Source organism: Oncorhynchus gorbuscha, linkage group LG16 (genome assembly GCF_021184085.1).
Source record: "Oncorhynchus gorbuscha isolate QuinsamMale2020 ecotype Even-year linkage group LG16, OgorEven_v1.0, whole genome shotgun sequence".
Classification (NCBI taxonomy): Eukaryota; Metazoa; Chordata; class Actinopteri; order Salmoniformes; family Salmonidae; genus Oncorhynchus; species Oncorhynchus gorbuscha.
Window position 1 is genome coordinate 22,267,001 of NC_060188.1, and position 72,089 is coordinate 22,339,089.

Below are 72,089 nucleotides of genomic sequence, written 5' to 3' on the forward strand. Positions count from 1 at the left end.
CAAGGTGAACGGTCCATAACGGATTATTCTATTGAGTTTCGCACTCTTGCTGCCTCTAGTGAGTGGAACGAGCCGGCGCTGCTCGCTCGTTTTCTGGAGGGACTCCACGCAGTGGTTAAGGATGAGATTCTCTCCCGGGAGGTTCCATCAGATGTGGATTCTTTGATTGCTCTCGCCATCCGCATAGAACGACGGGTAGATCTTCGTCACCGGGCTCGTGGAAGAGAGCTCGCATCAACGGTGTTTCCCTGCTCCGCATCGCAACCATCTCCCTCCTCTGGCTTTGAGACTGAGCCCATGCAGCTGGGAGGGATTCGCATCTCGAATAAGGAGAGGGAACGGAGGATCACCAACCGCCTGTGCCTCTATTGCGGAGTTGCTGGACATTTTGTTAATTCATGTCCAGTAAGAGGCCAGAGCCCATCAGTAAGCGGAGGGCTACTGGTGAGCGCTACTACTCAGGTCCCTTCATCTAGATCTTGTACTACTATGTCGGTCCATCTACGCTGGACCGGTTCGGGTGCTACATGCAGTGCTTTGATTGACTCTGGGGCTGAGGGTTGTTTCATGGACGAAGCTTGGGTTCGGAAACATAACATTCCTTTCAGACCGTTAGACAGGCCTACGCCCATGTTTGCCTTAGATGGTAGTCATCTTCCCAGTATCAAATTTGAGACACTACCTTTAACTCTCACAGTATCTGGTAACCACAGTGAGACTATTTCTTTTTTGATTTTCCGTTCACCGTTTACACCTGTTGTTTTGGGTCATCCCTGGCTAGTATGTCATAATCCTTCTATTAATTGGTCTAGTAATTCTATCCTATCCTGGAACGTTTCTTGTCATGTGAAGTGTTTAATGTCTGCCATCCCTCCCGTTTCTTCTGTCCCTACTTCTCAGGAGGAGCCTGGCGATTTGACAGGAGTGCCGGAGGAATATCATGATCTGCGCACGGTCTTCAGTCGGTCCCGAGCCAACTCCCTTCCTCCTCACCGGTCGTATGATTGTAGTATTGATCTTCTTCCGGGGACCACTCCTCCTCGAGGTAGACTATACTCTCTGTCGGCTCCCGAACGTAAGGCTCTCGAGGATTATTTGTCTGTGTCTCTTGACGCCGGTACCATAGTGCCTTCTTCTTCTCCGGCCGGGGCGGGGTTCTTTTTGTTAAAAAGAAGGACGGTACTCTGCGCCCCTGCGTGGATTATCGAGGGCTGAATGACATAACGGTTAAGAATCGTTATCCGCTTCCCCTTATGTCATCAGCCTTCGAGATTCTGCAGGGAGCCAGGTGCTTTACTAAGTTGGACCTTCGTAACGCTTACCATCTCGTGCGCATCAGAGAGGGGGACGAGTGGAAAACGGCGTTTAACACTCCGTTAGGGCATTTTGAGTACCGGGTTCTGCCGTTCGGTCTCGCCAATGCGCCAGCTGTTTTTCAGGCATTAGTTAATGATGTTCTGAGAGACATGCTGAACATTTTTGTTTTTGTCTATCTTGACGATATCCTGATTTTTTCTCCGTCACTCGAGATTCATGTTCAGCACGTTCGACGTGTTCTACAGCGCCTTTTAGAGAATTGTCTCTACGTAAAGGCTGAGAAGTGCTCTTTTCATGTCTCCTCCGTTACTTTTCTCGGTTCCGTTATTTCCGCTGAAGGCATTCAGATGGATTCCGCTAAGGTCCAAGCTGTCAGTGATTGGCCCGTTCCAAGGTCACGTGTCGAGTTGCAGCGCTTTTTAGGTTTCGCTAATTTCTATCGGCGTTTCATTCGTAATTTCGGTCAAGTTGCTGCCCCTCTCACAGCTCTTACTTCTGTCAAGACGTGTTTTAAGTGGTCCGGTTCCGCCCAGGGAGCTTTTGATCTTCTAAAAGAACGTTTTACGTCCGCTCCTATCCTCGTTACTCCTGACGTCACTAGACAATTCATTGTCGAGGTTGACGCTTCAGAGGTAGGCGTGGGAGCCATCCTATCCCAGCGCTTCCAGTCTGACGATAAGGTTCATCCTTGCGCTTATTTTTCTCATCGCCTGTCGCCATCTGAGCGCAACTATGATGTGGGTAACCGTGAACTGCTCGCCATCCGCTTAGCCCTAGGCGAATGGCGACAGTGGTTGGAGGGGGCGACCGTTCCTTTTGTCGTTTGGACAGACCATAAGAACCTTGAGTACATCCGTTCTGCCAAACGACTTAATGCCCGTCAAGCTCGTTGGGCGTTGTTTTTCGCTCGTTTCGAGTTTGTGATTTCTTACCGTCCGGGTAGCAAGAACACCAAGCCTGATGCCTTATCCCGTCTGTTTAGTTCTTCTGTGGCTTCTACTGATCTCGAGGGATTCTTCCTTATGGGCGTGTTGTCGGGTTGACAGTCTGGGGAATTGAAGGACAGGTTAAGCAAGCACTCACGCACACTGCGTCGCCGCGCGCTTGTCCTAGTAACCTCCTTTTCGTTCCTGTTTCCACTCGTCTGGCTGTTCTTCAGTGGGCTCACTCTGCCAAGTTAGCTGGTCATCCCGGTGTTCGAGGCACTCTTGCGTCTATTCGCCAGCGCTTTTGGTGGCCGACTCAGGAGCGTGACACGCGCCGTTTCGTGGCTGCGTGTTCAGACTGCGCGCAGAAGAAGTCTGGTAATTTTTTTCTGCTTCTGCTCCTGGTCTTGCTGGGTCTCAGTCTGTTCCCTGCCATCGCATCTCTCCTGTTCTTGTCCCTGCCCTTGCTGTGTCTCAGTCTGTCCCTAGTTCTCATTTTTTTTTTAGAGTAGTACCCTAGTTTCCCTTTTTATCGTTTTTCGTTACGGTCCTGAGGAGAGGAGTTGGGTTCTTTCTCGGGACGTGCTGGACCGTTTGATCTATGATTTCCTCCGTTGCCGCCAGTGTTCCTCCTCGAGAGCGCCAGGAGGCGCTCGGTGAGTGGGGGGGTACTGTCATGTTTGTCATTTATTATCATGTCTTGTCCCTGTGCTCCCCATGCTATTCGTTTCCCTCTGCTGGTCTTATTTGGTTCTTTCCCTCCTTCTATCCCTCTCTCTCCCCCTCCCTCTCTCACTCTCTCGCTCTCTCTTCTCTCTATCGTTCCGTTCCTGCTCCCAGCTGTTCCTATTCCCCTAATCATCATTTAATCTTCCCACACCTGTTCCCGATCCTTTCCCCTGATTAGAGTCCCTATTTATTCCTTTGTGATCCGTTCCTGTCCCGTCGGTTCCTTGTATTGTATTCACCATGCTGTGATTGCGTTTCGCCCTGTCCTGTCGTGTTTTTGCCGTGATTGTGTATCGCCCTGTCCTGTCGTGTTTTTTTGCCTTCATCAGATGCTGCGTGTGAGCAGGTGTCTCTGTCGACTACGGCCTGCGCCTACCCGAAAAGCGACCTGCAGTCTGTGGCCGCTTCTCCAGTTGTTTCCCCTCTACAAGTCTAGAGGATTTCTGTTATTCCGTTTTGGACTGAAATAAACTCTGTTTCTGTTAAGTCGCTTTTGGGTCCTCTTTCACCTGCATGACACATACACATGGTTAGCAGATGTTAATGCGAGTGTAGCGAAATGCTTGTGCTTCTAGTTCCGACAATGCAATAATAACCAACGAGTAATCTAGCTAACAATTCCAAAACTACTACCTTATACACACAAGTGTAAAGGGATAAAGAATATGTACATAAAGATATATGAATGAGTGATGGTACAGAGCAGCATAGGCAAGATGCAGTAGATGTTATCGAGTACAGTATATGCATATGAGATAAGTATGTAAACAAAGTGGCATAGTTTAAAGTGGCTAGTGATACATGTATTACATAAAGATGCAGTAGATGATATAGAGTACAGTATATACGTATACATATGAGATAAATAATGTAGGGTATGTAAACATTATATTAAGTAGCATTGTTTAAAGTGGCTAGTGATATATTTTTCATCAATTCCCATCAATTCCCATTATTAAAGTGCCTGGAGTTGAGTCAGTGTGTTGGCAGCAGCCACTCAATGTTAGTGGTGGCTGTTTAACAGTCTGATGGCCTTGAGATAGAAGCTGTTTTTCAGTCTCTCGGTCCCTGCTTTGATGCACCTGTACTGACCTCGCCTTCTGGATGATAGCGGGGTGAACAGGCAGTGGCTCGGGTGGTTGTTGTCCTTGATGATCTTTATTGGCTTCCTGTGACATCGGGACATCTCAGCTACAGAGCTGTCCTCAGAAGACTCCTTCCAGAGCAAAGGGTGGGGAAACAGACTCCTCAGCCCAAAAGGACAATCAGGACGATCAGGGAGGTGCGCCGGAGTAGTGCGTCATCGAACAGCTGAAGGCCTACGCTGAGAATCCTCGGAGATCATCCCCACGTAATTACATCATTATATTCTGACCCATAAGAGTGGCAGTATGGGGCAGTCTAAAAGTATTTGGTTTGAAATATACTTAAGTATCAAAAGTAAATGTAATTGCTCAAATATACTTAAGTATCAAAAGTCAAATTAAAAGTATAAATAATTAAATATTCCTTATACTAACCTTTGTGTAGTCTTAACATTCTGTATACTCCCCTTGTCCTAAGGGTAAAAAATGACCCACCTTCACTAAACCCCTAAAATAAAGAAGCTTAATTGAATTTTAAACCCCAAATCTATTTTGCATGAAGAAACAACCTGTCATTCATCCCAAACTTTGTGAATATCTTGGTTTTCCCTCTTCACAATGCAGAAAGACTGTATTTAATCAGTGGACACCACAAATTTGTATTACAACACACCTGTGATAATTGCTTTCTTTACTCAAGTAAAGGTTTATTATTATTAGTATTATTGCTAAAGGTACTGCATAGGTGTAAACATACATTTTTTTAGCATTGATAGCACTTCTATAGCCTAAGAAAGTAGCAGAAATGTTTAAAAAGTAGTTTTGAATGCATTTTATTGAAGGGAAACAATAACAGTCTTGAACTTTTTGAGCAACATGTCCTTATATACTGTACAATCAGGAATTCAACTACACAATACTAGTCTTCTCCCATTTTATTAACCATTTCCCCCACTGACAAGGTGTATAAACAACAACAATAAATAAGAATAAAATAAGATAATAGATGCAAAACTAAAACGTGAAGAACATAAATCAATCAACTCTAATTAGCACATGTAGGACAGTATGCAGTGTGTGTGCATGGACTTTAAGATGTACAGTGGGGCAAAAAAGTATGTAGTCAGCCACCAATTGTGCAAGTTAAGTCCCACTTAAAAAGAGGAGAGAGGCCTGTAATTTTCATCATATGTACACTTCAACTATGACATACAAAATGAGGAAATACAATCCAGAAAATCACATTGTAGGATTTTTTTATGAATTTATTAGCAAATTATGGTGGAAAATAAGTATTTGGTCACCTACAAACAAGCAAGATTTCTGGCTCTCACAGACCTGTAACTTCTTCTTTAAGAGGCTCCTCTGTCCTCCACTCGTTACCTGTATTAATGGCACCTGTTTGAACTTGTTATCAGTATAAAAGACACCTGTCCACAACCTCAAACAGTCACACTCCAAACTCCACTATGGCCAAGACCAAAGAGCTGTCAAAGGACACCAGAAACAAAATTGGAGACCTGCACCAGGCTGGGAAGACTGAATCTGCAATAGGTAAGCAGCTTGGTTTGAAGAAATCAACTGTGGGAGCAATTATTAGAAAATGGACATACAAGACATACAAGATATACAAGACCCTGATAATGTCCCTCGACCTGGGGCTCCACACAAGATCTCACCTGTGGGGTCAAAATGATCACAAGAACGGTGAGCAAAAATCCCAGAACCACATGGGGGGACCTAGTGAATGACCTGTAGAGAGTTGGGACCAAAGTAGTAACAAGGCCTACCATCAGCAAGGGCATTGAAGATGAAACGTGGCTGGGTCTTTCAGCATGACAATGATCCCAAACACATCACCCGGGCAACGAAGGAGTGGCTTCGTAAGGAGCATTTCAAGGTCCTGGAGTGGCCTAGTCAGTCTCCAGATCTCAACTCCATAGAAAATCTTTGGAGGGAGTTGAAAGTCCGTGTTGCCCAGCAACAGCCCCAAAACATCACTGCTCTAGAGGAGATCTGCATGGAGGAATGGGCCAAAATACCAGCAACAGTGTATGAAAACCTTGTGAAGACTTACAGAAAACATTTGACCTCTGTCATTGCCAACAAAGTGTAATGAAGTTCGTCTGCTGTTTGAAGAGAGTCAGACCGAAATGCAGCGTGTAGGTTACTCATGACTTTTAATGAAGAAAATAGCGGTACATGAAATAACTGAAAATACGAAAACAACAAACGAGTAAAACTAATTACAGCCTATCTGGTGACTAACACAGAGACAGGTACAATCGCCCACGAAATACAACGCGCACTCAAGCTACCTAAATACGGTTCCCAATCAGAGACAACTAGAATCAGCTGACTCCAATTAGGAATCGCCTCAGGCAGCCAAGCCTAACTAGACACACCCCTACTAATACACACTCCCAATTAATACAAACCCCAATACGAAACACAACATATAAACCCATGTCACACCCTGGCCTACCCAAACATAACAAAAACACAAGATACAATGACCAAGGCGTGACAGAACCCCCCCCTAAGGTGCGGACTCCGGGACGCACCTCAAGAGCATAGGGAGGGTCCGGGTGGGCGTCTGTCCATGGTGGCGGTTCTGGCTCGGGACGTGGACCCCACTCCATAAATGTCCGAGGTTCCTCCCCTTCGCGTCCTAGGATAATCCACCTTCTCCGCCGACCATGGCCTAATAGTCCTCACCCTGATCCCCACATAACTGAGGGGCAGCTCGGGACAGAGGGGCAGCTCGGGACAGAGGGGCAGCTCGGGACAGAGGGGCAGCTCGGGACAGAGGGGCAGCTCGGGACAGAGGGGCAGCTCGGGACAGAGGGACAGCTCGGGACAGAGGGGCAGCTCAGGACAGAGGGGCAGCTCAGGACAGAGGGGCATCTCGGGACAGAGGGGCATCTCGGGACAGCAGGGCAGCTCGGGACAGAGGGGCAGCCCGGGACAGAGGGGCAGCCCGGGACTGAAGCAGCCCAGTACTGAGGGGAAGCCCGGTACTGAGGGGAATCCCGGTACTGAGAGGGAGCCCAGTACAGAGAGGAAGCCTAGTACTGAAAGGAAGCTCAGTACTGAGAGGAAGCTCAGGCAGGTAGTAGGCTCCGGTAAATCCTGGATGGCTGGTGGACCTGGATGATTCAGGTTGTCTGGCCGATCTAGAAGATCTTGGCAGACTGGCACTTCTGGCGGATCCTGGCAGACTGGTGACGCTGGGCCGACTGGCGGCGTTGGGCAGACAGGAGACTCCGGCAGCGCAGGAGAGGAGAAAGGCTCTGGCTGAGCTGAACAGGCGGGAGACTCCAACAGTGCAGGAGAGGAGAAAAGCTCTGGCTGCGCTGAACAGGCGAGGCGCACTGGACGCGCTGGGCCGACTGGTAGCACTGGTGGAGCTGGACAGACAGGAGACTCCGGCAGTGCAGGAGAGGAGAAAAGCTCTGGCTGCGCTGAACAGGCGAGGCGCACTGGACGCGCTGGGCCGACTGGGAGCACTGGCGGCACTGGGCAGACAGGAGACTCCGGCAGCGCAGGAGAGGAGAAAGGCTCTGGCTGCGCTGAACAGGCGGGAGACTCAAACAGTGCAGGAGGGGAGAAAAGCTCTGGCTGCGCTGAACAGGCGAGGCGCACTGGACGTGCTGGGCCGACTGGGAGCACTGGTGGCGCTGGACAGACAGGAGACTCCGGCAGCGCAGGAGAGGAGAAAGGCTCTGGCTGCGCTGAACAGGCTGGAGACTCCGATAGCACAGGAGGAGAGAAAAGCACTGGCTGTGCTGAACAGGCGATGCGCACTGGACGCGCTGGGCCGACTGCGAGCACTGGTGGCGCTGGACAGACAGGAGACTCCGGCAGCGCAAGAGAGGAGAAAGGCTCTGGCTGCGCTAAATAGGCGGGAGACTCCGATAGCGCAGGAGAAGAGAACAGCTCTGGTTGCACTAAACAAGCGGGAGACTCCGGCAGCGCAGGAGGGGAGAAAAGCACTGGCTGCGCTGAACAGGCGAGGCGCACTGGAGACCTGGTGCGTGGTGCTGGAACTGGTGGTACTGGCGCGAGGACACGCACAGGAAGCCTGGTGCGGGGAGCTGCTACCGGAGGACTGGTGTGTAGAGGTGGCTCTGGATAGACCGGACCGTGCAGGCGCACTGGAGCTCTTGATGCCCACTCTAGCCCGGCCAATAGGAAGAGCTGGTATGTGCCTCACCGGGCTATGCTCCTGCACTGAAAACACCGTGCGCTCCATAGCATAACACGGTGCCTGCCCGGTCTCTCTAGCCCAACGGTGAGCACAGGGAGTATGCGCAGGTCTCCTACCTGGCATAACTATTCTCCCTTCTAGCTCCCCCCCAATAATTTTTTTGGGCTGTTTTTCCGGTTTCCTTGCCAACCGTGTTCCCTCGTATCGTCGGCTCCTATCTCCCGCTGCCTCTGCTCTCCTTAGTGCCTCCACCTGTTCCCATGGGAGGCGATCTCTTCCGGCCAATATCTCCTCCCAAGTGTAACAACCTTTACCATCCAACACATCTTCCCATGTCCATTCTCCAAATAATTCATCCTCCCTTTGCTGCTCCAGCTGTCGCTGCCTGTTTAAACCAGCGCCACTCCGTTTTCCTGGCGTGTCTTTTTCGTGGATTCGATTCGCCTGTAGCCCTCTTCGCATTGCTGTAGGGAATCCCAGGCGGGCTCCTGCACTCGCTCTGGGTCGGCCGCCCACCTGTCGATTTCTTCCCACGTAGTATACTCCTTGCTTCTGTTGTCCATAACGTCCACCTTCAGATCCTGCCAGTTCCCACGCTGCTCGGTCTGTGAATGGTGGTGGGTGATTCTGTAATGAAGTTCGTCTGCTGTTTGAAGAGAGTCAGACCGAAATGCAGCGTGTAGGTTACTCATGACTTTTAATGAAGAAAATAGCGGTACATGAAATAACTGAAAATACGAAAACAACAAACGAGTGAAACTAATTACAGCCTATCTGGTGACTAACACAGAGACAGGTACAATCGCCCACGAAATACAACGCGCACTCAAGCTACCTAAATACGGTTCCCAATCAGAGACAACTAGAATCAGCTGACTCCAATTAGGAATCGCCTCAGGCAGCCAAGCCTAACTAGACACACCCCTACTAATACACACTCCCAATTAATACAAACCCCAATACGAAACACAACATATAAACCGATGTCACACCCTGGCCTACCCAAACATAACAAAAACACAAGATACAATGACCAAGGCGTGACACAAAGGATATATAACAAAGTATTGAGATAAACTTTTGTTATGACCAAATACTTATTTTCCACCATAATTTGCAAATAAATTCATTAAAAATCCTACAATGTGATTTTCTGGATTTTCTTTTCTCCTCCTCCTCTTCTAAATCATTGTTCTCTTGTTCCTCCTGGACATCTGAAAAAATCAGATATATGACCTGTTGGCCACTGAAACGTGCACTCATGGCTTCAGCAGAGAGAACTGTGGGGACTGTCATCTGCAACACCTTTATCGACCCCCCATTAGTAAACAATGATTTCAAGAAATGCTTATTTTTTCTGAAATTTTGTTTATTTTGTCTGAAAATATTTGTACTTTGTCCGTAAACTTCAGCCATGTGTGGGGTCGTGGAGGGGAGGTGCTGCGCATGTGTGTGTGTGTGTGTGTGTGTGTGTGTGTGTGTGTGTGTGTGTGTGTGTGTGTGTGTGTGTGTGTGTGTGTGTGTGTGTGTGTGTGTGTGTGTGTGTGTGTGTGTGTGTGTGTGTGTGTGTGTGTGTGTGTGTGTGTGTGTGTGTGTGTGGATTTTGTGGTGTGTAAATGGTTTTAGAACTGCCAGGTCAAAAATGACCCTAAGACAATCTTTGTACCCAGGGTGTACAGCTTTCATGGAAATATGGACAAAGGCGATGTTTCACTTTTTCTAATGTTGGGGTCACTCTAGGAAGATTCATCCAATTTCCAGTTGGAAAAAAAATAGGGGGTTTTCTCTGCTGTTATACATAGTGGCGGGCTATTGTTTACCCTTAAGAAGGGTTAATCAAACCAGACCGTACCATTTTCTTTATTTTTTCATTTAAGGATAGCCAGGGGCACACTCCAACACTCAGACATCATTTACAAATGAAGCTTGTGTTTAGTGAGTCTGCCAGATTAGAGGCAGTTCTCTTAATAAGTCTGTGAATTTGATCATTTTCCTGTCCTGCTGAGCGTGCAAAATGTAACAAATACTTTTGGGTGTCAGGGAAAATGTATGTGTCACGCCTTGGTCATTGTATTTTGTGTTTTCGTTATATATTTGGTCAGGCCAGGGTGTGACATGGGGTTTTATTATGTTGTTTTCGTATTGGGGTTTGTATTATTTGGGATCGCGGCTGATTAGGGGTGTTGTATAGGCTTGGCTGCCTGAGGCGATTCTCAATCAGAGTCAGGTGATTCTCGTTGTCTCTGATTGGGAACCGTATTTAGGGAGCCATAGTTTCGCTTTGTATTTCGTGGGTGATTGTTCCTGTTTTTGTGTAGTGTTCACCAGATAGGCTGTAATAAGTTTCACGTTCTGTTTGTTGTTTTGTATTTATGAGTTATTTCATGTATCGTCACTTTTCATTCATTAAAGATTATGAGTAACAAACACGCTGCATTTCGGTCCGACTCTCTTGCTTCAACAGACGAACGTCGTTACAGAATGAAGTAAAAAGGGTATTATTTTCTTTAGGAATGAAATGAAGTAAAACTAAAAGTTGTCAAAAAATATAAATAGTAAAGTAAAGTACAGATACCAGCAAAATCTACTTAAGTATTTCAAGTATTTTTACTTAAGTACTTTACACCACTGGATTTTGAAATTCTGAATGTATTGTATCTCCCCTGATTGTACCACACACAAAATAGCATGATCATGCAATTATTTATTTTGGAATTTTACTGTGAGTGTTGAAACCTCTGAAGCACTTTAACGTGGAGAACATCTCTAAAACTGCTATTGGATTCCAATCAAATAAAAACTATTGGAACCAGTCCAAATGGACCCCTATAGGATTCTATAGGAATAAAATCCTATAGGATAGGTTCTAAAATATGATAGGATTTACTTTTGGATTGTAATAGGATTTTTCTATTGGAAACCTTTAGGATTTTTTGACTAGTCTTACAGTCAGAAATAATGATATGTGTGTGTGGTACAATCAAGGGATATACATTCAAATTGCAAAATGTACAGGTATACAAATCAAATGCATTAGTCAGACGAATTGTATTGATTATGCATATTTTATCACCTCAAATGACAATACAGTTACAGCACTACAATGACAAAGGTCACAACAATACTAATCACACCTTGTTTGCTTGGGCTATATCCTTTTTTCATAGTTGTGGCCTATCGAACAATACATAATGATACAAACAAGGTGCAATATATCGGCCACAAATAGCAGTCAAATACAACATGCATGAAATCACATTTGACTTGACAGACAACAGCAGCATTGCAACTCTATCATTTAAATGCACCCTGCGTCTTTATAGGCATATAAATAAATACATATTCGGACAGTATTTTATTGTCTGAATACAGTATATCTTTTTCTGTAGCCTGCTGTAGGCTACTATGAAAAAAAATGAAATCTGAGCATGAGCATGTTGTTCTGTATATAAGCAACAGATTGCCTACATCAGATCTCTCTCTTTCTGCCTGTCTCTCTCCCACCTACCACAAGTGTCTCCACCTCCTTTTTCTTCCCCACTCTCCCACTCTCTCGGTAATTGGTTCGGTAATATTCCCACTGCCTGGAGTGAACTACCAATAAGGACTCCGACTGTCAACGGAGGATGTCTGTGGCGCAGCGCAGAGAAATTGTCTAAACCTATTCAAGATACCTGTAGCAACTGTAAAAGTGTTGTTGTCGCATCGGTGTAAAGATCTCATCTTTTTTTTTGTTATAAGCAATTGGAACAGATATAACATTTACACACATTCCCATACAACATCACCGTGCGCTGATGGACAATTACGCGCAGAAGTTGCGGTGCGTAATCATGATAATCATCGCGGATGGCTGTGTTTCATGTTCTTGGATTATGCGTACAAGCTTGTTATGATACCTGGTCATCGCCTTTCCTTCGTCTACAGTGGAGAAGAAAAGTAACAAAGGGACGCACATGATGAGAAGCGCGGGGTTGTTGCTTGGCTACTTTTTGGTGAAAGTTCTTGTATGCGACGCGGAGGGGGAGCCAGGGCAGAAGCTAGACGGCTTTATTATGGTACAAACGGGTACCAACGAGTCAAAATTGAACGGAAAGAATAGCGTTTCGGAGAGTCCGCATACAGAGGACAGGTGCCGGGGTTATTACGATGTGATGGGCCAGTGGGATCCGCCGTTTGTGTGCCAGACGGGCAGTTACCTGTACTGCTGCGGGACCTGTGGCTTCAGATTCTGCTGTGAGTTTACAAGCTCGCGGCTGGACCAGACCACCTGCAAAAACTATGACACCCCGCCTTGGATGATGACAGGCAGACCCCCGCCTAAGAAAAAAGACCCCACTCACGACCCCACAAAGGATAAAACAAACTTAATTGTGTATATAATATGTGGAGTTGTTGCCATAATGGCCCTCGTTGGGATTTTCACAAAACTTGGACTTGAAAAGGCGCACCGTCCACACAGAGAAAACATGTCAAGGTGTGTGTACAGTAAACAACATCAGCAGTCCCTGTGCGCAATGCAGTAACAACTTTGGATAGCCTAAATGAATGCAGGAATGTAACTTTTATTTGGGTGTCAGAAGTTTCTTTAAAATATTTAGATGCATTAAAGATGCTGTTTTGTTAAAATAGGTGATAACCCACTGGACACAGACGTCAGTTCAACTTCTAGTTTCGATTTACATTTGGTTGAAATCAACAACAAAAATCAACAAAACATTTCGGTGAAAAGTTGGGTGAAATAAATACGAAATTTCCTTACCTTGATGACTTTTTTCAAATCCAGTAATTTTTCCCCACGTCACATAGATTTGTTGGTTGAAATCAAATCAAATCAAATTGTATTGGTCACATACAGATGGAAACAACATTGATTCATGATCCATTCAGTTTTTGCCTAGTGGGGAGTGTTAAAATATAGAATAAATATACATGATCAGTCAGTTCTTCTGACCACAATTTGATTGGAAATCATAGGCAATACCTATGCAGCCTACTATATTTTATTTGTGAATGACTGTGAATACCTGTCCAATTGCGCTGATGTCTTGAGATTCCATCAAAATGCCATATTTTCATTCTGAATGATTGAGAACTCTATACTGAATAATAATGAGCTCACTACCTCCTGGTAAAACCAGATGTGTTGTAGGTAGTAGTGTGTGATGAGCCATGCTCACTATGTCCTGGTAAAACCAGATGTGTTGTAGGTAGTAGTGTGTGATGAGCCATGCTCACTATGTCCTGGTAAAATCAGATGTGTTGTAGGTAGTAGTGTGTGATGAGCCATGCTCACTATGTCCTGGTAAAACCAGATGTGTTGTAGGTAGTAGTGTGTGATGAGCCATGCTCACTGCCTCCTGGTAAAACCAGATGTGTTGTAGGTAGTAGTGTGTGATGAGCCATGCTCACTATGTCCTGGTAAAACCAGATGTGTTGTAGGTAGTAGTGTGTGATGAGCCATGCTCACTATGTCCTGGTAAAACCAGATGTGTTGTAGGTAGTAGTGTGTGATGAGCCATGCTCACTAGGTCCTGGTAAAACCAGATGTGTTGTAGGTAATAGTGTGTGATGAGCCATGCTCTCATCTCCCTTGATGTCATCTACCAACAAGGTGCCATTAAAAGCCACTTTTTTACTCCATTACACCTGCAATTGTTTTTAATTATCTCACAGCCCTAGATTTCAGCATTTTAATTAGCTTCATTGTTCTTTTGGAGGGAAGCAAACTTAAGGTTCACTTCCCCCAAAAACTGGTTGATTCGATGTTGTTTCCATGCCATTTCAACAAAAAGATTCAATGTGATGACCTTTAATTTCATGTTGAACTTACGTTAATTGACAACTCAACCAAAAGTAAATCAAAACTAGACGTTGAACTGACGTCTGTGCTCAGTGGGCTGCCTTTGTCTCAACATGCCTTGTGATCCCTATTGTGATTTGTCATATTTCTCAACTATAGTATCAATGCATAAAGGAAGGTGATCCCACTAACTCAATATAGCATAAATGGTACTGTGCATATCAATGAAAACCCTTTGAGCATATGATAATTGGTCATTGGTAGTTCATCTACAAGCATGAGAGTAATTGATTTGATTTAATCTACATTATTCAAACATTAAGACCTGTAAGGATTTCCGATAAATATCAGATACATATTGAGGTTTACAGCATATGAGCTGCTGTAATTTTGCTAGTTTTCGTAGCTATTTTGATTTCCATGTCATGCTTTATTATTGAGTGAACCAGCTGATTGAGGTGTTTGTATTTTGTCAGGGCTCTAGCCCAGGTGATGCGCCAGCCTGGTCCAGGAGAACACTCAGAAGACATTGGAGTGCATGGACAGCACTATGACAACATGCAAGCCAACAGGGTACCTGCGAACAGTCTCCGTAAGTCTTCCTCTTCCATCCAATGTCTCATTTCATAGGGAATAGCCACTATAACAATAGTTTGATACACATTGGAAAGTACAACTAATGGTAAGATGCATAGTGTATTATGTGTAGCTCTGCAATGCATTGGGTATGGTCATGATTGAGATACAGAGATGGTATAAACAGGATGCCATCTACAGAAGCCTGAGGGTCTGACTGCTGTGATCAGACAAATCATGCACAGTCTTTACCTCAGTACACACACACACACACACACACACACACACACACACACACACACACACACACACACACACACACACACACACACACACACACACACACACACACACACACACACACACACACACACACACACACACACACACACACACACACACACACACACACACACACACACACACACACACACACACACAATGTTTCAAACAGCCACCACCAGTAAACCTTATCACGCAAGAGAACGTTGACATTTTTATTTTCATCAATTCTATGCTGGAGTCCTATTGGAGTGCCCAACAGTCTCTGATTGGTCTTTGTGGTTGTAGTGAGGCAGCTGTGAAATTCAAAAGGCTTTCTTCACCACCACCCTTTGCCTTCCTGGCTCGCCTGATTTAGCTGCTCCAGATAAGAGAGTTGTGAAAGAAGTCCATTTTGGAGAGTCCTGTGAGCTGCTGAAGCAATTACTCACAGCCTCAGTAATCATTTAACACACTGGGATAATTATCATCATCATCCGCCGCTGACTAACAGTAGTATAAGTCTTGTGCTGCTCTCCATCTCTTACAACTGGCTCTTTCTTTCTCATCCCTCTCTTTTTAGTCTCTCCCAAACAGGCAGGCACACATCTATACACAGACCCGCAAGAATTCACTCACTCACTCACTCACTCACTCACTCACTCACTCACTCACTCACTCACTCACTCACTCGCGCGCGCACACGCACGCACGCACGCACGCACGCACGCACGCACGCACGCACGCACGCACGCACGCACACACACACACACACACACACACACACACACACACACACACACACACACACACACGGATGATGCAGGATGTATTATTTTATTATGGATTGCATGTCTCAGGCTGCCAGTTGCAATCACACAGGCTAGGCTTCAGTCACTAATGGCAATGGACAGACTTTTCCCCATTTGCTTGTTTGGAAGTGATTGTAATGCATGCCGTCTGTTGTTGGAGAGAAGTAAAATGACATGTTTACTTGTGGTAGTGCATTTTTCATGCTGAAAAGGAGTGTCAATGTATGACATGAAAAACAAGCTGTTTGTTTGTGTGAGACGGACAAATTGGACTTGCAGAGAATGATAATGGGAATACTAGTTTTATGTTGACGGCATAAGCATATGGCAGCAGTGTGTTTTTTTTGTTTGTTGTCAAAAACTGAAGTGGATGAGGCAGCTCTGGGTCAAGAGCCTCCACTTAGATTCTTGAGTGTAGCTGAATGTAGCTTCCACTGATAATTGAAGCTTGTAGCTTTTATTCACGTGAAGAGCTGGCATATTTCTCTCCCATCCCTTGGGTAAGAATTACCCAAGGGATTGGAGACCCAGTTCTGCAATCAGGTGGGCTGCATCGACACACATTGGCATTGTCTCTCCTTACAGTATTGGGAAGGATCCATACGTTTTCACACAATAGCACTGTGGATTGGAGAGGGTAGATGAGTGGAGAGGTGGGTTCTGGGTAATCTCTTCCTTTGTCAGTGGCCCTCCCACCTCCTCCTAGCACAACACTATATCTCTTAGTCATTAGTCTCATTAGTCTTAGTCTCTTAGTTATTGGTTTGGTATAATGTGGGCATTATAGAATCAGAAGGAGCAGTTTGTCACTATTAAGGTGTGCGCTGTATTGGAACAGAGGTAGTGTTGTTTAGTTATGCTAACTGGAATCCTTATTCAATAAAGTGGGATGACAGCATAGGTTTCTTTGAGCAGCTATTCACACTTGTTCCCACACTGACTGTTCTATTGTAAAAAGTCTCACAGGCAGAGCAGTGTCTTGCTGTTTCATGAGAAGATGTAATGGGTTATTGTATCAGTGTGAATAGCCTCACCCAGTGAGCTCCCTGCTGAAGCTGTGGAGAGGCGCAGGGAGGTGTGTGAGGGGAGACACCCAGGTGTTCTGCTGTTAAAGAGCTGACACCATCTCCATGCAGGCTGAGCGGTAATAACTCAGAGAGTGGGGTGTGTGACTGTGCTGGGAGCAGGGCCATTTCATAGAGCACTGGGACTAAAAAAGAACTTTACATTACTGAGGTTCTCCAGTCTGAAATACCATTAAAGTGCTTAAAGTCGCGAGTGCTGAGTCTGACTGGTGGCAGGCACATACTCTCAGGCAGCTACACAGTGTGTGATTGTTTTGAATGAGGTAACCCACTGTGTGCAGCTTAGTAGACAGACATCAAGTCAGGAAATTGACAGAGCCTTTTATGGTAGCATGGTATCTCAGCAAGACTAGTAAGAAACCTCATCCACTAGACTAGAGAGCATAATCAGGGTTGCCATAGTGGGGTAAAAAAAAAATAAAAGATACAATCAGAACAAGGGAAATAATTGAATTCAAATAGATTTTCAAATTTGCCTCATACAGCATCAATACAATCGGAATGGAATACAACCCTTTGGGCGGAAGCGCCTGAAGAGTGTTATTCTGGTGAATGAATCTCATTATCACACATGTAAAGCAAGCACACTGCGCTAGCCGAAGCTCTCACTTAGACAGGCTATTCCACTGGATGTGAATTATGCAGGGTATCTAATCTAGTCTGAGGCTTATGTCCATACAGTGGGGCAAAAAAAGTATTTAGTCAGCCACCAATTGTGCAAGTTCTCCCACTTAAAGATGAGAGAGGCCTGTAATTTCCATCATAGGTACACTTCAACTATGACAGATAAAATGAGAAAAAAAATCCAGAAAATCACATTGTAGGATTTTTAATGAATTTATTTGCAAATTATGGTGGAAAATAAGTATTTGGTCAATAACAAAGGTTTATCTCAATACTTTCTTATATACCCTTTGTTGGCAATGACAGAGGTCAAACGTTTTCTGTAAGTCTTCACAAGGTTTTCACACACTGTTGCTGGTATTTTGGCCCATTCCTCCATGCAGATCTCCTCTCGAGCAGTGATGTTTTGGGGCTGTTGCTGGGCAACACAGACTTTCAACTCCCTCCAAAGATTTTCTATGGAGTTGAGATCTGGAGACTGGCTAGGCCACTCCAGGACCTTGAAATGCTCCTTACGAAGCCACTCCTTCGTTGCCCGGGCGGTGTGTTTGGGATCATTGTCATGCTGAAAGACCCAGCCACGTTTCATCTTCAATGCCCTTGCTGATAGAAGGAGGTTTTCACTCAAAATCTCACAATACATGGCCCCATTCATTCTTTCCTTTACATGGATCAGTCGTCCTGGTCCCTTTGCAGAAAAACAGCCCCAAAGCATGATGTTTCCACCCCCATGCTTCACAGTAGGTATGGTGTTCTTTGGATGCAACTCAGCATTCTTTGTCCTCCAAACACGACGAGTTGAGTTTTTACCAAAAAGTTATATTTTGGTTTCATCTGATCATATGACATTCTCCCAATCCTCTTCTAGATCATCCAAATGCTCTCTAGCAAACTTCAGATGGGCCTGGACATGTACTGGCTTAAGCAGGGGGGACACGTCTGGCACTGCAGGATTTGAGTCCCTGGTGGCGTAGTGTGTTACTGAGGGTAGGCTTTGTTACTTTGGTCCCAGCTCTCTGCAGGTCATTCACTAGGTCCCCCCGTGTGTATTTTATACTGATAACAAGTTCAAACAGGTGCCATTAATACAGATAACGGGTGGAGGACAGAGGAGCCTCTTAAAGAAGAAGTTACAGGTCTGTGAGAGCCAGAAATCTTGCTTGTTTGTAGGTGGCCAAATACTTATTTTCCACCAAAATTAGCAAATAAATTCATAAAAAATCGTACAATGTGATTTTCTGGATTTTTTTCACTCATTTTGTTTGTCATAGTTGAAGTGTACCTATGATGAAAATGACAGGCCTTTCTCATCTTTTTAAGTGGGAGAACTTGCACAATTGGTGGCTGACTAAATACTTCTTTGCCCCACGGTATATGTGACACCCCATGGCATGCATTGACTACCAAAGAGGACTGTCTGTGTGTGAACTGTGTCTTGTGAGATAGTAGCGCTCTGAAGAGGTGGCAGCACAAGTAATTAGGTTAATGTGAGGCTGCATGTGTTTGAGTAACATCTCCTCCTGGGTTTTCAATCTGATGTTATATTACACAGAACACTTGCTGCATTGAGGATTCAATTGAAAGAGACTCATTAGCATGGTGAAAGGCTTAATTGTGTCAATATCAAGGTATCATTAAAAATAATAGTTATTTTCTTGGCCTTTTTATCGGGGACGGGGTCACCAATACCTAGTGGATTGGGAGGGTTACGGTCTGAGGAGAGGAGTTGGGTTCCGTCTCGGGGCCGTGCTGGACCGTTCGCTCATCGATGATTGGGCCAGGGTCCTCAGTCCTGAGGGATTGTCAGGATTCGTTTCCCTCTGCTGGTCTTGGGTTCTATCCCTCTCTCTCCCCCTCCCCTTTCACCTCTCGTATTGTGCTTTTTTGTAATTGTACAATATGATTTTAAGCAACCCACTGGGCAAAAACGGGTTGTTTCAACGTTGTTTCCAAGTCATTTCAACCCCAAAATTAAAATGTAATGACATTGAATCAACGTGGAAAACTGATTGGATTTGCAAAAAGTCATCAATGTAAGGGAATTTAGTATTTTTTTCACTTAACTTTGAACCTAAATCCAATGTCAGGAGGACATTTTTGGTTGATTTCATGTTGAATTCAAGTTAGTCGATAACTAAACCAAATGTAAATCAAAATTAGACGTTGCACTAATGTCTGTGCCCAGTGGGAAAGCTTTCTCCCATTGTTATGGCCGTAGACTTCAAGTTCATTCAAGTAATGAGGCCTTTGTTTCAAAGACCAATTTTGAAATCTTCATTAACCCTCGTCAGACCTTTAATTGATTATGAAAGAGCTGTGTTATAATTAGATCATGGCTATTCATTTTTTTCGAAGGGCTTTGACATTCACAATACAAAGTCCACTCTTTTATACAAGAAGAGACAGTGGTTTCCGGTGCTTCAGATCATTCATGCTATACAGTGCTTTCAGAAAGTATTCATGCCCTTTGACATATTCCACATTTTGTTGTGTTCCGGCCTAAAATAAAAATGGATTAAATATATTTTTTCTCACTCATACAATACCCCATAATGACAAACTGAAAACATGTTTTTAGACATTGTTGCAAATGTATTTCAAGTAAAATACAGAAATATCTCATTTACATACAGCTGAAGTCGGAAGTTTACATACACTTAGGTTGGAGTCATTAAAACTAGTTTTTCAACCACTCCACAAATTTCTTGTTAACAAATTATAGTTTTGGTCGGTTAGGACATCTACATTTAATTTTTCCAACAATTGTTTACAGACAGATTATTTCACTTATAACTAACTGTATCACAATTCAAGTTGGTCAGAAGTTTATATACACTAAGTTGACTGTGCCTTTAAACAGCTTGGAAAATTCCAGAAAATGAATTCATAGCTTTAGAAGTTTCTGATAGGCTAATTTACATCATTTGAGTCAATTGGAGGTTTGCATGTGGATGTATTTCAAGGCCTACCTTCAAACTCAGTGCCTCTTTTCTTGACATTATGAGAAAGTCAAAAGAAATCAGCCAAGACCTCAGAAACAAAATTGTAGACCTCCACAAGTCTGGTTCATCCTTGGGAGCAATTTCCAAATGGCTGAAGATACCACATTCATCTGTACAAAACAATAGTATGCAAGTATAAACACCATGGGACCATCCAGCCGTCATACCGCTCAGGAAGGAGACGTGTTCTGTCTCCTAGAGATGAACATACTTTGGTTTGAAAAGTGTACAGTATATCAATCCCAGAACAACAGCAAAGGACCTTATGAAGATGCTGGAGGAAACAGGTGCAAAAGTATCTATATCCACAGTAAAACGATTCCTATATCGACATAACCTGAAAGGCCGCTCAGCAAGGAAAAAGCCACTGCTCCAAAACCGCCATAAAAAAGCCAGACTACGGTTTGCAACTGCACATGGGTACAAAGATCGTGCTTTTTGGAGAAATGTTCTCTGGCCTGATGATACAAAAATAGAACTGTTTGGCCATAATGACCATCTTTATGTTTCGAGGAAAAAGGGGGAGGCTTGCAAGCCGAAGAACACCATCCCAACCATGGGGGGTGGCAGCATCATGTTGTGGGGGTGCTTTGCTGCAGGAGGGATTGGTGCACTTCACAAAATAGATGGCATCATGAGGTAGGAACATTATGTGGATGTATTGAAGCAACATCTCAAGACATCAGTCAGAAAGTTAAAGCTTGGTCACAAATGGGTCTTCCAAATGGACAATGACCCCAAGCATACTTCCAAAGTTGTGGCAAAATGGCTTAAGGACAACAAAGTCAAGATATTGGAGTGGCCATCACAAAGCCCAGACCTCAATCTTATAGAACATTTGTGGGCAGAACTGAAAAAGCGTGTGAGAGCAAGGAGGCCTACAAATCTGACTCAGTTACACCAGCTCTGTCAGGAGGAATGGGCCAAAATTCACCCAACTTATTGTGGGAAGCTTGAGGAAGGCTACCCAAAACGTTTGACCCAAGTTAAACCATTTAAAGGCAATGCTAACAAATACTAATTGAGTGTATGTAAACTTCTGACCCACTGGGAATGTGATCAAATAAATAAAAGCTTAAATAAATCATTCTCTCTACTATTATTCTGACATTTCACATTCTTAAAATAAAGTGGTGATCCTAACTGACTAGGATTAAATGTCAGGAATTATGAAAAACTGAGTTTAAATGTATTTGTCTATGGTGTATGTGTAACGCTTGTCTTCGTCCTCCTCAGACGAGGAGTAAGTAGGAAATGTCAGACCAATGCGCAGCATGGTAGGTGTCCATATATGATTTAATACTGAACACTTGAACAAAAACAATAAAATGACAAACACGAACAGTCTTGAACGGTGAAGCAAAACACAGAACAGAAAATAATCACCCACGAAACACAAGTGGAAAAGGCTACCTAAGTATGATTCTCAATCAGAGACAACTAACGACACCTGCCTCTGATTGAGAACCATACCAGGCCAAACACAAAACACAACATAGAAAAGGGATCATAGACAACCCACCCAACTCACTCCCTGACCATACTAAAACAAAGACATAACAAAGGAATTAAGGTCAGAACGTGACAGTATGTTAACTTCCAACTTCAACTGTAGGTATTCACACCCCTGACACAATACATGTTGGAATTACCTTTGGCAGCGATTGCAGCTGTCAGTCTTTCTGGGTCAGTCTCTAAGAACTTTGCACACCATGATTGTACAATATTTGCACATGATTCTTTTTAATATTCTTCAAGCTCTGTCGAGTTGGTTGTTGATCATGGATAGACTGCAATTTTCAAGTCTTGCCATAGATGTTCAAGCCGATTAAAGTCAAAACTGTAACTAGGCCACTAAGGAACATTTAATGTAATATTGGTAAGTAACTCCAGTGTATATTTGGCCTTGTGTTTTAGGTTATTGTCTTGCTGAAAGGTGAATTTGTCTCCCCATGTCTTTTGGAAAGCAGACTGAACCAGGTTTTCCTCCAGGACTTTGCCTGTGCTAAGTTCAATTCCATTTATTTTAGTTTTATCTCAAAAACTCAATTGTCTTTACCGATTAAAAGCATACCCATAACATAATGCAGCCTTCACCATGCTTGAAAATATGAAGAGTGGTACTCAGTGATGTGTTGGATTTCCCCCAAGCATAACATTTTGTATTCAGGACATAAAGTACATTTTTGTGACACATTATTTGCAGTTTTACTTTAGCTCCTTAATGCGAACAGGATGCATGTTTTGGAATATTTGAAATCTGTACAGGCTTCCTTCCTTGTTATTTAGGTTAGCATTGTGGAGTAACTGAAATGTTGTTGATCCGTTTTCTCCTAAACTCTGTTACTGTTATAAAGTCACACTTGGCCTCATAGTGAAATCCCCGAGTGGACACCTGTAGTTCCTGGATGTATTGATACACCATACAAAATGTGATTAATACATCAAATAAAATATGAATTTAATTCAGGCTGTAACACAATAAAACATGGATAAGGTCAAGGGGTCTGAACACTTTCTGAAGGCACTGTATATGGCTCAGGTGGTTTCCATTCTGATTCCCCTATGTCATATGATGGAACTAATACATATGGTGCCAATATGCATGACATCTCCATGGAAACAAAGGTATGACGACCAAATGGCCTGTCCATGGACTTTTGCTGTTGTAGGTAAAAATAGATGGGAGCAGAAAAGTGATTCTTGTTGAATTACACTAACTTAAGATGCAGAATACATTATATCTGACTTTGAATTAATTTCCCCACAGTGGAAAAAGGACCTGATTAATACACTTGCAGTTTGCAGTTCCACTGTCAACTCCTATAGGATTGTGCATGCCTGTATCCATGGCAATCTCACACAATTGTGCTGGCACTGATTTTCTTCTGCCCCTTACAACTTCAGATTGAACTGATACAAATGAACTTTTATCTGGGGAAATTCCCCTGAGGAGAACTATACATATAGACATTTGAGGCACCCTTAAATATCATAATACTCATGCTTTGAGGGAAATACTAAGAATGAATGAACATTCCTAATAGGCAGCATAGGTCTTCGTTTTCAACACATCAACCCAAAGCATTTTCTTGGGTTAACGCTTCCACTTTCTCCTCTTACATCTAAACCCGCCAAAGTAGAGTACGGAAATGTGTGGACAAGGTAGTATCTTTCAGAAAACGTCTGCCTGGTTGTCACAGGCATATATAGTACCCTGAACATCAAGCCTACTGTACCTCAAGGTATGTCTACTCGATGCGTTTTCTCCTTCAGCTGAAATGATTATTATTCACTTTAATGAATTCAGGCCTTCTTGGTGCTGCCGTGTCAGGCGAATAATGAATCATTCTTTAAACAGAGACCCCTTTTTTTCTTCCGTGCCCCCTCCTGGAATAATGATCAGTTCATTACCAGCCAGCCGACATGTTGACAGGTAGGTGGTGGAAATTAGAGGTTCAGGAGCAGCTAGCGATGGGATGGGAGCTTCAGCGCTGTGGCCTGTGGCTGCCTCACTGACGGGTCACAGTATAGCTATTAGTAAGCTACATTTAAACCTACAGCAAAATGTCATCAGAAAAAGATGAACATGAATCCCTCCCTGTACAGAACATTAAAACAACACACCACGTTCAACAATGTATTTTAAAAGTAAGTTGTAGGTTTATCATATACCAGGCTGCCGATCAGATACCCAATGCCCTCATGTATGACCAATGACAAGGATTTATTTTCGGACTGCCTAATGGCATTTTTTAGTAGGTCAATAACATGGGGGGTTACTGCAGATACCTTAGATCACTTGTTCTGAACATCCTCACACCACTCAGGATACTCTGCTGCCATGCTGGCTGGTGATTGGGAAATGACACAGAGGACCCTGTTGGGTGTTCTAACACATCAGAAGTAATGTAATATTAATATTAATGTCCACTGAGAATGGTCACAGCTTCAAAGGGGTCTTTCTTCACTTACCCTTCAAATAGGGTTCTTTGGTCATCTTTTCTTTGTTGGTAAGTGCTGGCAAACCCCTCTTAAGTGGTAAGTGTATAAGTTCTCTCCCAGCTAAATGATGAATATCTACATTTATAAACAGATTTAAATGTAGATGAAGCACAGCCCATGTTAGATCATGAGCATTATTAGTGCATCATTGGCATCATAGTATCCACAATCTACAATACCATAGGAAAAATAGGAAAAATATATTGCCGTTTTTGACCATACAATGCTTGTCATAGTGTTTGTGAAAATTACTGTTCTTCCATTACTCTTTTGTAATTGTTACTAGGTCAGCAAAGACAGAGTTAGTTCATGTCAACAGACGACCAGACGTTTCTTGTAACAAATGGATGCTTTGGGAAAGAAATGGTCATTGTCAGAATAGAAACGCAAACAATCACAACCATGCATCTTACAACCTCAAAACCACCCGAATTTATTAGTCCAGGAGACCATGAGTTCAGGAGCAGCACTTTGAGTTCAGGAGCAGCACTTTGAGTTCAGGAGCAGCACTTTGAGTTCAGGAGCAGCACTTTGAGTTCAGGAGCAGCACTTTGAGTTCAGGAGCAGCACTTTGAGTTCAGGAGCAGCACTTTCAGTCATTGTAGTACACTAGCATTACATCTCTACTGGGTCTGGTAGTTCTCTCTTTGTAGATAATTGCCTCAGTTGTACAACAACATACCTACTTATTTCATTTTCATACCAGCTTTGCATCTGGTTGCAACAAAATAGGTTGTGCTCTGTTTTCACACACAGGAAAATCTATCACCGTCACTGTCATTTTGATGTATTTGAGGACATCAAGGTATGGCTTCCATATACACGCGTGTATTCGCACACGCACGCATGCACACACACACACACACACACGCATGCACGCACGCACGCGCACGCACGCACGTACGCACTCACTCACACACACACACACACACACACACACACACACACACACACACACACACACACACACACACACACACACACACACACACACACACACACACACACACACACACACACACACACACACACACACACACACACACACACACACACACACACACACACACACACACACACACACACACACACACACACACAAGGATCTAATTTTGTCAACTGGACATGAGAGGTAAATAATTGCATCGGCAGGAACAGCAGAACTGGCTATGTGACTGGGCCCTCTTCAGTTGGTTGGTAAGCGTTCAGGCGATTAATCCCCTTGTTCAGCTGCAGTAGTATGTGAGATTCAGGAAAACAGGGCAGCACAGATGGATTTGTAACATTACATCAACTAGCTACAACGGACAGATATTACAATAGAACAACAAAGCCTGTTAGCATACAAAGTGTCCTTTCTCCCAATCAACAGAAAAAGCCTTCAGAAACACTTTACAAAATCCTGTACCCTGTATACAGAATATAGTCCGCTATATCCCTGAGATTATAGCCTTGAGAATACATTGTCGGGAGGACTGTAGTTATTTTGACTGCACAACAGCTCCACTAAAATGGTTATTTTCTCCCTGGCGTTTTGCTTCTGTCTCTTTCACCAACTTCTGGGCAGGGGGTAGAGTAGTGTGTCTGTTCTCCTCCTCGTCCCCTAGCCATGTCTGGCACTGCCAAGTGTACCCATGCCAGGGCTGCTTCCCTAGGATGGATACTGCCTCTATTGTAGGGGTTGTGGGTGCCTGGTTGGCACTGAGTGAAATGGTCCAGAGGGAGTTCTCACACGTGTCAGTCGTCACAGATGACACAATCCTCTCAGACAGACAGGGCTTTGTTCTAGTTCCCTCTCCTCTCCTCTAGTTTCCTCTCCTCTGGGTGGGTGGCTGGCTGGTGTCTAGGCTACACTCAACTTCTGTCCTGTGTGCTGCTGGGGCCATCTTGGCCACACGCACTGTCCTGTCTCTCTCCTCCAGGCCTGCCTGTGTGAGCAAGGGGCACCTGTGGCCACTTGGCCTCTTTTCTCTCTAGGCAGCCAGCCGAAGAGAATAAAGTTCTCCCTTGCTGCCAACACACACGGCCGGACGGTCTGGCAGGCCTTTTCCCCACAAGACGGTGTCACAGGAAACTGTATTTAAATGGGTTACTACTACCTACAACGATGAATGGACAATGGTTACAAAACATCAGCTTTATATCCAGTTACATGCCTGCTTTTTAACAGGGCATTTTGTATCTCCTCTTCCTTTTTATATCTGCCTTGATGAATGGTTTTAGACAAAAGAATGTTGTGATCATTTTGAGACACTTTAGTTAAGCTTCCGCCTAAGGGCCAAACCTCCTTTAAAAATACCGGTGCTGCATACCAAAACTGTAGTTCCATATGTTTGTTGGTACCTGACATGAATGATAACACCTTGTCAAGCTCGCAGGCTGAGAAGAGAAGCTTGATACAACAAGGTTAAAAAGTGAGATGAGGGTTTACTCCAACTAATGGAATACAAATGAAGTTCTCTCTTGTCTAAACTAATTTATTTAATGTACCATAAGTAGCACAAGGCAATATGTAAGCACTTGGATGAGCAGATAGTGATTAGCTTTTGCATTGCTATGGGCATATTATTTATTGTGTAGAAGTCACATTTGTGTCTGTTCTATAGACGACTGAAACACACGCTTCCATGCATGGACAACTTTGACCCAACTGGTGGCCATTATCACAAATAATGCACACAAACCCACCATCATACAGGGTTTTAAGTAGTTCACCCAGACCACAGCACATACATCTTAATGCACAAAATAGTGAATATGTTTTATCTATATTTAATGTACCTTTTGCAAATCGTTATTCTGTGCTTGTATTTTTACCTAACTGTTTACTGAATTATCCATTCATAAAGCACAATGGTGTCACTGTAATTAATACGTTTGACAGAATAACTGTGTTGTCCATCCAATATACTCTTAGCATAGGGGAACGTCAATTTCATTCATTAATGAAAAGAGACAAAGCTTATACATTAGATTTACATAGTGCCGGCATATAAATTCATTAAATGTTAATTTCATGCAGGCTTTTTGTGAGTGCAGCAGAGCCTGTTCTCCCTCAGCAGATAAATAATGGGAGTATGAACTGTTGCTCATGTGGGTGTTGCCAACTGGTTAATGTATGAACTATGGAGACAGGCCATTGTAAGTTGGAGATTCCATTACTTAGTTGGCGTAGTCAAACTTGCCTCTGGAGAGAAACCTGTTCACCTAGTTTGCCAATCAAGCCATAAACACCAACATTTACAAAGTGAAGTGTCGCCCTCAATAACACTCCCGAGTCTGGAAGCGTAGGCTACATTTCAGAGGTGAGCTGATGAATGCGTATGAATTTAAGGTAATGGAAGCAGGTAGAGCACAGAGAAGGAGTGAACAATGCTCTGAGAGAGGAGAAGAGAGGAGGCGTTATTGATTCTTCTGCTGCTTTTAACTCACAGTGAGCTCCACCTGTCAGATTGGATTACACAGACAATGGCTTTCCTCAGTCTGTAGGAATTCAGATACTGTTTTTATGCCATCATCTGCACCCAGATCAGTTATGTTCCATCCCTGCATATGCCTATTTTATGTCAATTACAACTGAGGAAATTCAACCTATAAAATGACCCGTCAAGTCATGATTTACCCTGGTGAGTCAAAGGTTTTTCTCATCAATCTTCAAGGCCTGGCTATTAATCGCTCAGCTTGTCCAACCTTTGTGAGTATAAAGGAGAAAAGCCAAGGGGCTAGACACACATTTACATGGAATATATACTTCTTCCATCAGGACAAATAAGAGTGACTGACTGACTTTCTTCTTGCGCACTGTCTAATACCCTGTAAATCCGTCTAGCAGAGGTAGGTTTCTGCGAGAGGCTCAATGTTAAATGTCACACTGACTATTCCAGACAAATTAATTTGTGAAAATCAACATCAAATACTGACAAACTGTGCAAAGTATTGAAATCACATTCCTTGCAGTAGGTATATTGGAAGTATGCAAATACTGTATTAGGTTATCTTCTGTACATGCTTATTGAATCTGAAATATTTCAATGCAACAAAGCAATGCCAAAACAGCTGATGAAACTACAAGCGTGCATCAAATATGATGAAGTATTGCTAATAAATTATACTGTATATGTTATTGGAGGTCTTAGGACTAAACCTTATGCAGACTTTCACTCCCCAATTGTAAATAACCTGTGAATGAGAGTGTCCTTCCCATTGTACCATCCATCCCTTTGGGGCATCCAGCTCCCAAAATACACTCTTGCATTTTTTATGAGTTCTTGAAAGGTATCTGTGTCTGTAGTGTTGATTCACTTACTCCTGCAACAACCTTTGAGTCTTTAACCTTACAAAAGTTTGAACAAATGTACCACTTTTTGCCAGTGGCAGACAGATGGAAAGTGAATTGAAGTGGGACTCCAGTAATTTAGAAGGAATCGTGTGTAAAGAGGACCAATGTCTGGCAGATGAAATGGGATTTTATCCGTTGTACACAGACAATGGATTGACAGATGTATTACTCCTTAAATTAGCAGCTCAATGCAAAAGTAACAGCTTGTACTTCAGATTTCCAGATTTCCAGAGGTGGGGTCATTTCAGAGAACAATGATTCTTAAAAAACACTCATTGTTTTCACCTAGTCACAGAACCATACCTGACCCACTATTAGCAGGTGTAGTGAAAGAGTTGTAAAAGCTTCCCTCTATGTCTTTTAATGAGGCAACACGGATCATTTCATGGTCTTTTACAAAGTAATTAGCACAGCACGGAAACATCTATTTGACCGGTGGGAAATTAGCCTCTAATTAGCCTATTTCACTATTATTACATTTTTATTATCATGGAGAGGCTGCACCATGGCATAGTGGACTCTGAACAGCTAAAAGTTTATACTTGTTAAAAAAGTTAGAATATTATACTTGTACCATCCTTTATTTTTCAGTGGGAGAGGAGAGTACATTCGTCCTTTTGAAGTGGTGCTGACAGTTGTTTCATGTTTGGTTCACGCCTCCTGTCCCTGACCTTATCCTCCCACTGCCCTCCTCCCACTTTTTAACTATTGCTACGCTATCCTCTTTCATATTAATTGGACTCGCTAAGGAAAATAAACATCTTCCCTATTCTCCATTCAAAAGCATTTTCTCCTCTCTTTAAAGTACATTGTAGTTCTGTGCAATGGTGTCTTCCTCTTTAAACCCTTGTCCTTTTCCACAGAAAACACTGGAACGTTTCAACAATCATCATTCATTCATGCTGGGGTCCCTCCAGACCTCTGTTGAAAGCTCTACTCCCCTGTTGTTCCTGAACCGTCTCCTGTTGGGACCACTGAGCAGCAGGAGGAATATTTTTTCCAGAAGGCAGTGTAGTATTTCAAAATCATTTCCAAAGTTTCTGATTATCATAGTCAGTAGCCCCCAGGGAACCTTTAGGTCCAAATCTGGTGGGCAAGTTGCTAGAGTAGTATCTATGAACTTTTCCCATTCTTCATATTTATTCCCCTGTGGATAAGCATGAAATTAAACACAAAGGATCAACTTCATAATTTATTTTTAGTAAACAAAAGTTGATTTCGAACTGCAATTTTTTTTGCTGTTGATGCTGTATTTTTCTGGGGGTAAATTGAGTTCAAGCTATCCATTCCTACATTTTGGGGTAAATTGAGTTCAAGCTATCCATTCCTACATTTTGGGGTAAATTGAGTTCAAGCTATCCATTCCTACATTTTGGGGTAAATTGAGTTCAAGCTATTCATTCCTACATTTTGGGGTAAATTGAGTTCAAGCTATCCATTCCTACATTTTGGGGTAAATTGAGTTCAAGCTATTCATTCCTACATTTTGGGGTAAATTGAGTTCAAGCTATCCATTCCTACATTTTGGTTCTGAACATCTGAAAGATCATGCAACTTTTCTTATCATGAAACATCTTTTTCTTTCCTCTCCAACCAAAATTGATTAGTGCACCTGCTGTTGGCTAAAGCACTCTTGGCTTGGCTGTCAGACTAGTCCGATTAGACATCTTTGCTTACATCGCTGCTGCCTTCAGCCTTTCGGACCTGTAGATCCAGCGATGATTGTGTTCATCATCTGGAGAAGAGAAACCTTCCAGTGGCTGCTGCTGAGTCATGAGCCAGGAAGCATGCGTAACTAAAGCTGGCATATTCATTAAGTAACTGTCTGGGAAAAATAGACTAGAAGAATCCAATCAAATTGCCTGCCAGCCAGGAAGACGAGGAGAACAAAAGCTCTGGTGACATTTCAGCGATAGCTGACATCTCTTCCCTGACGAATGGTCATTGCTACCAAGACCCTGTTTAAAATCAGAACATCTATTTCAGTCCACTTGGCATCAGTCTTTTCACCGTCAGACAGAACCATTTTAGCCTAGATTTGATTTTCTTTTTATCCATTTCTTTCACGGCTCATTGTCCACTGTCCAAAGTAGATGATAGTGTTCAGCTAAATGTGTAAATGCAAATGTATTTAGTATATTAGCTGTGGAGCTAATTAGAATGGAATATTTTGTACTAGTTGCAGCACTGAAAAACAGGGTTCCACATCCACTGACCTCCTTATCAACTAACTAACATGAAACCGAGCAAAATAGGCTCTTCGCTTTTCACACTGTGGTGTGTGTGCCTGATTAGACGTTGCATGGCAACAATAAAATGAGGTATTATAATGCAACAGATCTTACAGATAAGACATTTTATTTGACTTAGCCTGTATTTAATCATTTCAAACATTACAAACATTGATGTTGTCTACTCAGTGATCGTCATGTCTGTATTCTCCCCTCATGCCATCGGTGCAGCAGAGAGATGCAGGTGTACAGTAGCATGCAGTTAAAACAAGACGTGAGTCCTATTATGCGAACTGCTTGGTAAGATTTGGGGCTTAATAAGTAATGGGGGATTGTATGTCCTTTTCACCTTTTTTCCTCCCAATCTACTGAAGTGTAAACTTGCCAGAGAAATCTGCTCTCAGAAAATGTTGACTTGTAAAAGGAGTCGTTTAGTTGTTAAGTGGCCTCAGTGTGCCTCCGCAAATATGCCATCGATCACGGCCAGTTATTATGTGTAACTTACAAGTTGACAGCCTGTTTTGATCATCATGACTAGGGAAAGGAGGGTGGTCACACTGCAGATATGATTGAATTCTGGAATCCTTGTTAAGTATGATATATTGTGATACTATTATACCGCTTTTATCATAGGCACTACTGTATGTTGTTATTGAGGAACCTAGAGCATTGATGCTAATTGAGTACTGCGCCTGTGCATTAATGCACGGTGCTTGAACTTGAGTTTGAACGATAAAGTCATGTCAACGTTATCGCTCTTTCAAGTATAATTTATTACTGTTTGTGTCGTAGTAAGAACACAACAATTATATATTAAAAAAGCATTCACACTGGAGTAAATGGTGCCAGGTCTTCTACTACTGAACGTTCACATCTGTGAGATGAGTAATGAACTGAAGGTTGTCATCTCTATTTTCTAAAGCAGACGTTTATAGTTCTTCATTTATCTCAATCTCAAAGGTACAAGTTAACTCCTTTTCATTTACTCTTTTTAATGAATACTTGTTCACTATAAATAATAATAGAACAACCTATGTCCTTCTGTAGCTCATTTGGTAGAGCATGGCGCTTGTAACGCCAGGGTAGTGGGTTCGATCCCCGGGACCACCCATACGTAGAATGTATGCACACATGACTGTAAGTCGCTTTGGATAAAAGTGTCTGCTAAATGGCATATATTATTATTATTGATTAATCATGTACATAGTCTATTGGTAAATAGCCCACCCATTTTCACCTACCTCATCCCCATACTGTTTTTATTTATTTACTTTTCTGCTCTTTTGCACACCAATATCTCGACCTGTACATGACCATCTGATCATTTATCACTCCAGTGTTAATCTGTAATTATTCGCCTACCTCCCCATGCCTTTTGCACACAATGTTTATAGACTCCCCCTTTTTTTCTACTGTGTTATTGACTTGTTAATTGTTTACTCCATGTGTAACTCTGTGTTGTCTGTTCACACTGCTATGCTTCATCTTGGCCAGGTCGCAATTGTAAATGAGAACTTGTTCTCAACTAGCCTACCTGGTTAAATAAAGGTGAAATAAAAATACAATAAAAATAATAATAATAATAAACAGTTGCTTAATATTGCTTCTATATTACTCAGTTACTTATTGATGGTGCTGTGAAAATCAAAACGATTGTAGACGAACGAATATCTAGTGTAGGACAGGGCCCATAAGAAGTCAGATCATTATTTTCCCATTTTCTAACAGATGATATTAACAATTTGTAGTAGCCTTCGAATCAATCCAGAACTTCAAGCAGTGCTGGACCATTCTATTTTACTTGTTGAATGTGTGGTCATACATAGGAAGCTATTGTTACTAACAGCATTTCGTGCCATAGGTTCAATCCGCTGCTCAACAGATTGCTTGTACTTTGAAAACTCATTAGTGTTCTCAACATGCCCAAGCAGCAGTTTATGGTCACTTACAATGTCTACTACAATGACTCTACTCTCTCAAGGTCCTGGTATTGTTCCTCACAGTGGGCTGTGGACATCAGTAATGGAAGAGACTTATGTTTACATGTGCAACATGAATACGGATACAACAACAACATGGGCTGAATGGATGTGCAGTATTACCTTGACCAATCAATAACTGCTACAGCCAAACTGGGGGAATGCATTTTATAGAACTCTGCTATTACACACAATATCAATATTGAGCTATTAGTTAACTTTACGTTATTGATATTCTACTGTAGATAGCTACTGTAGTATTGCTGGACTTATTAAGGTGGCATTCACCGTCCCCCAAACTGACACCTGGCCGTGGGTGCAGTCTGCTGTCTTCTGACCTCCTTTGGGTCCTGCGGGGCCGGTTGAAAATGATGCCCACAACATCTGGTTGTTCTGCCATGCCAGCAGGCAGGGGGCCAGTCAATTTGCCATGGTTCCATGCACTCCTCAATTAAGCAGATGTCTGGATGCTGGATGCTGGATTAGTACCATTTTATAAAGAGCAGTCATCACACTCTCTCTCTCCAGCTGAGTCCCCAGGGAGGGCCAACCAGCACGGGGTGCAATGTTACCAAGGATCTGAAGCAATTACCTCTGTCCATTCTTATCCATCTGTCAAATTGATTTCGATCAGGCCTATTGAGAGACATATCAGCTGGGGGCTGAGCTACGCTGCTGTTGGTTTTGGCTGAGGCTTGTTTGGAGGAAACCAAAGAGATTCGATTGGGAGAGGATTAGCACAGTGAGCTGGCTAGAGGGGCCATCTAGCTCGGAGCGATGGACGGTTAATGATTTGTATCCCAGGGCTAACATGAAGAGACTATAACAATTGTGTTGGCAGGTCAATGAGATTGTGTAAGCTGCCTACATGGGGTCTAGCAGGTCTCGACTTCCACAGCTTTCCTGGGAGACACCAGATCTTACATCTCACCACTGACAGGAAGGAAGAATCACTGATTTCAAAAATACTGCTGATATGTCACGTCCTGACCTTAGTTCCTTTTTTTATGTCTCTGTTTTAGTTTGGTCAGGGTGTGAGTTGGGGTGGGCATTCTATATTATGTATTCTAGGTTTTGTATTAAGTCCGAAGCACTGTGTGACCCTGATTTAGCCCACTGCAGTAAAATGTAAAGAATATTGCCTCACTTAAGTGGGAAAACAATACAACAGTGCACAATCGAATTTACTCACTTCTAAATACATTGTAGGATTTATATGGGCCCATAATCTCAATCACTCAGATGGAACATCAATATTTAATTACATTTTTTACTTTTTTTCTGCCAAACTGACACCTGCCATCTTTCTCTTTCTCTCCCTACAGAGGCTAACCAGATGAACAGTGTGGGTCCAGGATCATCACTAATGCCAGGCTTAGGGTCTCCTCCCCACCCCTACCCTTCCCTGGGACAGATCACTAGCCCCTATGAGCAACAGCAACCTGGGAAAGAGCTCAATAAGTATGCCTCCCTCAAGGCTGTCGGTAAGAGACACAGTTATTGCTCATTCTAAGATATGCGGATATGGGAATACAGGAATAAGCGGCGAGCTGCTTCTCTGATTAACTTCACAATCAAAATAGCTAATCAGATTTCATCAGCTAATCAAAAGGGGTAATATATAATTTCATTATAATTTCAAATCGAACTAAATGCATATATTTCACAGTACAATATAAGTACCAGTCAAAAGTTCGGAGACACCTACTGATTTCTGGATTTTCTTTATTTTTACTATTTTCTATATTGTAGAATATTGAAGACATCAAAACTAGGAACTTACACATGTTTTTTACCTTTATTTAACTAGGCAAGTCAGTTAAGAACAAATTCTTATTTTCAATGACAGCCTAGGAACAGTGGGTTAACTGCCTGTTCAGGGGCAGAACGACAGATTTGTACCTTGTCAGCTCGGGGGTTTGAACTTGCAACCTTCCGGATACGAGTCAAACACTCTAACCACTAGGCTACCCTGCTGCCCCAATATGAAGTCATGTAGTAACCAAAAAGGTTTTCAACAAATCAAAATATATTTTATATTTGAGATTCTTCAAAGTAGCCACCCTTTGCCTTGATGACAGTTTTTCACACTCTTGGCATTCTCTTAACCAGCTTCATGAGGTCACCTGGAATGCATTTCAATTAACATGTGTGACTTTGTTTAAAGTTAATTTGTGGAATTTCTTTCCTTCTTAATGCGTTTGAGCCAGTCAGTTGTGTTGTAACAAGGTAGGGGTGGTATACAGATGATAGCCCTATTGGTAAAATACCCTTTTATTGCAAGAACAGCTCAAGTAAACAAAGAGAAATGACAGTCCATCATTACTTTAAGACATGAAGGTAAGTCAATCCAGAAAATGTCAACAACTTTGAAAGTCGCAAAAACCATCAAGTCGCAAAAACCATCAAGTGGCATGATGAAACTGGCTCTCACGTGGACCGCCACAGGAAAGGAAGACTCAGAGTTGCCTCTGTTGCAGAGTATAAGTTCATTATACTTAACTGCATCTCAGATTGCAGCCCAAATAAATGATTCACAGAGTTCAAGTAACAGACACATCTTAACATCAACTGTTCAGAGGAGACTGTGTGAATCAGGCCTTCATGCTCAAATTGCTGCAAAGGAACCACTACTAAAGGACACCAATAAGAAGAAAATACTTTCTTGGGCCAAGAAACACGAGCAATGGACATTAGACCAGTGGAAAACTGTCTTTTGGTCTGATGAGTCCAAATTTGAGAGTTTTGGTTCCAACTGCCATGTCTTTGTAAGAGTAGGGTAGGTGATGATCTCCGCCTGTGTGGTTCCCACCGTGAAGCATGGAGGAGGAGGTGTGATGGTGTGGGGTGCTTTGCTGGTGACATTGTCTGTGATATATTTAAAAAAATTCAAGGCACACTTAGCCAGCATGGCTACCACAGAATTTGGCAGCGATACGCCATCCCATCTGGTTTGCGCTTAGTGGGACTATCATTTGTTTTTCAACAGGACAATGACCCAAAACAGACCTCCACCTGTGTAAGGGCTATTTGACCAAGGAGCGTGATGGAGTGTTGCATCAGATGACCTGGCCTCCACAATCACCCGACCTCAACCCAATTTAGACGGTTTGGGACCTTGGACCGCAGAGTGAAGGAAAAGCAGACAACAACTTCTTCAAGACTGTTGGAAAAGCATTTATTATGAAGCTGGTTGAGAAAATGCCAAAAAGAAAATGCCAAAAAAATGTTTGTAAAGCTGTCATCAAGGCAAAGGGTGGATGCTTTGAAGAATCTAAAATCTAACATATATTTGGATTTGTTTAACAATTTTCAAATCAAATCCAATAGTATTTGTCACATGCGCCGAATAAAACACGTATTGGATTTATCGGTCACCTTACAGTGAATTTTATATTTTATTTTATTTATCTCACCTTTATTTAACCAGGTAGGCAAGTTGAGAACAAGTTCTCATTTACAATTGCGACCTGGCCAAGATAAAGTTCGACACATACAACAACACAGAGTTACAAATGGAGTAAAACAAACATACAGTCAATAATACAGTAGAAAAATAAGTCTATATACAATGTGAGCAAATGAGGTGAGAGAAGGGAGGTAAAGGCAAAAAAGGCCATGGTGGTGAAGTAAATACAATATAGCAAGTAAAACACTGGAATGGTAGATTTGCAGTGGAAGAATGTGCAGAGTAGAGATAAAATAATAATGGGGTGTAAAGGAGCAAAATAAATACAGTAGGGGGAGAGGTAGTTGTTTGGGCTGAATTATAGATGGGCTATGTACAGGTGCAGTAATCTGTGAGCTGCTCTAACAGCTGGTGCTTAAAGCTAGTGAGGGATATAAGTGTCTCCAGTTTCAGATATTTTTGTAGTTCGTTCCAGTCATTGGCAGCAGAGAACTGGAAGGAGAGGCGGCCATTGGAAGAATTGGTTTTGGGGGTGACCAGAGAAATATACCTGCTGGAGCACGTGCTACAGGTGGGTGCTGCTATGGTGACCAGTGAGCTGTGATAAGGGGGGACTTTACCTAGCAGGGTCTTGTAGATGACCTGGAGCCAGTGGGTTTGGCGACGAGTATGAAGCGAGGGCGTTTAGTTTTACTTGTATTTAAGAGCAATTGGAGGCCCCAGAAGGAGAGTTGTATGGCATTGAAGCTCATCTGGAGGGTTGTTAACACAGTGTCCAAAGAAGGGCCAGAGTTATACAGAATGGTGTCGTCTGCGTAGAGGTGGATCAGAGACTCACCAGCAGCAAGAGCGACGTCATTGATGTATACAGAGAAGAGAGTCAGTCCAAGAATTGATCACTGTGGCACCCCCATAGAGACTGCCAGAGGCCCGGACAACAGGCCCTCCGATTTGACACACTGAACTCTATCAGAGAAGTAGTTGGTGAACCAGGTGAGGCAATCATTTGAGAAACCAAGGCTATCGAGGCTGCCGATGAGGATGTGGTGATTGACAGAGTCGAATGCCTTGGCCAGGTCAATGAATATGGCTGCACAGTATTGTTTCTTATCAGTGGTGGTTAAGATATCGTTTAGGAACTTGAGAGTGGCTGAGGTGCACCCATGACCAGCTCTGAAACCAGATTACATAGCGGAGAAGGTATGGCGGGATTCGAAATGGTCGGTAATCTGTTTGTTGACTTGGCTTTCGAAGAACTTAGAAAGGCAGGGTAGGATAGATATAGCTCAAGAGTGTCCCCCCTTTGAAGAGGGGGATGACCGCAGCTGCTTTCCAATCTTTGGGAATCTCAGATGACATGAAAGAGAGGTTGAACAGGCTAGTAATAGGGGTTGCAACAATTTCGGCAGATAGTTTTAGAAAGAAAGGGTCCAGATTGTCTAGCCCGGCTGATTTGTAGGGGTCCAGATTTTGCAGCTCTTTCAGAACATCAGCTGACTGGATTTGGGAGAAGGAGAAATGGGGAAGGCTTGGGCGAGTTGCTGTGGGGGGTGCAGTGCTGTTCACCGGGATAGGGGTAGCCAGGTGGAAAGCATGGCCAGCCGTAGAAAAATCTTATTGAAATTCTCAATTATAGTGGATTTATCGGTGGTGACAGTGTTTCCTATCCTCAGTGCAGTGGGCAGCTGGGAGGAGGTGTTCTTATTCTCCATGGACTTTACAGTGTCCCAGAACTTTTTTGAGTTTGTGTTGCAGGAAGCAAATTTCTGCTTGAAAAAGCTAGCCTTGGCTTTTCTAACTGCCTGTGTATATTGGTGTCTAGATTCACTGAAAAGTTGCATATCACAGGGGCTGTTCGATGCTAATGCAGAACGCCATAGGATGTTTTTGTGTTGGTTAAGGGCAGTCAGGTCTGGAGAGAACCAAGGGCTATATCTGTTCCTGGTTCTCAACTTCTTGAATGGGGCATGCTTATGTAAGATGGTGAGGAAGGCCATTCTTTTTAAATAACCAGGCATCCTCTACTGACGGGATGAGAACAATATTTATTTATTTCACCTTTATTTAACCAGGTAGGCTAGTTGAGAACAGGTTCTCATTTGCAACTGCGACCTGGCCAAGATAAAGCATAGCAGTGTGAACAGACAACACAGAGTTACACATGGAGTAAACAATTAACAAGTCAATAACACAGTAGAGAAAAAAGGGGTGTCTATATACAATGTGTGCAAAAGGCATGAGGAGGTAGGCGAATAATTACAATATTGCAGATTAACACTGGATTGATAAATGATCAGATGATCATGTACAGGTAGAGATATTCTTGTGCAAAAGAGCAGAAAAGTAAATAAATAAAAACTATGGGGATGAGGTAGGTGAAAATGGGTGGGCTATTTACCAATAGACTATGTACAGCTGCAGCGATCGGTTAGCTGCTCAGATAGCTGATGTTTGAAGTTGGTGAGGGAGATAAAAGTCTCCAACTTCAGCGATTTTTGCAATTCGTTCCAGTCACAGGCAGCAGAGTACTGGAACGAAAGGCGGCCGAATGAGGTGTTGGCTTTAGGGATGATCAATGAGACACACCTGCTGGAGCGCGTGCTACGGATGGGTGTTGCCATCGTGACCAGTGAGCTGAGATAAGGCGGAGCTTTGCCTAGCATGGCCTTGTAGATGACCTGGAGCCAGTGGGTCTCGCGACGAATATGTAGTGAGGGCCAGCCGACTAGAGCATACAAGTCGCAGTGGTGGGTAGTATAAGGTGCTTTAGTGACAAAACGGATGGCACTGTGATAAACTGCATCCAGTTTGCTGAGATGAGTGTTGGAAGCAATTTTGTAGATGACATCGTCGAAGTCGAGGATTGGTAGGATAGTCAGTTTTACTAGGGTAAGCTTGGCAGCGTGAGTGAAGGAGGCTTTGTTACGGAATAGAAAGCCGACTCTTGATTTGATTTTTGATTGGAGATGTTTGATATGTGTCTGGAAGGAGAGTTTGCAGTCTAGCCAGACACCTAGGTACTTATAGATGTCCACATATTCAAGGTCGGAACCATCCAGTGTGGTGATGCTAGTCGGGCAAGCGGGTGCAGGCAGCGATCGGTTGAAAAGCATGCATTTGGTTTTACTAGCGTTTAAGAGCAGTTGGAGGCCACGGAAGGAGTGTTGTATGGCATTGAAGCTTGATTGGAGGTTAGATAGCACAGTGTCCAATGACGGGCCGAAAGTATATAGAATGGTGTCGTCTGCGTAGAGGTGGATCAGGGAATCGCCCCACAGCAAGAGCAACATCATTGATATACACCGAGAAAAGAGTCGGCCCGAGAATTGAACCCTGTGGCACCCCCATAGAGACTGCCAGAGGACCGGACAACATGCCCTCCGATTTGACACACTGAACTCTGTCTGCAAAGTAATTGGTGAACCAGGCAAGGCAGTCATCCGAAAAACCGAGGCTACTGAGTCTGCCGATAAGAATATGGTGATTGACAGAGTCGAAAGCCTTGGCAAGGTCGATGAAGACGGCTGCACAGTACTGTCTTTTATCGATGGCGGTTATGATGTCGTTTAGTACCTTGAGTGTGGCTGAGGTGCACCCGTGACCGGCTCGGAAACCAGATTGCATAGCGGAGAAGGTACGGTGGGATTCGAGATGGTCAGTGACCTGTTTGTTGACTTGGCTTTCGAAGACCTTAGATAGGCAGGGCAGAATGGATATAGGTCTGTAACAGTTTGGGTCCAGGGTGTCTCCCCCTTTGAAGAGGGGGATGACTGCGGCAGCTTTCCAATCCTTGGGGATCTCAGACGATATGAAAGAGAGGTTGAACAGGCTGGTAATAGGGGTTGCGACAATGGCGGCGGATAGTTTCAGAAATAGAGGGTCCAGATTGTCAAGCCCAGCTGATTTATACGGGTCCAGGTTTTGCAGCTCTTTCAGAACATCTGCTATCTGGATTTGGGTAAAGGAGAACCTGGAGAGGCTTGGGCGAGGAGCTGCGGGGGGGCCGGAGCTGTTGGCCGAGGTAGGAGTAGCCAGGCGGAAGGCATGGCCAGCCGTTGAGAAATGCTTGTTGAAGTTTTTGATAATCATGGATTTGTCGGTGGTGACCGTGTTCCCTAGCCTCAGTGCAGTGGGCAGCTGGGAGGTGGTGCTCTTGTTCTCCATGGACTTCACAGTGTCCCAGAACTTTTTGGAGTTGGAGTTACAGGATGCAAACTTCTGCCTGAAGAAGCTGGCCTTAGCTTTCCTGACTGACTGCGTGTATTGGTTCCTGACTTCCCTGAACAGTTGCATATCGCGGGGACTGTTCGATGCTATTGCAGTCCGCCACAGGATGTTTTTGTGCTGGTCGAGGGCAGTCAGGTCTGGAGTGAACCAAGGGCTGTATCTGTTCTTAGTTCTGCATTTTTTGAACGGAGCATGCTTATCTAATATGGTGAGGAAGTTACTCTTAAAGAATGACCAGGCATCCTCAACTGACGGGATGAGGTCAATGTCCTTCCAGGATACCCGGGCCAGGTCGATTAGAAAGGCCTGCTCACAGAAGTGTTTTAGGGAGCATTTGACAGTGATGAGGGGTGGTCGTTTGACTGCGGCACCGTAGCGGATACAGGCAATGAGGCAGTGGTCGCTGAGATCCTGGTTGAAGACAGTGGAGGTGTATTTGGAGGGCCAGTTGGTCAGGATGACGTCTATGAGGGTGCCCTTGCTTACAGAGTTAGGGTTGTACCTGGTGGGTTCCTTGATGATTTGTGTGAGATTGAGGGCATCTAGCTTAGATTGTAGGACTGCCGGGGTGTTAAGCATATCCCAGTTTAGGTCACCTAACAGAACAAACTCAGAAGCTAGATGGGGGGCAATCAATTCACAAATGGTGTCCAGGGCACCGCTGGGAGCTGAGGGGGGTCGGTAGCAGGCGGCAACAGTGAGAGAATTATTTCTGGAGAGAGTAATTTTCAGAATTAGTAGTTCGAACTGTTTGGGTATGGACCTGGAAAGTATGACATTACTTTGCAGGCTATCTCTGCAGTAGACTGCGACTCCTCCCCCTTTGGCAGTTCTATCTTGAGGGAAGATGTTCTAGTTGGGTATGGAAATCTCTGAATTTTTGGTGGCCTTCCTGAGCCAGGATTCAGACACGGCAAGGACATCAGGGTTAGCAGAGTGTGCTAAAGCAGTGAGTAAAACAAACTTAGGGAGTAGGCTTCTAATGTTGACATGCATGAAACCAAGGCTTTTTCGATCACAGAAGTCAACAAATGAGGGTGCCTGGGGACATGCAGGGCCTGGGTTTACCTCCACATCACCCGCGGAACAGAGAAGGAGTAGTATGAGGGTGCGGCTAAGGGCTATCAAAACTGGTCGCCTAGAGCGTTGGGGACAGAGAATAAGAGGAGCAGGTTTCTGGGCATGGTAGAATATATTCAGGGCATAATGTACAGACAGGGGTATGGTGGGGTGCGGGTACGGGGGAGGTAAGCCCAGGCACTGGGTGATGATGAGAGAGGTTTTATCTCTGGACATGCTGGTTGTAATGGGTGAGGTCACCGCATATGTGGGAGGTGGGACAAAGGAGGTATCAGGGGTATGAGGAATAGGACTAGGGGCTCCATTGTGAACTAAAACAATGATAACTAACCTGAGCAACAGTATACAAGGCATATTGACATTTGAGAGAGACATACAGCGAGGCATACAGTAAACACAGGTGTTGAATTGGGAAAGCCAGCTAAAACAGTGGGTGAGACAACAGCTAATCAGCTAGCATAACAACATCAGGTGAGATGGCATTGACTAGGCAACTCGGCCGACAGATAAAACAAACAAGCAGAATGGAGTACCGTGATTAATGGACAGTCCAGCGTGCATCAGCTATGTAGCCAAGTCCAGGGGGCAGCGGTGGATGGGGCAGGGGGGGCTGGGCTGGCGAGTGTTATCCAGGTTAAGAAAACTAACAATGACTAAATAGCTTGTAGCTAGCTAGCTGGTTAGCTTCTGGAGGTTCTTGAGTGTGTTCTAAAAATAAAGATAATATCGATTCCGTATCACATTGGGTGAGGCAGGTTTCCGGAAGGTATAAACACATTTTTTTTTAAATCGGGAAGAGATAAAGTACATATGGGCCACTGCGTTTTTGGGACGCGGCGATGCAGACAGTTAGCAGGCCTGTGCTAACAAGCTAACAGATTAGCAAGCCGGGGGGAAAACAAGGTAGTAGTTAGCAGACCTGGGCTAAACAAGCTAGCAGTTAGCATGCCGAACTAGCAAGCAAGGAGATAGCGAGGGCTAGAGAGTTAACCTTTGGCGGACGTTGCGATGGGGTGAGTCTGTTTATTCCTCTTCATGCAGTGATATCGATAGACCGGTCGTAGTCAAGGTATTGTAGCCCAGGAGTATGCTAGGAGCTCTGGCTGGGCTAGCTTCAAGCTACATGGGTGGAAACGCTAGCCAGGAGTAATCAATCAGGGTTGCTGTTTAGCTCGATAGCTAGTTGCGAAGATCCAGCTGAAGAATGTTCCGTTTGTGGTGGGAATCCGGGGGTAAATTTTTTTAAATAGGTCCGTTATGCTCTGGTTAGCGTCGCGTTGTTCGAACTGGCGAGAGCTTTCCGAGCTAAAGGTTAGTTGATGACCGGTTAGCTGAAGACCGCTAGCATAGCTGGTAGTTAGCTGGCTAGCTTCAGTTGAGGGGGTCCGGTTCCGAAGTAAATATAACTACTTTAGGAAAAGTAGCTACATTGGTGGGTTGCAGAAGAGTATTTGGAAGCTTAGGTTTAGCAAAATGTTTTTTAAGAAATGCGAAGAAAAAAATATCAAAAAATATCTAAAACGAAAAAGAGACGATATTTACAGAGAGACGATACGACAGGACAACTTACTGCTACGCCATCTTGGATCCTTCCAGGATACCCCTGCCAGGTCGATTAGAAAGGCCTGCTCACTGAAGTGTTTCAGGGAGTGTTTGATAGTGATGGGTGGAGGTCGTTTGACCTCTGACCCATTACGGATGCAGGCAATGAGGCAGTGATCACTGAGATATTGGTTGAAAACAGCATAGGTGTATTTAGAAGGCAAGTTGGTTAGGATGATATCTATGAGGATGCCCATGTTTACGGTTTTGGGGTGGTACCTGGTAGGTTCATTGATAATTTGTGTGAGATTGAGGGCATCAAGCTTAGATTGTAGGATGGCTGGGGTGTTAAGCATGTTCCATTTTAGGTCACCTAGCAGCACGAGCTCTGAAGATAGATGGGGGGCAATCAGTTCACATATGGTGTCCAGAGCACAGCTGGGGCCAGAGGGTGGTCTATAGCAGGCGGCAACGGTGAGAGACTTGTTTTTAGAGAGGTGGATTTTTAAAAGTAGAAGTTCAAATTGTTTGGATACAGATCTGGATAGTAGGACAGAACTCTGCATGCTATCTTTGCAGTAGATTGCAACACCGCCCACTTTGGCCGTTCTATCTTGTCTGAAAATGTTGTAGTTAGGGATGGAGATTTCAGAATTTTTGGTTGTCTTCCTAAGCCAGGATTCAGACACGGCTAGAACATCCGGGTTGGCAGAGTGTGCTAAAGCAGTGAATCAAACAAACTTGAGGAGGCTTCTAATGGTAACATGCAAGAAACCAAGGCTATTACGGTTACAGAAGTCATCAAAAGAGAGAGACTGGGGAATAGGAGTGGAGCTAGGCACTGCAGGACCTGGATTCACCTCTATATCACCAGAGGAACAGAGGTGTAGTAGGATAAGGGTACGGCTAAAAGCTATGAGAATTGGTTGTTTAGAACGTCTGGAACTGAGAGTATAAGGAGCAGGTTTCTGGGGGCGATAAAATAGCTTCAAGGTATAATGTACAATCCTCCCGGGTGGCGCAGTGGTTAAGGGCGCTGTACTGCAGCGCCAGCTGTGCCACCAGAGACTCTGGGTTCGCGCCCAGGCTCTGTCGTAACCGGCCGTGACCGGGAGGTCCGTGGGGCGACGCACAATTGGCCTAGCGTCTTCTGGGTTAGGGAGGGTTTGGCCGGTAGGGAAATCCTTGTCTCATCGCGCACCAGCAACTCCTGTGGTGGGCCGTGCGCAGTGCGGGCTAACCAAGGTTGCCAGGTGCACGGTGTTTCCTCCGACACATTGGTGCGGCTGGCTTCCGGGTTGGATGGTGCTGTGTTAAGAAGCAGTGCGGCTTGGTTGGGTTGTGTATCGGAGGATGCATGACTTTCAACCTTCGTCTCTCCCGAGCCCGTACGGGAGTTATAGCGATGAGACAAGATAGTAGCTACTAAACAAGTGGATACCACGAAATTGGGGAGAAAATAAGGGCTAAAATAAAAAATGTAAAAAACAAAACAAAACAAAACAGACAAAGGTATGGTAGGATGTGAATACAGTGGAGGTAAACCTAGGTATTAAGTGATGATGAGAGAGATATTGTCTCTAGAAACATCATTGAAACCAGGTGATGTCATCTCATGTGTGGGTGGTGGAACTGAAAGGTTGGATAAGGTATAATGAGCAGGGCTAGAGGCTCTACAGTGAAATAAGCCAATAAACACTAACCAGAACAGCAATGGACAAGGCAGTGATCATAAGGATCCAGTGAGTAGTGAGGTTGGTTGGGGCGATTCAGACAGCTAGCCGGTCCATCGGTAGCAAGGTAGCATAGGATGGAGGTCTGTTTTTAGCCACCTTGTGCGTTTCCGTCGGTAGATTAGTGGGGTTCCGTGTGGTAGAGGGGATCAATCCAATTGGCAAAATAGATATAGTTATAGTGACCCAAGAAAAATGGTCCGATAGACCGATAAGACAGCTAACGATTAGCGGGCCGCAGATGGGCGTTCAGGTAACGTCACGACGGAGGGGCCAGTTTGCTTAAAAACAAACAAAATAGCACGTTTGGTTAAGAGCCAATAAAAAGGCAGCCATCCTCCCCTGTGCCATTCGTATTTTTTTGGTTACTACATGATTCCATATGTGTTATTTCATAGTTTTGATGAATTCACTAATATTCTACAATGTAGAAAATAGTAAAAATAAAGAAAACCCTTGAATGAATAGGTGTCCAAACTGTTACTGCACATGCCATGCAATATCAATATAAATCATTCATACGTACGTATAGCATGTGAGAAAGGGAAACCATTCCACTGAAATGGATGGGAATGGTACAGTATTTATTTGGCCATCTGTTAAATTGAAGGCATCTCTTCTCATAAAAGAGGACGTGAGAATTGGAATATCAGCCGAGATCACAAATGAGCATACGCCTCTGAAGTGTCAAACTTCCATGTAATCACACTCAAATGACATGATTAAATGTGGGCTAATTAACACAATGGAGATCTCGAATGACGAGCAAAAACACCAAGCAGCTAGTGTAGATATGTTCTGCTGCCTGCTGTAATTATCAGTTAGCCTGGTCTCCGTCTCCATCCTAGCATGCTGTATGGTTACTTACTGAGAGACACTATGTTTATGTGACACTTTGCGTTTAAAGAAAAAACCCAAAGAAAGAGAGGCTCTCAACAAAAATATTTACACTGTGTAAACGGTTCATTTCAGATTAGACAGGATAACAGATGTAGAATTTTTCCTTTCAGAAAGGGAGGAAAATAGCTGTAATTGATTTGTCTTTCAAATTTAATGTCTCAAGGCTATCCATAGTTTTGCCTTTGTTGCACTTTAGGCGCCAATGATAACCGTAAATTTAAAAAAACATTCTATATCACCTATAGTTTTGCTGCTGCACATCATATATGAAGAGCCCTGTGAAATGTTGGACAGTCACTGTTACAACAGTCACTGTTACAGTACCTAAATCAGCTATTGAAGATCTACATTGAGAGTCAGCTCTTATTGACCACAGAACCAATATTAGGATCAAGAAACCACGTCTCTTCAATTATCATTCAACAATATATTGTAAAATTAATTTTCTATAACATTTTGAGAGGGCAAGTATAATAAATGAAACCTCCCAGCTTGACCCATTATTTACTGCAATGTGTCTTATGCCTCACCTCTAAATTCCCTGAGTGCTAAATCCAAGGTTTGGGAAATGATCAACCAAACTCTAGCAATTAATTATTCTCTCCCGCTGTCCACCCAGTGATTTTTTAAGGTCACAGAACTGGATTTCTCACAGACGTTTACAATCTGAACTGGCTAATTTATAAAGGAGCGGGAGCCCCATCGGGGAGTGGTCTGAATATATTTTGGATCTGCCTGCCGCTCTTCTGCCTGTAAACACTAGGCTAATTATTTCTCATGCCATTCTCCAAAAAGCTGTAATTATAACTGAGATTAACATGACAATTCTGCAAGCAGCCTTCTCTTTGATGCATTCATTTAGGATACAAGTCCACATGAAGATCTCTGCATTTTCAGTATTGTGTGTATGCCATGGACAGTGAATTAGATTGGGATTCTAATTTATATATGGCTGTCATGTGTCAGGGGATATTGCTAATTTCCTCGTCATGTAGTTATGTCAGAGACATTCCCTGTTATCTTCGTCTCTCCATTTGAAGCAAAATGTCATGGTGCTGAACTAATGCCTCTGAAATTTAGAAAAAGGCTGACAGGAAAGCAATGTCTAAGCATGTTGACTTTATCTCTAAGGTTCTTTTTTACACTGATTGATGCTCAAACAGTCAGTCGTTTTCTCCATAGACCAATAGGATAAACAGGAAAGTGAGCTAGCAGAGCTGATAAACGCTCTGATTAATAAACCAGAGAGAAAGGCATCAGAAACCAGCTCTGCTTCTGATGGGGAATTAAAATAAGTGAAGGAGACATATTTGATAGCGTTTATCACCCTAATTAAACAGGGTTCTCTTTATGGATTCTGCCTGATTCAACTAAAGGAACTTCAAAGCCCTTTGCCATAAATGGGTCTGGATGAGATTGCAGCCGTCAGAGTTGCAGAGGCACAATCCCACAGAGGATGATGTGGCGGCGGGCATGTGGAACATTCACCAGATTCTCTCTGTGACATCATAGACAATCAGATGAAACCTCTCTGATGGCTGCTAATCTAGTGAAGAGGCGTCAAGCTGCAGATTGATCATTACGGGATATGAAGACTGGGGGGAAACGCACTCTACCATTCAAAAGTTTTGGGTCACTCAGAAATGTCCTTGTTTTTGAAAGAAAAGCACATTTTTTGTCCATTAAAATAACATCATATCGATCAGAAATACAGTGTAGACATTGTTAATGTTGTAAATTACTATTGTAGCTGGAAGCGGGCAGATCTTTTATGGAATATTTACATAGACATACAGAGGTCCATTATCAGCAACCATCCCTCCTGTGTTCCAATGGCACGTTGTGTTAGCTAATCCAAGTATATTATTTTAAAAGGCTAATTGATCATTAAATAGTACCCGCAAAACACCAATCTCAGCGTCAACAGTGAAGAGGCGACTCCGGGATGCTGGCCTTATAGACAGAGTTGCAAAGAAAAAGCCATATCTCAGACTGGCCTAGAAAAATAAAAGATTAAGATCAGCAAAAGAACACAGACACTGGACAGAGGAACTCTGCCTAGAAGGCCAGCATCCAGGGGTCGCCTCTTCACTGTTGACATTGAGACTGGTGTTTTGCGGGTATTATTTAACGAAGCTCCCAGTTGAGAACTTGTGAGGCGTCTGTTTCTCAAACTAGACACTCTACTGTACTTGTCCTCTTGCTCAGTGGTGCCCCGGGGTATCCCACTCCTCTTTCAATTCTGGTTAGACCAGTTTGCTCTGTTCTGTGAAGGTAGTAGTACACAGCGTTGTACGAGATCTTCAGTTTCTTGGCAATTTCTCGCATGGGATAGCCTTCATTTCTCAGAACAAGAATAGACAGACGAGTTTCAGAAGAAAGTTCTTTGTTTCTGGCCATTTTGAGCCTGTGATCGAACCCACAAATGCTGATGCTCCAGATACTCAACTAGTCTAAAAACGGCAGTTTTATTGGTTCTTTAATCAGGACAACAGTTTTCAGCTGTGCTAACATAATTGCAAAAGGGTTTTCTAATGATCAATTAGCCTTTTAAAATGATAAACTTGGATTAGCTAACACACTTGGGTTAGCTACTCCCATGCAGATATTCCATAAAAAATCTGCCCGCTTCCAGCTACAATAGCCATTTAAAACATTAACAATGTCTACACTGTATTTCTGATCAATTTGATGTTATTTTAACAAGGACATTTTGTAAGTGACCCCAAACTTTTGAACGGTAGTGTATCTAATGAGAGCTGCCCGGTGACTAGGGGATGGGAGGGAGAACAGAGGAATGAGTGCCGGTAGGGAAACTTATCAAACTGTTTGAGTTGAGTCTATGTGAACCAATGTGGTCCCCTCCCTCCTCTCTGATTCTCTGATATGTATTAAGCTGTGGGCCATTGATGTGTATGCTATGAAAGCACTTTGTTCAGAGGGAGCTCTGTACTGCTCCTCTCTTGTTTGAGACGAGTCTCACTCTAATGTGGCGGTGTCTGAAACAGAACATTGAGGCTGAGGCCATCTGCCTCTGCCTCCGCCCCGTCCGGGGTATCATAACAGATTAAAGGTCAACGGCGGGATGACTAATGCTGTAGAGTATGGTGTTGCTCCACAATTAGTGAGGGGATAATGTTTTCAGAACAGGTCTGCACCAGACTGGACATGTCAAATGACACCATGTAACAATGTCAGTGGCTGTTATGGGCAAATTATGTCCGATAGTTAAATGATATATTTTACACATAGCATAAAATATACAATAGCAATCAAGTAAACATTCCAGAATGCTCAGGGACATATGCATTTGCATATTACAATACAACTGTGCACACAACCAGCTTTGAAAAGAGCAAACTCTCCAACCAATCTGGAGGGGGTTGTTTACTATTAGCTAAAGCCTGCATGTTTCCAGATGATAATGGCAATGTTGGGGAAATCATTTACATTTATATTTGAATGGGTTGATGATATACAGTCCATATCAACAACATTCAACACCGCTCAGGCAAAATGTATTATTCACCTCGGTATCCTTTAAAAAACCTTTAGCTACCATTTTCTCAACTGTTCTTCACCCCACATGCCAATATGTAATCTACCCCAGTTTAGGGTTAATATGGCATTAATATTGCATTTACATAAATATAGATTTGGAAACAGTCCAAAATCCTCAAATACTTCAATATCTCAACTAATCTAAATAAATCTCACCAAAGCAAAGACCGGAACATTTGCTATTGCCTGTGCATGACATTAACAAAATGGCTGTCATTCAAAGATTTTTTAATGTATGTTTTTTTTTGCTCTTGTGTATGTGTGTATGTCTGTTTCCAGCGGAGAAGGTTAACGACAACTTCTACACCAACCGGCGGCACATGGTAGAGATGGCAGCCAAGGGCAGTCTCCCTATGCACCCGATGCATCGCATAGAGCAGGAGCCCAGCAACCCCTACAGCCCTCCCTTACAGCCTTCCCTAAAGCAGAACGGACACAAGTCCAAAAGCACCAAGGGCCACAGCAGCCACAGCAGCAGCTCCCATACCCTGGCCTATGGCTCCAATACAATCACTAACCCGGGGATGCAGAAGAACTGGGACGGCTCAGAGACGGTGGGCCGCAGGCAGAGCCACGGCACTAAGAAACACTGCACCATAGAGCAGGTGAACGAGATGCACAGCACCTCGCGCAGCCAGCACTACATGCCTCCGCAGCCCTACTTTGTCAGCAACAGCAAGACAGAAGTGACTGTCTGATCTGAGAACCCACCCCACCACCATAACCACTATAACCCCAGCTGTAAGAAAGAGAGATCGAGAGAGAGAGTGAGAGAGAGAGAGAGAGAGAGAGGCTGAAGTAGGACCTCTCTATGGGTGCTGTGTGTCTTCTAATGTGTGTGGCTGACTGTGCATGTGACAGGCATGTGTGGGACTCCTGCCAGTCGGAGGAGAGTGACCCGAACAACATACTCCAAACCTCCAAGTTTTCGGTCATCACTGTATTGATGATTATATTGCAACTAATACAAACAAATCATATACTGCAAGTCAGACTAATAACATCAGTGAGCAGAGCAAAGTAATGATTGACCTCTGATGGACAGATTAGCCAGGATGAGTCTGGAGCCATGCAGCGGTGGAAGAGACTGGAACTGGACAAAAGCCCAGTGGCAATAGACTTTTCCTATTGTCAGTATAAACTGAGATCTCAAAGGGCCTGAAAATGTGTATCATCTCATGTAGTTTCCACTGAATCCGCCTTGGATAAGCCAGTGGGTTTGAACTAGACGCAGTGGAGCAGAGGAGTGGAGCAGCCGATAGTAAAGGGATACATTGTTCTCCTCAACATTGATTGACATTTCCTCAGATGTTGTGTAGTGTATATACTGTGCGGGGACTTGTTGGTAATGCTCAAGCTTGGGAACCTCAGGCTCATGATTACATCTATAGGGAAACAGTAACCATTTCAGATATGAACTGTATATTCTCCTTCAGAAACTACAGAGCATGAGGTGGATGAGACTGCACCAAACCAGTTCTGTAGCCACAACGTTACACACACCCTACTCTGCTCTCTCTGGTGTTAGGGCTGTGCCTTTCTCTGAGGAAACTATGAAATACTGTTCAAATCAAAGAGCTCGTCTTATAAACCACTGCATAAGTTGTGGAATTTATTTAAATGTCTTCATCTTGCAAACAGGTCCACAGCTGTCAGTTGAAAACGGTGAGTTGCATCTATCACTTAAACATTCTTTATTTCTGTTTCCATTCGACAATGCATTGTGTGTGTGTTTACCTTGGTACCTTAGAACAATGATAGAGAAAACACAGAAGGAATTGTGTCCTTTCCATACATGTAACGTCACTGCCAATAAATGAGTGAATATATTGCCTAGAATTCCAAAATTGATTAGTATGGGATTAATATTGTGCAGTGGTACCTGTTTCTCACCCACCTCCATCAATACTACCAAATCTTTACATGGCCTAGAGCCAGGCCCCAAGCTCAGACTGTTGTGGCAGTAGAAAACTACTGAGGGCTCCTTTACGGCTACCCAGAGAGTTGATAAAGGGTTGTGGATGTTCCTGAAACAGCCATGAAAGGTAAAGCCTGGGTAAATAGAGTGGATGGATTTCATTTAGTATAAGATCAACCCCTGGATTAAGACAGACAAGGTCCTCTGAAATCACCATGAGTTGATGTCATTGCATGCACAAATCAAACTTTAACTATATGTAAAATAGAAATTGCAATACATTATGTACTAATTATTGACTAAAAAAAGTATTATTTGTTTCTTATTTTTCTTATTGTTATTTAAAAAATAAAATCTAATTTTCATCAACTTTATAAGATATACACATAAAAATAAAATGTGTTCATTTTGAATATCGGGAGTAGCCTACTAAAACATCTGAGAGTACGAATGTACACACACACAGGTCAAGATGTGCCTGTCTTTTCCATTGGGCTCGTTGTGCGTCATCAGATGAAAAATAGTACATTTTTCTCCCAACACTCCATTCTTGGGAGCCCACACGAGCAACACAGTGCATTAGCATGCCACACTTACCAAAAAAAGCTTTTTAAATAAAGGGCTTCTGATGCAATTTGTCATGTGTTGCGTTTGTCACTGCCCACTGATTCAAAAGCAGCCCACACTTTCTCTGTATGTCTTAATCATGTCTCTCAACTTTCCATGGCTTTCCACTGTCCATTTGTCTGTCTACTAGTGACAAAGTGGCTCTAATGGCTGGAGGAGTGACAGCCAGCAGCTTGACGCTCATTCTCTTACTCACCACATGAGATCTGGTCAGAATAGACGTGAGTCACATTCCATTTACATTCCATTTACATCCCTGCTCTTAGAACTTTGGAAAGCATTAGAGGTGGACAAAAAGTGTTTATTTTGTGGTTGGTACAGTATGAAAAAACACAAGTCGACATTTTTGGATTAGACTAAGGGAACAATCCTCCATACTGATTTGCTAAGGCCTACTATACAATACTGATTTGCTAAGGCCTACTATACAATACTGATTTGCTAAGGCCTACTATACAATACTGATTTGCTCATGCCTACTATACAATACTGATTTGCTAAGGCCTACTATACAATACTGATTTGCTCATGCCTACTATACAATACTGATTTGCTAAGGCCTACTATACAATACTGATTTGCTCATGCCTACTATACAATACTGATTTGCTAAGGCCTACTATACAATACTGATTTGCTAAGGCCTACTATACAATACTGATTTGCTAAGGCCTACTATACAATACTGATTTGCTAAGGCCTACTATACAATACTGATTTGCTAAGGCCTACTATACAATACTGATTTGCTAAGGCCTACTATACAATACTGATTTGCTAAGGCCTACTATACAATACTGATTTGCTAAGGCCTACTATACAATACTGATTTGCTAAGGCCTACTATACAATACTGATTTGCTAAGGCCTACTATACAATACTGATTTGCTAAGGCCTACTATACAATACTGATTTGCTAAGGCCTACTATACAATACTGATTTGCTCATGCCTACTATACAATACTGATTTGCTAAGGCCTACTATACAATACTGATTTGCTAAGGCCTACTATACAATACTGATTTGCTCATGCCTACTATACAATACTGATTTGCTAAGGCCTACTATACAATACTGATTTGCTAAGGCCTACTATACAATACTGATTTGCTAAGGCCTACTATACAATACTGATTTGCTAAGGCCTACTATACAATACTGATTTGCTAAGGCCTACTATACAATACTGATTTGCTAAGGCCTACTATACAATACTGATTTGCTAAGGCCTACTATACAATACTGATTTGCTAAGGCCTACTATACAATACTGATTTGCTCATGCCTACTATACAATACTGATTTGCTAAGGCCTACTATACAATACTGATTTGCTAAGGCCTACTATACAATACTGATTTGCTAAGGCCTACTATACAATACTGATTTGCTAAGGCCTACTATACAATACTGATTTGCTAAGGCCTACTATACAATACTGATTTGCTAAGGCCTACTATACAATACTGATTTGCTAAGGCCTACTATACAATACTGATTTGCTAAGGCCTACTATACAATACTGATTTTGTCATGAAGGTGAAAGAGGACCCAAAAGCGACTTGGCGAAAACAGAGTCTTTAATCCAGTAAAGTAAATACAAACAAAAAACACAACTTTCACTCGAAATGACGAGGACAAACTGGAGACTCGATCTTGAACAGCAGGTGAACAGCAGGTTGCCTCGGGAGGGCACTTGAACCAGACAGACTCAGACACCTGCTCACCACGCAGCATCTGAGGAAAACACGACACGACAGGGCGATACACAAACACAGCACGGTGAATTCTAGACAAGGAACCGACAGGACAGGAACGGATCACAAAGGAAGAAATAGGGACTCTAATCAGGGGAAAGGATCGGGAACAGGTGTGGGAAGACTAAATGATTGATTAGGGGAATAGGAACAGCTGGGAGCAGGAACGGAACGATAGAGAGAAGAGAGAGCGAGAGAGTGAGAGAGGGAGGGGGAGAGAGAGGGATAGAAAGAGGGAAAGAACCTAATAAGACCAGCAGAGGGAAACGAATAGAATGGGAAGCACAGGGACAAGACAAGATAATAAATGACAAAACATGACAGTACCCCCCACTCACCGAGCGCCTCCTGGCGCACTCGAGGAGGAATCCTGGCGGCAACGGAGGAAATCATCAATGAGTGAACGGTCCAGCACGTCCCGAGACGGAACCCAACTCCTCTCCTCAGGACCGTAACCCTCCCAATCCACTAAGTATTGGTGACCCCGTCCCCGAGAACGCATGTCCATGATCTTATGTACCTTGTAAATAGGTGCGCTCTCGACAAGGACGGGAGGGGGAGGGAAGACGAACGGGGGTGCGAAGAAAGGGCTTGACACAGGAGACATGGAAGACAGGATGGACGCGACGAAGATGTCGCGGAAGAAGCAGTCGCACAGCGACAGGATTGACGACCTGGGAGACACGGAACGGACCAATGAACCGCGGAGTCAACTTACGAGAAGCTGTCGTAAGAGGAAGGTTGCGAGTGGAAAGCCACACTCTCTGGCCGCAACAATACCTTGGACTCTTAATCCTGCGTTTATTGGCGGCTCTCACAGTCTGTGCCCTGTAACGGCAAAGTGCAGACCTCACCCTCCTCCAGGTGCGCTCACAACGTTGGACAAACGCTTGAGCGGAGGGAACGCTGGACTCGGCAAGCTGGGATGAGAACAGAGGAGGCTGGTAACCCAGACTACTCTGAAACGGAGATAACCCGGTAGCAGACGAAGGAAGCGAATTGTGAGCGTATTCTGCCCAGGGGAGCTGTTCTGCCCAAGACGCAGGGTTTCTGAAAGAAAGGCTGCGTAGTATGCGACCAATCGTCTGATTGGCCCTCTCTGCTTGACCGTTAGACTGGGGATGAAACCCGGAAGAGAGACTGACGGACGCACCAATCAAACGACAGAACCCCCTCCAAAACTGTGACGTGAATTGCGGGCCTCTGTCTGAAACGGCGTCTAACGGGAGGCCATGAATTCTGAATACATTCTCGATAATGATTTGTGCCGTCTCCTTAGCGGAAGGAAGTTTAGCGAGGGGAATGAAATGTGCCGCCTTAGAGAACCTATCGACAACCGTAAGAATCACAGTCTTCCCCGCAGACAAAGGCAGACCGGTAATGAAGTCTAGGGCGATGTGAGACCATGGTCGAGAAGGAATGGGGAGCGGTCTGAGACGACCGGCAGGAGGAGAGTTACCCGACTTAGTCTGCGCGCAGTCCGAACAAGCAGCCACGAAACGGCGCGTGTCACGCTCCTGAGTCGGCCACCAAAAGCGCTGGCGAATAGACGCAAGAGTGCCTCGAACACCGGGATGACCAGCTAACTTGGCAGAGTGAGCCCACTGAAGAACAGCCAGACGAGTGGAAACAGGAACGAAAAGGAGGTTACTAGGACAAGCGCGCGGCGACGCAGTGTGCGTGAGTGCTTGCTTAACCTGTCTTTCAATTCCCCAGACTGTTAACCCGACAACACGCCCATAAGGAAGAATCCCCTCGGGATCAGTAGAAGCCACAGAAGAACTAAACAGACGGGATAAGGCATCAGGCTTGGTGTTCTTGCTACCCGGACGGTAAGAAATCACAAACTCGAAACGAGCGAAAAACAACGCCCAACGAGCTTGACGGGCATTAAGTCGTTTGGCAGAACGGATGTACTCAAGGTTCTTATGGTCTGTCCAAACGACAAAAGGAACGGTCGCCCCCTCCAACCACTGTCGCCATTCGCCTAGGGCTAAGCGGATGGCGAGCAGTTCACGGTTACCCACATCATAGTTGCGCTCAGATGGCGACAGGCGATGAGAAAAATAAGCGCAAGGATGAACCTTATCGTCAGACTGGAAGCGCTGGGATAGAATGGCTCCCACGCCTACCTCTGAAGCGTCAACCTCGACAATGAATTGTCTAGTGACGTCAGGAGTAACGAGGATAGGAGCGGACGTAAAACGTTCTTTTAGAAGATCAAAAGCTCCCTGGGCGGAACCGGACCACTTAAAACACGTCTTGACAGAAGTAAGAGCTGTGAGAGGGGCAGCAACTTGACCGAAATTACGAATGAAACGCCGATAGAAATTAGCGAAACCTAAAAAGCGCTGCAACTCGACACGTGACCTTGGAACGGGCCAATCACTGACAGCTTGGACCTTAGCGGAATCCATCTGAATGCCTTCAGCGGAAATAACGGAACCGAGAAAAGTAACGGAGGAGACATGAAAAGAGCACTTCTCAGACTTTACGTAGAGACAATTCTCTAAAAGGCGCTGTAGAACACGTCGAACGTGCTGAACATGAATCTCGAGTGACGGAGAAAAAATCAGGATATCGTCAAGATAGACAAAAACAAAGATGTTCAGCATGTCTCTCAGAACATCATTAACTAATGCCTGAAAAACAGCTGGCGCATTGGCGAGACCAAACGGCAAAACCCGGTACTCAAAATGCCCTAACGGAGTGTTAAACGCCGTTTTCCACTCGTCCCCCTCTCTGATGCGCACGAGATGGTAAGCGTTACGAAGGTCCAACTTAGTAAAGCACCTGGCTCCCTGCAGAATCTCGAAGGCTGATGACATAAGGGGAAGCGGATAACGATTCTTAACCGTTATGTCATTCAGCCCTCGATAATCCACGCAGGGGCGCAGAGTACCGTCCTTCTTCTTAACAAAAAGAACCCCGCCCCGGCCGGAGAGGAAGAAGGCACTATGGTACCGGCGTCAAGAGACACAGACAAATAATCCTCGAGAGCCTTACGTTCGGGAGCCGACAGAGAGTATAGTCTACCCCGAGGAGGAGTGGTCCCCGGAAGGAGATCAATACTACAATCATACGACCGGTGAGGAGGAAGGGAGTTGGCTCGGGACCGACTGAAGACCGTGCGCAGATCATGATATTCCTCCGGCACTCCTGTCAAATCGCCAGGTTCCTCCTGAGAAGTAGGGACAGAAGAAACGGGAGGGATGGCAGACATTAAACACTTCACATGACAAGAAACGTTCCAGGATAGGATAGAATTACTAGACCAATTAATAGAAGGATTATGACATACTAGCCAGGGATGACCCAAAACAACCGGTGTAAACGGTGAACGAAAAATCAAAAAAGAAATAGTCTCACTGTGGTTACCAGATACTGTGAGGGTTAAAGGTAGTGTCTCAAATCTGATACTGGGAAGATGACTACCATCTAAGGCGAACATGGGCGTAGGCTTCTCTAACTCTCTGAAAGGAATGTCATGTTTCCGAACCCATGCTTCGTCCATGAAACAACCCTCAGCCCCAGAGTCTATCAAGGCACTACATGTAGCACCCGAACCGGTCCAGCGTAGATGGACCGACAAAGTAGTACAGGATTTTGATGGAGAGACTTGAGTAGTTGCGCTCACCTGTAGCCCTCCGCTTACAGATGAGCTCTGGCTTTTACTGGACATGAATTAACAAAATGTCCAGCAACTCCGCAATAGAGGCACAGGCGGTTGGTGATCCTCCGTTCCCTCTCCTTAGTCGAGATGCGAATCCCTCCCAGCTGCATGGGCTCAGACTCTGAGCCAGAGGAGGGAGATGGTTGCGATGCGGAGCAGGGAAACACCGTTGATGCGAGCTCTCTTCCACGAGCCCGGTGACGAAGATCTACCCGTCGTTCTATGCGGATGGCGAGAGCAATCAAAGAGTCCACATCTGAAGGAACCTCCCGGGAGAGAATCTCATCCTTAACCACTGCGTGGAGTCCCTCCAGAAAACGAGCGAGCAGCGCCGGCTCGTTCCACTCACTAGAGGCAGCAAGAGTGCGAAACTCAATAGAATAATCCGTTATGGACCGTTCACCTTGGCATAAGGAAGCCAGGGCCCTAGAAGCCTCCCTACCAAAAACTGAACGGTCAAAAACCCGAATCATCTCCTCTTTAAAGTTCTGGAACTTGTTAGAGCAATCAGCCCTTGCCTCCCAGATAGCTGTGCCCCATTCTCGAGCCCGGCCAGTAAGGAGTGAAATGACGTAAGCAACCCGAGCTCTCTCTCTAGAGTATGTGTTGGGTTGGAGAGAGAACACAATCTCACACTGCGTGAGAAAGGAGCGGCACTCAGTGGGCTGCCCGGAGTAGCAAGGTGGGTTATTAACCCTAGGTTCTGGAGGCTCGGCAGGCCAGGAAGTAACAGGTGGCACGAGACGTAGACTCTGGAACTGTCCAGAGAGGTCGGAAACCTGAGCGGCCAGGTTCTCCACGGCATGGCGAGCAGCAGACAATTCCTGCTCGTGTCTGCCGAGCATGGCTCCTTGGATCTCGACGGCAGTGTAACGAGCGTCTGAAGTCGCTGGGTCCATTCCTTGGTCGGTTCCTTCTGTCATGCAGGTGAAAGAGGACCCAAAAGCGACTTGGCGAAAACAGAGTCTTTAATCCAGTAAAGTAAATACAAACAAAAAACACAACTTTCACTCGAAATGACGAGGACAAACTGGAGACTCGATCTTGAACAGCAGGTGAACAGCAGGTTGCCTCGGGAGGGCACTTGAACCAGACAGACTCAGACACCTGCTCACCACGCAGCATCTGAGGAAAACACGACACGACAGGGCGATACACAAACACAGCACGGTGAATTCTAGACAAGGAACCGACAGGACAGGAACGGAACACAAAGGAAGAAATAGGGACTCTAATCAGGGGAAAGGATCGGGAACAGGTGTGGGAAGACTAAATGATTGATTAGGGGAATAGGAACAGCTGGGAGCAGGAACGGAACGATAGAGAGAAGAGAGAGCGAGAGCGTGAGAGAGGGAGGGAGAGAGAGAGGGATAGAAAGAGGGAAAGAACCTAATAAGACCAGCAGAGGGAAACGAATAGAATGGGAAGCACAGGGACAAGACAAGATAATAAATGACAAAACATGACAGATTTGCTAAGGCCTACTATACAATACTGATTTGCTAAGGCCTACTATACAATACTGATTTGCTAAGGCCTACTATACAATACTGATTTGCTCATGCCTACTATACAATACTGATTTGCTAAGGCCTACTATACAATACTGATTTGCTAAGGCCTACTATACAATACTGATTTGCTCATGCCTACTATACAATACTGATTTGCTAAGGCCTACTATACAATACTGATTTGCTAAGGCCTACTATACAATACTGATTTGCTAAGGCCTACTATACAATACTGATTTGCTAAGGCCTACTATACAATACTGATTTGCTCATGCCTACTATACAATACTGATTTGCTAAGGCCTACTATACAATACTGATTTGCTCATGCCTACTATACAATACTGATTTGCTAAGGCCTACTATACAATACTGATTTGCTCATGCCTACTATACAATACTGATTTGCTAAGGCCTACTATACAATACTGATTTGCTAAGGCCTACTACACAATACTGATTTGCTAAGGCCTACTATACAATACTGATTTGCTAAGGCCTACTACACAATACTGATTTGCTAAGGCCTACTATACAATACTGATTTGCTAAGGCCTACTATACAATACTGATTTGCTAAGGCCTACTACACAATACTGATTTGCTAAGGCCTACTATACAATACTGATTTGCTAAGGTCTACTATACAATAAGTGCTTGTATTTTTAACCACATTTGAACCAGATATGTATTGTATAGTCAGGCACACAACTATATGTTTTGAGTGTGTTATCACATTGTCAGTGAAACGTAATGCACCAATACTATAGATTGCTGCTATATGCTAACAACCAAGGCACCATCTCCCATTTCTCATAATGAATATGTTCAAACCTTTATTTTGCTGTTGCTTGACGTACCTCACAGTCACACAAACTGCAACACGTTGTATTGTTGTTTCATCACACAAGCCACTTGTATGGAGAATTGTCTAGACTAGACTCGTCATATGTGCCGTTTTTGGCATATATGCAACGCATATCAGTTCAACATTTGCACCAATAAGACAGAAGACTTCAGAATACCAAATGTGTGTGAAGTGATGCAAAAAAAAGGTACACATGTATGTATTTGGGTATGACATTTGTCTATACAAAACAATGTCCGACAATAAAAATGGCAAGGAAAAGTACTGCAAATTTGCATTGACTGCAAAAGGGCTGATTCTTTAGGTCATAAATATAGAGACATATTTAGTATGGCTGTCCAGTACATAGTTAAGGTGATGTTTTGGTAGAGCCATAGAATAAGTCTGTGCCTTGTGTCCAAATTAAATGTGCACCTGATTTAATTGTCCAAATACTGACTGGTCTATGAACATATTGATGCATAATATTATACTGTATAGCATGATATGAAATCACTGTTCCACTTCAGAGGACCCTCTCAATAACAATATCATATCCAACAAGAGTTCATTTTTTAAAACTATAATCACCAGATAATGTGTCTGGTTTCTCAGTGTTAAAACATGTGCAGAAGTCCACAGCTCCATTGATTGTAGATAGAGTGCACCTATTATACTGTATGCATCCACAGTGCATTGAAGATATTTTGTCATAATTTTAGTCATGGAGGGAACCTACAGTAACACTTGTATGTGTAGTAGTGAAGTATAACTCCCTCACTCAAATAGCTTCCACTGATATAATAGCATAAAACATGTACATGACGTGTAGATTGACGTTCCAGCTGACTGGTCATCATGCTCTGTAATGGCATACTGTAAAGTAATAACACAATGGCCATTGACTCTAAATCATGTCCTATGAAATTATGTAACTATTTCCATTCAAACTTTGCTCATTTCTCAATCTAAATAAAAACATTATTTACCTAATCCGCATTGAACTAAATTGTGCCCCTGGCTGAGGCTGAATTGCATTCATGATGCAGCTAGTGGTCTTGGTTCCACCCTTTATGAGTGGGAAGACGATGGTGCTCTTTGTCAGTGGATCATGTTATTCGTGAAGCACAACTTATTTTGTATTCTAACAAAATGAAATATTACTTGTCATAAATGTATGTGCAAGTTGGGAAGCGGAAACTCCATTGTATTGTACACATCTAAAATCATATTTACAATAAATCTGTTTCTTCTCAAGATTTTTGTGGTGAGGTACAGTATATCCATGGTTGCATTATTTGAATGTTGCATTTCTCTTGATCTTACTATGATTAGGCTTTAGCTTAGATGGCTAACACTTAGAACCCAATCGGTCCTTCATCCAGTTAACGTTTCTAGAGAACATACAGGAGGCTGCATAGATCATTGTAAACTTGCAGAAATTCATTTGAACAGCTTCCACTTGCAGCCAATCAGTGTAGACTGATTGTGTTCCCATGCATTCAACTTAGCTAATAAAACCCCAGGCGTCCTACGCCACGCCTTGTTCCCTGTAGTGAGAGTTAACCTGGCTGTCTAGCGTGATCGTTTAGCAGCCCTGTTAGCTCATCTATCAGCAGGAGAAGAGCCCTGACTTTCTCTTCATGTTGAGATGGCTCTTCATTAAAGCCCAATCGGTCCCTGGACGTTTTTATTAACACACAAAACTCTGCTGACCTTTCTATGGAGATTGTTCTCCTTCGACACCATCCATCAGCAGCGAGGCGATGGTGTCAGCGCCACATTAAATATTTGCTCAAACAGAAGGTCTTTACAGGTACTTTAGAGGTACTATTAGGACACTCAGCTTCATTCTTTTCCATCTTCAAATTGGCCATTGAGTGGGGTAAGTTTAGAATTGTTTTTCTTCTACTGATTTTAACCCAGTTTATCTAGCTAATCAGATTAAATTGGACTTTTTACAATAAAGTTATTTGGAGTAAAGTTTTGATTTTTAAAAATGTTCTAAGACAGTAAGCAACATTTTGATACGTTTAGCTGATGATTTCCGAAACAGTTGCAGACTTAACTCCCCTGAGTCATTACCATTGGCTAAAACTGTAGGAGCCTCTTAAATTCTCCACCATCCAGCCAGTCGTATAGGAGATTAGCCAATATTGACGTGCTGACAGCAGTCTTATTACAGATGGAGATGGCAGCTGTTGAAGTGCCTATGTCACTCTCATGTGAAGTGGTCAGTACGAGCTCATCTCCTGCTTCAGCTTGGATAAATATAGAACTGGAATCGTTCCTGTGGCTCCCAGCAGACAATGAGCCTGTGGATGTCACAATGTAGTTGTTTAAATGGCTGGATCCGAGTGTGACTGACTAGAGCAAGTGCACTTCAGTCTTGAGTAGTCGGCACCTGGACGGCAATTAGTCAAATTAGTCAAAGAAAATCTTTCCTTGTCTTATCTTTAACGGGATGCCATTGTGAAGGAAAGGACTCCCAGTAACTATTAGCAGTTGATGGCAGTGGCTAGGTAAACAAACCCATAGCGTGGATTCTTTTGCAGTCCCTCCTTGTCCGTAGACTGCTTTCAAAGTAAGGAAACAAATATGAAATTTCATAATTTGGCTGAAACATCCCTTTAACACCCATATGTTGGAAGAGGCTTGCGGAGACTGTTAGAGATGTGCAATATAAAGACAATTAGAATGACCCAGTAACATGGATCCCGAACAATATGAAGTAGTAGAGGGTCTGCTCCACTCTCTTACTTCACCACTGGCACGGCAAGTTCATAAACCCCGAATTTGCTGTTCCATTGCTTCACAAGTGTAACAATACTACAGTACGAATAGCAAAGCCACATAACAGAAATAAACAACTGTTTACACACTAAATTATTCAAATCCAACACCACAATGCTATGAGTGGTTGTGTTCTGAGACCATATGGAATACCTTGTTTTGCTATCTGTGCTTATGGAACAAGGACATCTGCTCAAGAACCATTATCTGGTCTCAGCAAGACCACAGATGCTGCCAACAGAGACCCGACTCAGACTAATCCAGACGGCTCATCTGATTAATCATGTCGCAATGAAACTTTACTGTTCACAGAACTACTTTGGCGTCCGTGACTCATGTCCACACATCTATGCTCAATTTTAGAATTTGGCACATTTGTTTGTCATCCCTTTTACTTTAAATGTCTGTTGCTGACAAACGTCCCACTAAGGTCAAGTGTAATTCGCTGAGAGGTGTTAAGGGTCATAAAGGGTAATGAGGCTGTGTCATTGATTCTTATTGGGTGAAACTGATTTATCATGGAACTACATTCAAAGAACTGACCTCGCTCAAAAGCTAAGCAAATGAAACAGAGCTGGATGTCTCTCTTTCCTCAAATATGATTTTCCATATGTAAAGGATGTTTTTGTTACAAAGCCATGCTATTTTCGTTTCATTTTGCAGAACACTTGAGTATTAACCTAGAAACCCAGTAAGACATTGTATATCAACAGTGTGACAGCCTGTTATCATTTTTTAAACGAACCCTCTTTAATGACAAAGACAATGACGCGACACCAGACAACCTTCCAACTGCCCCTGTCTCACCTGCTGTGGGCTTGGCCTAATTACTACAGTTAATGTTCTAGTAATTAAGGCCACACTGAAGCAGGCGTTACTGTATTATAATGTACCGCTTCAGTTGTGATGCTGACACCCAGGCTTCCCATTGTATTTCATATCTTCTAGCCTCGGAGTGAAGATACTGGGAAAAAACTGGTTGAATCAACGTTATGTCCACGTCATTTCAAACAAAAAAAGTCAATGTGATAACGCTGAATCAACATGGAAAACTAATTGGATTTGAAAAAAGTCATGAACATAAGGGAATTTCGTATTTTTTTTCACTCAACGTTTAACCTATATCCAATGACATGGTGATTTTATGGTTGTCGATTTCACGTTGAATTCAACAACTCAACCAAATGTAAATCAAAACTAGAAGTTGAACTGACGTCTATGCCCAGGGGGTAGGTTATAGGTTCACTGACCAAAACTGAGGTTCCAACTTTGGATTAAACTTCATAGAGTTGAAAATATCTCCTGCGATATAACATTCCAACAACAACCACAGCACAGACATCTTATTATTGATCTTGGTAAAGTATTCAACTTTTTCTGCTAGCACTATCTGCTCCAAATAATAAAAATATGTCGTTCTGGAAAAAGAAAGGAAGTGCATCTCTGTGGTTGTTTGTTCATTGATCTCAGGCTCTGCAGGTGCAGGATAACCTTCATGACATCTCACGTCAGAAGTGGAAGAAAGACTGACGTGTTTCATTTGACTGCAGAGAGAGAGAGAGAGAGAGAGAGAGAGAGAGAGAGAGAGAGAGAGAGAGAGAGAGAGAGAGAGAGAGAGAGAGAGAGAGAGAGAGAGAGAGCATAGATGAAAGGCATGTGTTTCCAAGAAAAAATATTCTTGAACTAATATAGTGACCCTGCACAAACGTGTGTGTGTGTGTGTGTGTGTGTGTGTGTGTGTGTGTGTGTGTGTGTGTGTGTGTGTGTGTGTGTGTGTGTGTGTGTGTGTGTGTGTGTGTGTGTGTGTGTGTGTGTGTGTGTGTGTGTGTGTGTGTGTGTGTGTGTGTGTGTGTGTGTGTGTGTGTGTGTGTGTGTGTGTGTGTGTGTGTGTGTGTGTGTGTGTGTGTGCTTGAATGTACTGTATGTAGGCCAAAGCAGCATTCCAGATCTGAACGTCCAGTCTAATAAAAGGACAACCTTTCAGTGAGAGGAAGTGGGCCACTCACTATTTTGGACAGAAAAATGTTCAAACAAAAGCACCTAAGTGCTGATGGATTCAACAGAAAGTTCATTTAAATAGGCCAATGTAATTCATAACAGCTAACAGTCTAAGGTTTGCACTCCCAGTAGGCTGTCAAAGAAAAGCAATTTACTCCACTTTCCAACATTTAACATAATTTCCATTGCATGGCAAAAATGATTCCGCAGAGGGAAAGTCCAAGTGGATGCTACACTGCAACTCATTCTCCATCATGAGTTGTTTTAAGATTACAGACTTCAAAGTCAAATCCCTGTTTGCTCTTAGAAAGATGGCGCCGGAGAGAATGGCTGCCGTTTTATTTGCACTAAACCAACCGTGTTAGTTTTTTTGCATTGTTTGTAACCTATTTTGTACATAATGTTGCTGCTACCGTCTCTTATGACCGAAAAGAGCTTCTGGACATCAGAACAGCGATTACTCACCTCAAATTGGACAAATAATATTTCTTTAATGAGTTGGACGGGAAGAACATACTCCAAACACACGAACAGGCCCTCATCCCCGTCATTCGCTGGAGAAAGAAATTGAGATTTTGCGGAAGGAGATTGGGGTGCCTTGTGAGGATAAGGCGACGAGTGACTAATCTCTCTGTGCCATCCGTACGTTTAGCTAATGCTCAATCACTGGAAAATAAATGGCACGAACTGAAAGCACGTATATCCTATCAACGGGACATTAAAAACTGTAATATCTTGTGTTTCACTGAGTCGTGGCTGAACGACGACGTTAATAACATACAACTGGCGGGTTATACACTATTTCGGCAGGATAGAACAGCAGCCTCTGGTAAGACACGGGGCGAGGGCCTATGTATATTTGTAAACAACAGCTAGTTGTCAGGATTTGGCCAGGGTTGTTCCGGTTTTTGGTCACTAGATGCCCCCATTGTGCTTTTTGACCTTTTGTTTTCCCTTGATCACCATTATTATTTGCACCTGTGCCTCGTTTCCCCTGATTGTATTTGAACCCTTAGTTTTCCTCAGTTCTTTGCTCTGTGTTTGTATGTTAGCACCCACCCCTAGTATTCTGTGAACTGTTGTTGATCCCGGTGGACTCTCTTGTGGAACTCTGTTTTTTTGTTCTTGTTTATTTATTTTTGAGTATCTTTTGAGGCTTTTTATGCTATACCTACCACCTTGTGGATTTACCTTTTTGTCTTGGAGGATTACCTTTGTTCTTGTGGAATTCCTTTAGAGGTTGTGGAGTTACATATTTTCCTGAAGGACTTCACTTTTTACTTCATAAAATACACCGTCTCAAGTACTGCTGTGTCTGCCTCATCTTCTGGGTTCTGCCGACTATTCGTGGCTCAGTTGGTTAAGTGATTGTTTCTCACTCCGGAGACCCGGGTTCGTAACCGGGTCCTGACACTAGTGTACGATATCTAAGGAAGTCTCAAGGTTTTGCTCGCCTGAGAGTATGTAATGATAAGCTGTAGACCACACTATCTACTTTGAGAGTTTTCATCTGTATTTTTCGTAGCTGTCTATATACCACCACAGACCGACGCTTGCACTAAAACCGCACTCAAAGAGCTGTATACCGCCATAAGCAAACAGGAAAACGTTTATCCAGAGTCGGCTCTCCTAGTGTCCAGAGTCGGCTCTCCTAGTGTCCGGGGACTTTAATGCAGGGAAACTTAAATCAGTTTTACATAATTTCTGTCAGCATGTTAAATGTAAAACCAAAGGGAAAAAAACTCTAGACCCCCTGTACTCCACGAACGCAGCTCTCCCTCGCTCTCCATTTGGCAAATCTGTCCATAATTCTATCGTCCTGATTCCTGCTTACAAGCAAAAATTAAAGCAGGAAGTATCAGTGTCTATATGTCTATAAATAAGTGGTCAGATGAAGCAGATGCTAAACTACAGGACTGTTTTGCTTGCACAGACTGGAATATGTTCCGGGATTCTTCCGATGGCATTGAGGAGTACACCACATCAGTCACTGGCTTCATCAATAAGTGCATCGATGACATTGTCCCCACAGTGACTGTACGTACATACCTCAACCAGAAGCCATGGATTACAGGCAACATTCGCAATGAGCTTAAGGGTAGAGCTGCCGCTTTCAAGGAGCGGGACTCTAGCTCGGAAGCTTATAAGAAATCCCACTATGCCCTCCAACGAACCATCAAATAGGCAAAGTGTCAATACAGGACTAAGATCGTACTACACCGGTTCCGACGTTTGTCGGATGTGGCAGGACTTGCAAACTATTACAGACTACAATGGGAAGCACAGCTGAGAGCTGTCCAGTGACACGAGCCTACCAGACGAGCTAAATAACTTATATGCTCGCTTCGAGGCAAGTAACACTGAAACATATATGAGTAAATCATCTGTTCAGCTGTGTGATCACTCTCTCCACAGCCGATGTGAGTAAGACCTTTAAACAAATCAACATTCACAAGCCCGCAGGGCCAGACGGACTACCAGGACATGTACTCCGAACATGCGCTGACCAACTGGCAAGTGTCTAGACTGACAATTTCAATCTCTCCCTGTCTGCGTCTGTAATACCAACATGTTTAAAGCAGACCACCATAGTCCCTGTGCCCAAGAACAGTAAGGTAACCTGCCTAAATGACTACCAACCTGTACCACTCATTTCTGTAGCCATAACAATGCTTTGAGAGGCTGGTCATGGCTCACATCAACACCATTATCCCAGAAACCCTAGACCCACTCCAATTTGCATATCACCCCAACAGATCCACAGATGATGCAATATCTATTGCACTCCACAATGCCCTTTCACACCTGGACAAAAGGAACACCTACAGTGGGGAGCAATAAAATGCAAATTAATTACTTAAAAATCAGACAATGTGATTTTCTGGATTTTTGTTTTAGATTCCGTCTCTCACAGTTGAAGTGTACCTATAATAAAAATGTCAGACCTCTACATGCTTTGTAAGTAGGAAAACCTGCAAAATCGGCAGTGTATCAAATACTTGTTCTCCCCACTGTATGTGAGAATGCTATTCATTGACTACAGCTCAGCGTTCAACACCATAGTGCCCTCAAAGCTCATCACTAAGTTAAAGACCCTGGGACTAAACACCTCCCTCTGCAACTGGATCCTGGACTACCTGACGGGCCGCCCCCAGGTGGTAAGGGTAGGTAACAACACATCCACCACGCTGATCCTCAACATGGGGGCGTCCTATAGTGTAGATGACTGAGATATGCTTCTACACCTGCATTGCTTGCTGTTTGGGGTTTTAGGCTGGGTTTCTGTACAGCACTTTGAGATATCCGCTGATGTACGAAGGGCTATATAAATCAAATTTGAAATTTGAGATATGATATTGTTGAATAGCAGCAAAATAAAGATGCAGAAGAATGTGTGACACCTCCTTGGGGGATGTACTGTGTGGTTTACATGAAGTAGAGGTCTTCTCGTGTCCAAAAAGTTGGATCTGGACTCGAACAGAGCCGAGGATAATCAGACCCAGATCCGACCCGTACCCAATGGAAAAATTTCAATTTCAGACGTGAACCTGTGAAGAAGTCTACTGGGGAGCCATTTTGAAATTATATAATTTCTATTGTCTCACTCTCACACAGGGCCTTTGGAGATTTAATTTGATTGGAACATCCTAATTCCTAAAATGAGAAGCAATTTCTTTTGCGGATCAGGATGTACAGAAAAAGACGGCGTGGAAGTGGATTTCCTGAAATTGACTAAAATTGGCAGTTTCCTGCCTTCCGAAAGTCACTTTCTCATCCATCTATTTTTTAACCAATATTTTCTGCAGTTGCACAATTAGAGCTAAATCCAGACTAAGTAAAATGGAAGATGTACTGTATCTGAGAGGAACAAACAGGTATTTTGAGGGAGAATGCAGGTCAGGTTATATGGAGAGTTGCTTTCAGATCGAGAGCATGATCCCCCTGGCAAGCTAGTTCTGTCCAATCATGTACACTGAGAAATAATGATGCTTTGGACTTGGTGAACATCGGAGTGTGAGCCTTCTGTCTGTCAGAATGGCAGCGGTTCTAGTTATATCTACTATGTTAACATTGGACAATGTGCTCACAAGCTGATGCTCTGACAGCAGGTGCTTAAATTTGACTTCAAAATGATTGTGTAGGTGCACTTGATTGAGATAAGCCATTAAAGTTCCAGGATGGGTGGAATTTGCACCTCAGGATCAATGGAATTGAAGCTCATCAGGGCTTTGATTTGCTGACCTTCCGTTAAACAAGTAAACATCCTGGTGGATGCCAGTCTTCTTTGATCATCCTACTTTCATGAAATGTCAGTACGCATGCATTATTGACAAGATTTTTTCCCTCTCATTTTGTAAGATGTCTCAGCCACACATTAGATGAGTAACTATACTCTTGTACATTTAGTTGGGAATGTTCTGAAAGTTATAGTTAGTAACAGAAAGTCTGTCCAAAAGAATGGAATGTACTGTATACACTGGATTCAACTGATATTCTGGTTCTGATCTGATTGCTCTTAAGTTAGTCAAAACTTTACAACACAACTAGGAAACATACAGAATAGAACAACACAAAACATTTAAGAAGCCAGGCCTGTTATTCATAGCAGATTTTGAAAAGGCCTTTGATGCAGTAAGATTGGATTTCTTATATAAATACATTTTGGTGAGTCTCTTATTCAATGGTGAAAAGTAATGTATAGCAACCCCAGGTGTAAAATAGTAAATAGCGGCTACTTCTCAGAGTTTTGAACTTTCAATAGGAGTTAAACAAGGGTATCCGCTGTCACCATATCTATTCGTAATGGCCATCAAAATGCTAGCTAACATTTGATCAATAACAACATTAGAGGATTAGAAATCAAAGACTCAAAAACAAAGGCGTCCATGTATGCCAATGACTCAAGTTTTATATTAAGTCTACAAGCTAGATCCATGCAATGTCTCTCAACTGAAACATAAAATATGATAAGTGACATATATATCTTTAAAAAACACAACTTTTACTGTACCCTGCAGTTTACCTATAAAATGGGCCGACGGTGAAGTAGACATACTTGGTATTCATATCACAAAATATATAAATGAGCTCTCCACAATGAATTCCAAAAGAAAACTAGTAAACATTTGACAAGATCCAGCACCCATGAAGAGGTAAATACCTGTCTATTTATGGAAAAATGACACTGGTTTAACTCCCTAGTCATATCTCAGTTTACTCACTTACTTATGGCGTTGCCTTCTCCTGATGTTTCACTTTTCAAATCATATAAGCAAAAAATATTTAGCTTGATCTGGGATGCTAAACCAGACAAGATAAAGCATGCCTATCTATTTAGTGATATGAACTGGTTGGACTGAGATGATTAAATATCAAAGCAATAAACCGCTCTCTAAAAGCTTCACGAATGCAAAAGCTTTACTTGAACCCAAAATGGTTCTCACGTAGATTACTAAGAAAAGCTCATCCTTTGTTAAAAATGGCATTTTTTGCCTTTGTGCAGATTGCCATGTCTCATTTTCAATTAATTGAAAATGAAACCTTGTTCAAAGTATCTCTCTTTTCAAACAAGCATTGCAGAGCTGGTTACAATTGCAATTTCATCCCCCAGAAAATATATTACAACAAATATTATGGTTGAACTCAAATGTGCTGGTTGATAAAAGACTGGAATTTATGTAAAAGAAAAGGGCATTTTGTTTTAAAATTATATGTCCTTTATGGGGCTATTGGAATTGTATGGGAAGGTCTATCCAATCCAATATTACAACCAATTGATTACAGCATTATCCCAAAAATGGAGGAGGCAGGTGGCAGCGGGAGGAGGTAGGATACTGGTCTGTCTGCCCAATATAAAGGACCAAAACTGGCAGAGGAACAAAAATAGCATAAATAGGAACGTATACCAGATTCATTTAAGGACCAGGAGGTTGACAGCTGTGCAGCTGTGCAAAATAGCTGGTAAGGGATTTTGGATGTACTGATTCCATGGCACAGGGTGTTTGAGCTGATATATAAAATGACACAAGATTCAAGACTTCGTGCCTTTCAGCTAAAATTATTGTACAGAATTCTTGCCACCAAAACAATATTTAATATCAGTGGTATACAATCATCGCAGCTCTGCAGATTTTATTGTGAGGATACAGAATGAATAGATCATTTCTTCTGTTATTGCCCTCAGGTAGCCTGCTTCTGGTCTCAGGTTCAGGAATGGCTGAAATAGCATAACATTAATCTAAAATGTACCCTAGAAATAGCATTGTTGGGAGATTTGAAGAGACCTGGTCAGTCAATTACTAATATACTAATACTCGTAGTAAAATTATTTATCTTCAACTCACAATGTGTGGATTCTATTCGATTAGATAGATGATAGATGCAAATTGTATGTTAAACATCACAGCATTAGTTGAAAGATATATGGCGCATAAAAAAAACAGGTCGCTGGTCCGGGTTCCCAATTTGACTTGGGGGGGGGGGGGGGGGGGGGGGGGGGGGGGGGGGCAGGGATCCAGGTTGCTCCTGCGGGTTGCTCGGGATGGGAGTGTCTGCTAGATGACTGAATGTAATGTAAATGTTGAGCAGGTAGACTGTATGTTTTAATATTAAATTAAAAATCTATATCTATTTTTTTTTAAATGCTTGGAGCAACAGTTTCCTCATCCTCAGTTAAGACCCCTTGGGAGTTCACCACCACCATAGAGTGCCTGTATGTACAGTGACATCAAGAGAACAGCATGACATCAAGAAAACAGTATACATCACATCAATGTAAAGCTAGTGTTTCTGTGAGAAGGAACACAGTGTAGTGTTGTGGACCTGCCTGGTCGACCTGGTCCTGCTGTCTGCCTGGAGGAGCGGGCCGGTGGCCAACACACAGATGGCAGGGTGGGAGGACAAGCTGCTACTTCTGGGTTAAATGAATTAAAAATGTGCTCTCAGCCCTTTAGCCATGTTTTGCTAGGCTCACATTTATTTTGGAAACTTGTTGACTGGACATTCTGGATTCAGGATTCACCCCCATTACTAGGAAAAATAGTTTCATCATCGACTGAAGAACTTTTGGGGAATATAAGCTCCATGTTCTCATTAAAGATTGGTGGTGGAGAGAGTGGTATGATTGAATAGGACATTATAATAACAGTCATTACTAGGGTCATTATTTGATCACATTCATATAAGGTATTCCTGTAATGGACTTGAGATGAAACTCTCCCGTTAATGCTCTCATTGAGGCATCCCAAGTTGAGGTTGCCTGAACTGTTAGGTCTACTCACAAGTCTTATGTATTGTATTTTAATATTTGCTTCCCCCTCTAGTACTCTTCATCATCCTCTTCCCCCAGAGAGCCATTGAGATGGAGTGTAATAGATAGCTGCAGCCAGCAAGGAGGACCTGAGTTTCTGCTGTCCCTCTCCAAGGAGCTCCCATAATGGTGCTATCATCAGTGTGAACACTGTTCATTTTTCAGGCCAACTGACTACCCAGCCATGCAGAAACACATTTCACAAATGTAAAGC

The 72,089-nt window shown here is 43.3% G+C and overlaps 1 protein-coding gene across 1 annotated transcript; it reads left to right on the forward strand.

The window, feature by feature from the left end:
• Positions 1–11,795: 11,795 nt before the first annotated feature.
• Positions 11,796–53,505, forward strand: LOC123998718 (protein shisa-9B-like). The gene is made up of 4 exons (XM_046303814.1): positions 11,796–12,744; positions 14,547–14,662; positions 34,310–34,468; positions 49,716–53,505. The coding sequence occupies exons 1-4, from the start codon at positions 12,224–12,226 to the stop codon at positions 50,132–50,134; spliced, it is 1,215 nt and encodes a 404-aa protein (XP_046159770.1). The 5' UTR covers positions 11,796–12,223; the 3' UTR covers positions 50,135–53,505.
• The last annotated feature ends 18,584 nt before the right edge of the window (positions 53,506–72,089 follow it).

What these genes read in the sequence shown, in the direction of transcription:
- LOC123998718 (XM_046303814.1), top strand. Translation starts at nt 12,224, where the DNA reads ATGATGAGAAGCGCGGGGTTGTTGCTTGGCTACTTTTTGGTGAAAGTT. An exon ending in CACAGAGAAAACATGTCAAG is followed by an intron (nt 12,745 to 14,546) that starts GTGTGTGTACAG and finishes GTATTTTGTCAG; the next exon opens with GGCTCTAGCCCAGGTGATGC. An exon ending in TGCCTCCCTCAAGGCTGTCG is followed by an intron (nt 34,469 to 49,715) that starts GTAAGAGACACA and finishes GTCTGTTTCCAG; the next exon opens with CGGAGAAGGTTAACGACAAC.